At 40.1% G+C, this 72089-nt stretch overlaps 3 protein-coding genes across 3 annotated transcripts in view; 2 read left to right on the plus strand and 1 right to left on the minus strand.

Annotated features, from left to right (window-relative positions):
* The first annotated feature begins 1419 nt into the window (after nucleotides 1-1419).
* On the plus strand, nucleotides 1420-19085 carry LOC118558625 (dipeptidyl peptidase 1-like). Its single transcript, XM_036129086.1, has 8 exons — nucleotides 1420-1761; nucleotides 2111-2256; nucleotides 4820-4974; nucleotides 6421-6576; nucleotides 6753-6871; nucleotides 16480-16611; nucleotides 16896-17128; nucleotides 18528-19085. The coding sequence occupies exons 1-8, from the start codon at nucleotides 1602-1604 to the stop codon at nucleotides 18792-18794; spliced, it is 1368 nt and encodes a 455-aa protein (XP_035984979.1). The 5' UTR covers nucleotides 1420-1601; the 3' UTR covers nucleotides 18795-19085.
* Nucleotides 19086-22576: 3491 nt separating this feature from the next.
* rab38a (RAB38a, member RAS oncogene family) lies at nucleotides 22577-35557 on the plus strand. Its single transcript, XM_012859315.3, has 3 exons — nucleotides 22577-22961; nucleotides 29458-29738; nucleotides 34523-35557. Exons 1-3 carry the CDS (start codon nucleotides 22760-22762, stop codon nucleotides 34676-34678), a joined length of 639 nt encoding a protein of 212 aa, XP_012714769.1. The 5' UTR covers nucleotides 22577-22759; the 3' UTR covers nucleotides 34679-35557.
* A 33546-nt stretch (nucleotides 35558-69103) lies between these two features.
* The window catches only part of LOC118558626 (frizzled-4-like), a 3250-nt gene continuing 264 nt past the window's right edge, over nucleotides 69104-72089 (minus strand). Inside the window, 2 exon segments of the mRNA XM_036129089.1 lie at nucleotides 69104-70391; nucleotides 70633-70880. Of these exon segments, the coding sequence (XP_035984982.1) occupies nucleotides 69973-70391; nucleotides 70633-70880 (667 nt within the window). The 3' untranslated portion in view covers nucleotides 69104-69972.

Consider the following 72089-nt stretch of genomic DNA (forward strand, 5'->3'; position numbering starts at 1 on the left):
GAGATTTGATCATAACAACACCTTTAACAGCTCTGTTGTGTGTGGCCTCACTGCTGAGAAGGCACTGACAATTAATTTGGCTGTGCCTTTTTAATCAGGTTTCATCTTATATACTGCTTTAACGACATTAATCGTGTCCAAATGTTTATGTTTTAATTTGAAGGTTTTGTTCAGTGAAGTACTTTGTGATTTTCATCAGTAAAAGATGCTATATAAAGACCGTTTAATTAGTAACTGTGAGGCAACTGTGCTAACAGATGTGCCACTGTGCAACCCTCAATTTACTTCAGTTCAGGTCAATTTATAAGTGCATTGTCTATACTTATCTTGTTGGGTTTGCAGAGGGCTTGTGCCTATCCCCAGCAATCAGTGGGAGCGAGGTGGGGTACACCCTGGAAAGGTCACCAGTTCATCACAGGACAACACAGAGACAAACAGGACACGGCATGCACACGCTCATACTTAAGGGAAATTTATAGAGACTAGTTAACTTAACTGCTATGTTTTTGGACAGTGGGAGCAATTAATACGTTAAGTAAACCATGAAGAATGGTCCCTGACTGAACCCAGGACCGTCTTACTCCAAAATAAACGTGCTCACAACTGAGCAGTCTTGAAGCCCTCAGTGCAGCTCCATTTAATCCAATCATCAAACACACTGAGCAACAATACAACAACAGTATGGTTATGACATTCTTAGGTTAAGTTAATATTTATCCATCTGTTCATTGCTTATGCCTCCTTATTCCTTGCATAATAAAATTAATAAACAGCAGATACATATCCATTAAAATTGACAAATTCACATAAATATCTGAGCCTTTTCATTTAAAATGCAGACCTTAATCCAAATAGTAATAATATACATGCTACTAAAATGGCTCAATAGCATATACAAATATGCTGTGTTAATCCCTGTCTTTTTCTTGGCGTTTCTGCAAAACAAATATGATATATGGCCTAATAGTGCTGCTTTGAAGGGTTGGTAAATGGTTATTAGGTGACAGTTAGGTTAATTACTTAATAATTAACCTTCGGTCACACTATTCCCCTTGCATCACATCTCCGAACAACTCTTTAACTTCCACAATCAGTGTATCAGTGGTCATATGATCAGATAAAACGAAACTACAAAGGGGGAAGTAGACCCAAAGAGCACATGACAGCAAGAGGATAGCAGTCACGTATTTGGGGTTGTAGAAAACCGTGATTAACTGTGAATTTTTTTTTTTTTTTTAGTTGACACGAAATGCAGATACCTTGCAATAACAAAGGTCATCCTCGCGCTCATATTAGATGAATTCTCATGAATTATCGTAAAGATATGAATCAGAAGTTAGTGTTTCGGGACTTATCCGTTAACGTTTGAGATACATAAGGAGCCCTGGAGCGCGCATGCGTATTGTGACGCTAGCTGCGGTGAACCATCTTGACGGAAGAAGTTTAACTTTGGGGGGGTGAAACTTTCAGTTTGCGCCACTTGCTGTCCGTCAACAGGGGCTAGCGTAGCAGGTGCCAGGCTGTCCAGCTGAACGAGGTAGTCTTTAGACGTGGTGTGCCGGTGTTTGTGTGTGGAGCAGGTTAGCTAGCAGCGAGTGAAGATGAGGTTCAGCGCTGTGTTCGTGTGTGTGTTCCTGCTCTGGGCTGAGGGGTCTTTGGGGGACACGCCAGCTAACTGCACCTACGAGGACCTGCTGGGGACATGGGTGTTCCAGGTGTCCAAAGGAGGGCACGACAAGACCGTCAACTGCTCTGTTGAAGGTAATACCGCCTCATAGCTGGGAAGGAAATAAAAGTTAAATCACTTTTGATAGCATGTGAGGCGTTGAGGCCTGCTTTTCAGATGAAGAATGCTCACTCTTACATTTCTTTTTTTTTATCTTTGTTTGTGTACATGCATATATATATATATATATATATATATATATATATATATATATATATATATATATATATATATATATATATATATATATATACACACAAATCTCTTAAGTTATATTAGTAATAACGTAAAAGATGAAGTGCTAAAATCTCTTTATGGTTAGGCTGATGGTTGAAAAGTAACCCTGTCTTGATGTCATGTGATCACATGTTGTTTACTCCTCAGCCACAGGTGAGAGCACAGTGACTGTGACCCTGGAGAAGCTGTCCGTAGCCACAGATGAGCTGGGGAACACGGGCTTCTTCACCCTCATCTACAACCAGGGCTTCGAGGCGGTCCTCGGTGGCTACAAATGGTTTGGCTTTTTCAAGGTAACTGTAACATGAACTCATTTCTAGCTTCGAAACATGTCTGATATTGCATGTGATGCTCTGCTGATTCCCCTCATAGACGGATCTGTAATTTAACTAAATGGAAATGTGGTGGTTTGACAGCTTTTGCGGCTTGTTGAATATATATTTCGGAACACTCTGTGTTTCACTCTTGCTCATTTCCTCTCCTTTCCTATACTCTGATGATATCTGCAAAGATCGATGCGCGATGTAATGCAGCAACATTAAGTGAAACCCTTGATCATGTGCAATATTCCTATCTCTCACATGACAAGCAGCCGAGGGAAGTGTCACAGCTGCGTTATTTTCCAGCCTCTGTTCTGACTTGTCCTTGTCTAATTTAACTTCCTCATTGTCTGTTAAGAATTGGGACTTGCCAGGTTTTTTTTTTCTTCTCTTTTTTTTCAAGTTTGGTCTCATGATTTCTTTTGAAACATGACTCAACAAAAAACAAACTGATTTGCCCTTTGAAATCACCTACGCTGCCAGTAAGAAGTCTACGTGCATGCGTTCTCGCTGTACGTGTTAATTGTCGTCTTTTAATGATGCATTACAACTAGGGTTCAATGAAATGTACAAACATCTTTAATGACTTTTTAAAAACGAGTTGGAAGCACAAACATGGATTTTGTTGTGCAATTTCTCTTTTCCAAACTCAGCTGCAATTCTTCTTACAACTTTTTACATATACATACTAAACCTTCACTGCATCACTAATATTTGTTTAAAGGTCCATTAGCAAGTAGACTAACTTATTACTGTCATCAAGCGTGAGTTTTAGATTTAACAGAACTCTTAAAGCAGGACCGTGTAGGTTTTAGACCTAAGTGTTAGCTTAATTTGAGATATATTAAATTATTTTTCATGTCAATATACAGCACTTGGCTCGTATAGATGCTCAGGAGTTCTCGAGGCACGTAACTGGCTGCACTTTAGTTTAGCCCATAAAGTTTTAGTAGAGTTTAGGTTGGTAGCAACTCTAGAAGTTTATTGTAAGCCTGTTTGTGTTTTCTCTGTCCTCAGTGTTCTTCTAAGTTTTTATGATACAACACCACTACTGGCAAAACACCGTAGCCTCGGCATGATCCTACTACCACCATACTTAACAGCTGGTGGTTTTGTTAGGTTGTTGGGGATTAAATGCTCATGAAATTGCGTCAGATTTTGTTTTTGAACAGCAGCAGCCTCTTGCTCCCTGTTAATGTTAAACTCCCTTCACAGTTCATAATGACACTGGTGTTCTGACGTCTTCCAGTTTCTAAAAGGTTTGAGTCTTTGGGGTTCCTGATATGCTTTTGAACACCATTGCCAATTTTCTTTCTTCTGACGTAACTGTTAGGGTCAGATGAGATGAGGTTTGACACAGTTGTGCGTCCCTACAGCAGGTTGTTCCTAAACACATACCAAAACTGGTTTTTAAATGGATAAATCAAGCTAATGTTAAGCTTCTAGAATGACTGATAAATTAATATGTATAGAATCTGCTTAAAAGTAGCATTTGTGGCAGAAAACCAGTCATTTTACAGTGTTTTTCGGACTATAAGGCGCACTTTAAATTTTCTCAAAAATTGATGGTGCGCCTTACAATCTGGTGTGCCTTTATATATGACCACGGTACTTTTTATGCTTACTGGCCGGTTTAAAAAACAAAAACAAAAAAAAACAACAATAAATAATAATAATAATCTGTTAATATTTGTAAGTACGACTTTGGTTAGCAACGAAGCCGCCCCGCTCAATGTATATTCGGAGCGGTACACGGTACACTGTATCACTACCTAATCAGTCCCCTGAGCTGTCTACAAGACTGCCTGACTGTAATGTTGAAACTAGAAGTGCATTCAAGGCAGCCTGCACCCGGAGTACGCGCTAACACCATAAGCCAAGTAAGTTAGTTCAATATAAAAGTTATGTTTATTTTGGCCTTGTGTTAGTAACAGGACAGTGTAGTCCAACTACTCTGTCCTCCCAGCAGAGATGTATAGAATGCTGTGTACGTGAAGGGGTGGAGTTATATTACACACTTGGGAAGAATATTTAATGCGCCTTATAATTCGGTGTGCCTTATATGCGGACATAGACACGTTAATTCACGGTGCGCCTCATAGTCTGAAAATACGGTAAGTAAAGTCCACCAATTCTGAAAAGAAGTGTGATCAAATATCCAGACAGAATTGTTGCAAAAGCTAGAATGCTGGGTCCTTCTTGATAGCTATGAAAAGCTGGTTGCGTTTGTCTGCAACTTGCTAAGGAACATTTATCTGAAATTAGTGCGGGTGTAAATATGCGTTTGACCTGGTGTGCATGAGCAGGAAATGTGGGTTAGAGAAAATCTAAAAAAAGAAAAGAAAAAAAGTCAAACTTCCGTCCAAGTGTTTATACAAGCATTTGAAGAAGGTTGTTTTGTGCTACAACCTAAAAACAGAACAGTTCAAAAGCCTAATTTCTGTAAAGTTCTGACTGGCACTGAATTTGCATAGAAGAACACTGTCTCTGTGTGTGTAAAAGACAAAAAGTCATAACAGTCTGCTGCATCTTACAGTACACCCAGGAGGGCTCGAAGGTGACCAGCTATTGTGACCAAACCCTGCCAGGATGGGTCCACGACGTCCTGGGACGCAACTGGGCCTGCTTTGTGGGCAAGAAGGTGAAGAGTGTGCCGCCCAGATCAGATTTCAAGCCCGTCTTCAGCAGCGGGTACGTAAATTATAACCAGTTAGGACCATTTAGCCAGAATACAAATGATAAGAGTGTGCACTAGTAAACATAAGCTAGGTCCAGTGGAAGACCAGAAGAGCCAATGTGCACTTTTGACATTTCTGCTTCCTGCTGCATTTTCCCTTCCTCAATTTCTTTCTCTGATGTGAGTGAGCAAACATTATCTAACTATCTGAATTTTTTTAAAATATTTTTTATGAAAGGCTCAGCATACACTCTCTGGTCACATGAAGCTGCTTTCTGCAATACAGAGATTCAAGGCACGAGTTTTATTTACTGAAAGTTCAGCAAAATGTCTCCACAGTTTTATACCTCTAATCCAAGCTTTTCTGTCTTTTTCTTACGAACATTCGGAGACTGCGCATATACAGAAGAAAGTGTATTCATGCTAATGCTCAGTTGGTGTCAACAGATAAATTCAGAAACTCTGTACCTGTGGTAATGTTTTAACCACCGATCAAATTAGGAAGAGTTCAAGCTGCAAGATTCAAGATTAGTTACTGGTTGATTTTTGGCTTAAACTTTAATCAAGTGAAGTAACGTGCTGCCTACGGTCTGTGTTATTCTAGTGTTTGGTGAGGTATATGAACCAAATATTGAGTTAAAGTAGAGTTACTGTGTAGTTACAGTGCAATGCAGACCTCATCAAATTTTAGTTTAAAGTAGTCACTCGTTTAGATAGAGGGCGCGCATGAGTAAACTTTAAAAGCTGGATGTACGACTTGCTTTAGAGTATGTCAGAAACAACTGCTACCTATTCTAGAAACAATATTACAAGTTCTTGAAACTATTAGCACCGCAAAACATGGTCAATATTTGCTTGTCTTTTAGAAGTATGATTATGCTGTTTGTGTAGAGGTACAAACTCCACACAAATACACTTTTCACTCTTTTCTGCTGTTCAAATGTCCCAACTTGGTTTTATTTGGCTCAAATAGGAGTTTTTTTCATTTCCATACATTAACTTACATGAGGTGACTGATAAAATCCTTGCTCTTGAACTGAAAGTACTGTCATATTCAGTAAATCAGAATGCTATTGAAAATATTATTCGTTTCAGTACCTCTCTTCAGTAAGTGATACACATTTTATAAATGAATTACAGACCGCTTAGGGTTTCTGTTAGTTATGATGATTTTCTGCTTACATCTATTGAAAACACATTTAGGATTAGAATATTACATCAGACCATTTAAAAAAAAAAATGTAATACAGAAATGTTGACCTAATGAAAAATATGTTTTAAGACCTGCTTAAAGGTTCCCGTTTTCTAAAGGTACTTTAAATCTGACCAATGAGCCTCACCAATATGCATCTTGTAGCTTATTGAATCAAATAGTAGATTTTGCATTACGAATGAAATGTCCAGTGTTGTTTTAAAGTGATCTTGACCTTACCATCGTCTTTCCATTCATCCCCCCCCAGACTGCTGCCAAAGCCGTACAAACACAACCTGGACTTCATCACTTTAATCAACACAGTTCAGAGCTCCTGGAAGGCTGTGGCGTATCCCGAGCACGAGATGTACACCCTACGAGAGCTGCATTACAGAGCGGGGGGCCCTGCCTCCCGTATCCCCGTGTGAGTCTTTGATTTCTCATTCTATCCTCTTCGTGTGAGAGCCAGGTGGATAAGCCTGGTTTCCTGCTGAATAAAATCAATTTAGGAGGATATTTATTGGCTGATTTTCTGTTTGCCACAGCTGTGTGGTGCAAAATTACCACCTTTTAAGTTGGCTTCCCCGTTTGTTTCTTCAGACGTGTTCGCCCTGCCCCCGTGGAAGCCGGTTTAGCCAAGATGGCCGCAGCTCTGCCTGAGCACTGGGATTGGAGAAACGTTAATGGCGTCAACTTTGTTAGCCCTGTGAGGAATCAAGGTGACTCTCCCATTACTATCTTATACAAGTAAAACAACATAGTTCTTTGTTTAATTATTTCCTTTTGAAATAAGTAGATTTAAAAAAAAAGTATTTTTAAATTCCTTTATTTTAACACATTTTAAACCTATTTGAATTTTCCTTAAATGTCATTTAATGTATTTCTTTAAGCAGGTTTATGGAGCAAACTCAGGTGTTATTCTTTTTCTTTAAACAGGGTGTCTGCAGAGTCTTAAAGTCTTAGTTTTGAAAATCAGGGTTTAAGGCCTTAAAAAGTCTTAAATTCATTGAATAATGTTCAAGTCTTATTTTTTTTAACTCAAATGCACAGTAAAATGCTTCTGCAACACTGAATGGTACCATTGTGGAGGAGTGAAAATGACGACACAAAGGATGTAGGTTTGAACAGCTCTTTACTCGACTCCAACTGAGAGCAACTGTACAGAAAACCATATATATATATTCCAACGAACAAACATATTTCTCATATCTAAAACTTCTCCACTGAGTGAGAGTGGAGCCCCCTAGTGGTCCGCCACATATGCCCCCCCCGAACACTCAGTAGGGTAAAATAACAAACTAATCCAGATTCGTGCGTTTCAACAAACGTCCAAAACGGCTGAACTTGGACCCTGTAGGATGATCCTGGGACATCCGTGCCTGAGGACGAGGGCGACATGGAGGGGCTGCAGGGGGGTTGAGCTCCGATAAATGAGGATCTCTGGAGGGAGAACAGCGGTCCATTAAAACAGTGGAGGGGGGTCTTCCCCTGCGAGGAGCTTGGGCCGTTACCACCTGATCGTCCGCCAAGACATGAGCGGGTTTGAGCCTGTCAACACAGATAGTTTCCTTACGCCCTCCCAAATCCAAAAGAAAATGTTTAGGCCCTGGTTCAAGGACTCTGAAAGGGCCATCATACAAAGGTCGTAGGGGTGTTCTGTGCGCATCGTGTCGAACGAAAACAAATTTAGAGGTCTCTAAGTTCTCAGGAACAAAGGACTGGGGCAAACAATGGTGAACAGGGGTGGGAACCTGAAAGGAGTCTCCCTGAGGGAAAAAACGTTGCCCAAGTGGACCGAACTGTGGCGCAGGGGAATCAGGTAAAAACGCCCCAGGGACACGCAGGGGCTGACCGAAAACCAGTTCAGCTGTGGAAGCACCAAGGTCCTCTTTAACGGCTGAACGCAAACCAAGCATGACCCATGGAAGGCGGTCAACCCAGTTTCCATCAGTTAAAGAAGCACGGAGCGCAGCTTTCAAAGACCTGTGGAACCGCTCACACAACCCATTAGCCTGCGGATTGTACGCAGTGGTGCGGTGGATCTTGACCCCCAGACCCTCTGCCATGACGGACCAAAGCTCTGAAACGAACTGTGGGCCTCTGTCAGAGGTAATGTCAGAGGGGGGGCCAAAACGTGCAACCCAGGTGGACAGAAAAGCCCGGGCCACCGCTGCTGACGTTGTAGATGACAGCGGAACCACTTCTGGCCACCGGGTTGTACGATCGATCATGGTCAGGAGATGTGTGAAACCCTGTGATGGAGGAAGGGGACCCACAAGGTCTACATGCACATGATCAAACCGCTTGTCAGGGATGGGAAACGGTTCCAAAGGTGCTTTAGTGTGCCTCTGGACCTTAGCACGCTGGCACTGGACACAGGCTGCAGCCCATTCTCTAACTGTTTTGCGCAGTCCAGTCCAAACGAATTTAGAACCAACCAGTTTGACGGAGGCCCTAATGCCGGGATGCGAGAGGGAGTGTAACGTGTCAAAAACCCGGCGGCGCCACGAAACAGGAACCAGAGGGCGGGGACAGCCAGTAGAAACATCACAGATCAGAGGAGGACCACCTTCCTGCATCTGTCTTTCCTCCAGCTGGAGGCCCGTGGACCCAGTCTGTAGCGCAAGGATGTCTGCATCACTGCGCTGGTCTGCAGCCATAGCAGAAAAATCGATACCTACATAAACTGGGCAGATCAGCGCACGAGACAGACAGTCAGCCACCAAGTTGGACTTGCCAGCAACATGCTGAATGTCAGTCGTGAATTCGGAAATGGCGGCAAGGTGGCGTTGCTGTCGTGCGGACCAGGGGTCGGATGTTTTGGACATGGCAAAGATGAGGGGCTTGTGGTCCACAAAGGCAGTAAATGAGCGGCCCTCCAGAAAATATCTAAAATGGCGTGTAGCCAGGTAGAGAGCAAGCAACTCTCTATCAAAAACGCTGTATTTCCGTTCATTGTCCCGCAAAGTACGGCTGAAAAAGGCAAGTGGCTGCCAAACACCAGAGACACGCTGCTCTAAAACCGCCCCCACAGCCACGTCAGATGCATCAGTTGTCAGAGCGATCTGAGCTGACTGGGAAGGGTGGGCCAGAAGAGCAGCGTCGGCCAAAGCAGACTTAGCGCCACCAAACGCCTGGAGGCGTTCAGGGACCCAGTCGATGCTGTCGGTGGCTTTTCGTTGTTTGAGCGCACCGTAAAGCGGCTGCAGAAGTTGTGCTGCATTGGGGATAAAGCGGTTGTAAAAATTAACCATCCCCAAGAACTCCTGCAGGGCTTTAACCGTCTGGGGGCGGTGGCCCAAAAAATCAATGACCGGCAACCCAAATTGGCATTTTGCAGGGTTGACAATCAGGCCATGTGCCGCCAAACGTTGAAAAACCTGACGTAGGTGGGACATGTGCTGTTCGGCCGAGCTGCTGGCCACAAGGATGTCGTCCAAATATACAAAAACGAAGGACAACCCACGCAGAACGGAATCCATCAACCGCTGAAATGTTTGAGCTGCACCTTTAAGGCCGAATGGCATGCGTAAAAACTCAAACAGGCCAAACGGAGTGATCACCGCGGTTTTAGGGATGTCCTCAGCTCTCACAGGAACCTGGTGATAACCCCGCACCAAATCCACTTTAGAAAAAATGGATGTCCCGGAGAGATGGGCAGAGAAATCCTGGATGTGGGGGATAGGATAACGGTCGTTCTCTGTGACGTTATTTAGACGACGGAAATCCCCACAAGGCCGCCACTGGCCGTCCGACTTGGGCACCATGTGCAACGGTGACACCCAGGGGCTGTTGGAGCGCCTCACGATCCCTAAACGCTCCATGTTGGCAAACTCCTCCCGCGCAACAGCCAGCTTTGCCGCGTCAAGGCGGCGCGCGCGCGCAAACACTTGAGCGCCAGTTGTGGGGATATAATGCTCTATCCCGTGCTTTGTGTCTGTGTTTGAAAAATTGGGGAGAGTCAGAGAGGGAAAATCTGACAATAAACGCTGGAACGCGTCCCCTGAAGCTAAAAAATTAGTGTGTACTAACGGCCCAGCTCCTCGCGTTATACAAGGCAGTGAAGAAAAAGACACAGCGTCAATTAAACGCCGGTTTGCAACGTCCACAAGCAGGCCGTGAGCACAGAGGAAATCAGCCCCTATGATGGGGACAGAGCTCGCTGCCACTACAAAGCTCCACTGGAAGTCACGTCCATTGAAACGGACAGTCACCAACCTTTCTCCGAATGTTCTGATGGGAGAACCGTTAGCGGCGGTCAGCTGGGGACCGCAGCCCTCAGCAAGCCTGTCGGAGCCCGCCGGGGGAACAAGGCTCTTCTGCGAACCTGAATCCACCAGAAAATGTCTCCCCGATCGTGAATCCTCAATAAAGAGCAGCCTCTCCTTATCGCCGACGGCCGCGGCTGCTAGCAGGCGTCGGCTTGGTCGTTTCCCGGCGGCTTGAAGCTGCAGGGCGGGAGGCAGCGCCGCGCCCTGACGCCAAAGCGCTGATGGTAGAAACAAAAGGCCGGCTTCTGGCGTTTCCTGGTGGCGATCGCTGCCATCACCGATGGCTGATCGACCGCTGAAGACTGCAAAGGCTCAGAAGACGAAGCTGTAGGTTCCTTGGCCAGCGACTGGACCGTGAAGGTCCTGGAAGCCAGGAGGATGCGATCAGCTTCCTCAGCCAGCGAGCAGTAATCCTTCTCCCGCAGCAGGGACGAGTTAGCCAGAGCGATCCGCACCGGAGCCGGGAGTTGTCGCAGGAACAGGTGGATGAAAAGAAATCCGCCTTCGTCGTCACCCAGCAAGGACAGCATGCTTTCCATGAGCTCCAAAGCTGAGCCATCTCCTAACCACGAGAGAGAAAGCAGCTTTTCGGCGCGTTCTGCGTCGGACAGGGAGTAACGGCGGAGAAGCAGGTGTTTGAGCGCGCTGTACTTTCCGTCCGCGGGAGGGTTGCGAAGCAGGCTCATCGCGCGCCTGGTGGATGGTGGATCCAGCGCTGAAACCACATAGTGGTACTTTGTGTCGTCCGATGTGATCCCACGAAGAGCAAACTGTGCTTCGACGTGGAAGAACCATGATTGCGGATCATGTAGCCAGAAATCCGGAATCTTAACGGCCACAGCAAAAGAAGCCGGTGTAGGTCCACCAGAGACAGCGATCGGCTGTGAGGAGCTGGGCAGGCCATCAGATGTGGACATGTTGGCTCACAGGGGTCACCAATGTGGAGGAGTGAAAATGACGACACAAAGGATGTAGGTTTGAACAGCTCTTTACTCGACTCCAACTGAGAGCAACTGTACAGAAAACCATATATATATATACCAACGAACAAACATATTTCTCATATCTAAAACTTCTCCACTGAGTGAGAGTGGAGCCCCCTAGTGGTCCGCCACACCATATTTAATGTATTTACAACTAAAACACGCAGATTATTCTGTATCACTTGATGGTCAAGTAGTGCTTCTTCAAACAGCGATTTTGAAGCCTGCTGCTGCATATGCAAACCCCCCAAAAAACAACATAAAGCTGAATGCTGGGTGTGCGAGCGGTGGAGTCGCTTTGAGGAAGCGCTGTTAGAGCTGTGAGCGGTTAGAGAGAGACGGCAGCTAGGAACCTTCAGGACCCACATTACGAACAGAGGTTCTCTGGATTCTCCACGCGGTGACTAAACGCCATTCATACCACGCAGATGGCTTGCTCCAAACCATTCAGTCCAGATAATTGGAATCCAAGCTAAAAGGGCATGAGGCAACCAGCAACTTAATTATGCTCCTGAAAGTACACATAGGTTATATTTATTAAAGTATTTGGGTATATGGCTAATCGCGGAATTACTGTTGGATCATAGCATCTGACCCAATGTTTGAAAATAAGATAACAGGACAGAGAAAAATATGAAGTCGTGCAAATTCAGAAATAAAGTCTAAAATAAAACATAATTCAAAATTACAAATTCATGCGTAAGAAACACTTTTCTAAATCAACCTTTTTCTGCATCAAACTGATAAAACTGATGCTTACATGCATGTAATATATATTTATTAGAACAAAGTGATATATACCGTTTACAGTATATTGACTTATCTATATTGACACAGCGGCCTCAGTAGATATGAAATAACATTAAAACAACAAAGCTTATGTATACACAAGAAGTCAGCCTTTATTATAAACTTTACGTTTCTCTCTATTTTTTCATTAAGTGAAGTTACTCGCAGTGGGCAGACTTGCCACAAATGTTATTCAAGAGCAGCGATACCTCTTAATAATATTATTCAAGTAAAAGGAAAAAGCCCATTACAGTTAAACCACTCCTAAAAGTACATTCTTTTCAGAAAGTTTATATGCATGTTGGAATAAACTCACTTTTGGGTGTCTCTGTATGTCGCGCTTATATTAGATTGGCTTGAAGGATCAGAGGCAGGTTTACATCTGCCAGCTGCCAGTAATGGTTTCCACACAGGTGCTTCCTTCCCTCTTTGTGCGTCTGGGGTCCGCTCGCTGCTCTCTTCCTGTTTTCTGCGCGCGGTTGTGTGAGAGCGAAGAGAGTACAGAGGCTGAGTACTTTGAGTGTCTGAGAGGACCTTTTATAGGGTGGGGTTTAAGCATCTACAGAAATCCAAAGTGCTTCACTGGAATGGCCCTTCAAGCTGCTGTGCAGGCTTACGGTGCTTATTTTGTTTCTATCGCATCAGTCAAGTCCAGTTTCTTTTATAGGTTTCAATGAGCTTCGCAAAAACGTTGGTTTGGGCTCCGGATGCCTTGATCTGGCCTGTAAAAGAAATGGCACTAATGTTCTGATGTGGCCCCATGTGCTCGATCTGGTCCACATTTCTTGCATTTTGGTTATCTCAACAAATTTCTTTCTTAAACGAGCGGCCACTTCTGTGGAAGTGTTTCCAGCTGGAGAAGAGAAATGACATGTTGCAGTGGGCGACGCTGGGGAGGAGAGATTTCAGCAATGTTTGCTCAGGACTTCACAAAGCCCAGCGATAACACGTTCACTGCAAACAGTCGCTCACGCTGATAGGAAGTATTTGCTTCGCCCTCTTCCCTTCTGTCCCCTTATCGTTTAAGTCGGCTGGGGGGGGGTCCAGGTATGTGCGGCGTTTACATCAACACAGAAAACGTTCAACGTAATCAGCGGGAGAGGAAGCATTTTACCTCGGATCAGAGGCGTGAATATGTCTCTAATGAGATGAATGACAAATGTCCCCTCGTAATCTAGCTGGCGGTCTGATGTCTCTGTGCTGGTAAAGCGTTTCTCTGCCTCGTTCTCCTGTCAGACATCCTATACTCCGCTTAAATCCCTCCCTCCACGCCGCCCCTGACCGCTCTTCACTTCAGGGTCAACATGCTTTGTAAATAATTTATCTTTACAAAGATCTGATCTGGACTCGAAGGGTGAACTGTTTAGACCTCTCCTAGAATTTCATCACCAGGAGCAGCTCTGTGTGCCGCCATGCAACATGACTTTCACTTTATTTTTTTTTTGTAAATTATCTGACATTAAACACAGGAAACAGTAAAAAAAAAAAAAGATAAACAAACAAACCCACAATTTACCAAAAAAAAGGAATAGGCTGAAGCAAAGCTTATTATTGCCTACCCTGTTTTATACTTACAAACCTTTACAACCTACCAGGTTCTTTACAGTACATATATAAATATTCAAAACTACATAACATAGGATTTTATCATTTTACATTTTAAAGCCCTTTTAAAATTCATCAAGAAAGGACATAACTTTAAATCGTCATTCAGTTCATTCCACAGGTTCACACCAATAACTGAAACACTTCTAGACTTTATCTGGCTCTTCTCTTTTGCACAGTCAAATATAAACAAACCTCGCAAATTATATTTATTCTCTCTTAACTTAAATAATTCCTGAATACCAGAAGGAAGACTTTTGTTCACTGCTTTATACATTATTTCCAGTATTTTTATATAAACAATGTCTTTGAATTTTAATGTGTTGCTTTGAATGAAGAGTTTATCAGTTGGTTCACGGTATCCCACCTTATTAATAAGCCTTATAGCTTTTTTTTTGCAACTTAACTAACTTATCAATAATTGTTTTATTTGCATTTCCCCATACTTCTGAACAATAAGACAAATAAGGCATGACCGATGAGGAATATATAATATGCAGGCCTTTGATATTTATTAAATCTTTTATTTATGACAAAAAAAAAATGACAACAGCCACACAGATGTGTAAGTGTATGATCTACAGGCTGCCTCTGTGTGCAGCCCTGGAAGACGGCTCTCTTTTAAAATCTCCTCTGCCCGAGGAACTAAAACTTTGAATTCGACACTTGTCAAAGAACACAGGGGGATCTGTGGCCGTCTCCAAATCTGTCACATCAGTCTGAGCAGCAGTCGGGGGGGGGGAATTTATAGCAGCCTGCTGATGTGCACGTCCCGGTGATGAGAGATTAGGCACACGTGGATGTGGTGAGCGTAACGTGACCGCTCTGGTCTGAAAGACACTATTGACTTTTATTGAAGGAAGCAAGCGAGGCTGTGATCTTTAGCTTGTTTAAATGTGACCGTGTCCTGTGAAATTTACTAAAATTTACCTTTTTTTGCCCTCGCCTGGAGTCATCCCGCAAACTGCAGCATCACAACTTTCCCTCAATCAGAATTAAAGTCTGTTCCACCGTATTTGTACCAGAAATCTAAGGGGTTTTGGTCCCAGATAAGCTCTCCTCTGTCTCACTTTGAATCATTACTGCAATTAAGTCACCGTGCACATTCCTGCGGCCTCTGTTCCTTCACCTAATTTGTTCCTGTAGAGCATTTTATTAGCAGCCTAGTGCCTGACACCATGTGTACAAACCTTGTTTATTCTGGGTTTGTGTCTGTGCCTTGTTCTCTTGGTATGCATCCATCGTCTAGATTAGATAAGTATGCAGTGGCAGGAGCATTAAAGGAACATTTAGTGCTGAACGGTGAAATGCGTTGCTAAGTAAATGTGCTGTTAAGGACAGCACGAGCACAGTCGCTCCAGCTAAGTAAAATGTACTTTTTAGTAGTGCTTTGCGGGTTTATTATTACTTTTTGCACCAAAGATGTACCGATCACAACTTCATGGCAGCTTCGGTATCGTTGGTTTTTGTAAACCTTCGACGTGCAGATGGCAGTTTTAGCTGGTCGTGATTTCTTTTGAAAAACTACGATGTGATTTAGAAGAACAAAATTGAATTGTACATTTTTTTTAATCCCTAATTATTTATATTGGGAGGAGATAAACCATTTCAAACTGCTTTTAGCATCATATTTTACAGATTAGTGGGGTTCACACAGCTAAAATCACAAAACAGCAGAGTCTGTTGGTATTAATTGGTGAATGTAGATCCTTAACCCTGAGATTTACATTTCTAAATGTTGCCTCGAAAATCTATGTACTGTTTGCAGTGTATTGACTTGACCGCCAAATGGCACAGCGGCCTCAGTAGATAGGAAATAACATTAACACAGCAAAGCTTGTGTATAAACAAGAAGTCAGCCTTTAATATAAACTTTACGTTTCTCTCTCTTTTTTCATTCAGTGGAGTTACGCGCCGTGGGTAGACTTGTGTTAAATGTTATTCAAGAGCAGCCATACTTCTTAAAAATATTATTTAAGTAAAAGTAAAAAAAGTACATTACAGTTAAACTACTCCTAAAGGTACATTCTTTTTGAAAAGTTTAGAAATATATTGGAAGAAACTATTGTCCGATGTCCAAATGCACTTAGCATTCATACTATTGGTTGATTTACAGCAAAGTCGGTACAGTTAACATTTTGAAAAATCACCTTTAAAAATATGTCTTTTTTTTTTCCCCAGTTCAGAGTCAATATGTCTGTGTCTAATGTTCTTATTTTGATGACTTGCAGGAACCTATGCTTTTGTTCCTTTGTTGCGTTGATGCTTTTATCAAAGTAGACACTCGGGGAACTGAATCAAGCAAAAACACCTTTATGTTTATCATGGCTGCGCTGGTGAAACCTTTCCATAAGAGGAAAACTTCCAGCTAAAAGTTACTTTCTATAGGCCTGCGACGCACACCAGGGCAGGTTACTGAACATCTTTAAAAAGCCTTTTTTGTGCAGATTTCCTTCATAAATCTATTAATGAAACTGAATCTAACATTGAGTCTGATCCACTCAGTAACAGCGTCCACACCAAACAGTCTTGCTGTCCAGTCAAGCTACAATTTTTCTGATTCTGGCCACCAGACGATTTCTCAGGGCACCTGTTGTTTAAATGATTTGGATAAATGGTGTCAACCATGTTTTAAGTTATTTTTAAAGCTGAATATTTGTGTATTTTGTTGTGACTTAGCATCCTGCGGTAGCTGCTATTCCTTCGCCACCATGGGAATGCTGGAAGCTCGAGTTCGGATCCTCACAAACAACAGCGATGCCCCCGTCCTCAGTCCCCAGCAAGTGGTCTCCTGCTCTGAATACTCCCAAGGTAAACTACTGCTGTGAAAGATATTGTCTCTAAAAAAAAAAAAAAAAAATGAATTCACCCTTTCTGCAGGAGATGATGTGTAACAGATGAAAATAAGGTTTTGGATGTTTTTACAAGAAAATCAAAACAAAATACTGAAATAAAGCAAAACTGCAGAATCAGAGGAAGGGGGTTTCAAGCATTTTCAGAATGTCTCATTTAAAACCTTTTAAAACCTCCAGCATTTCCCAAAAAAATCTTTAACCCTTTGTTGAAAGAGCTCTACTTTTCTCACCTTTTTTAAGGCTGTGATGGCGGCTTCCCTTACCTGATTGGGAAGTATGTGCAGGATTTCGGCATCGTGGATGAGTCCTGCTTCCCGTACATTGCGGCGGACTCTCCCTGTGGCGTTCCTCAGAACTGCGGCCGAATGTACACAGCAGAGTACGGGTATGTAGGCGGATTCTACGGCGGCTGCAGCGAGACGGCCATGAAGTTGGAACTGGTCAAGAACGGACCGATGGCAGTCGCTCTGGAGGTACACCTGCTTATTGGCTCACTGCTTTTCCTGCGCAAATTTTCCCATTGCAATCATTGCAATGTGTTTCCGCAAGATGGAGATCATCTTACGGGTAAACTTCAGTAAGGATACATCAGCCAAAAGGAACCATCGTTCAGTTTCTTTACTAAAAGATAACAAAAGAAAAAGAAACCTTTTAACTTTCTCTCATTCAATCACATTCTCCACAGATTTTTATAATTTAATCTTAGTTTGTTTCTGACTTTAATACATATTACTCATGGTGCCTTTCTGAAGTATTTACATCCCCTGACGTTTTGACCTTTTTATTTCATTAGAATTACTGTACAAACATCAATGTGTTTTAATTGGTATCTTATGTAGTAGAGCAACAGACAGTAACGCATAATTTTGAAGTTAAAAGAAAGCAATACATGATTTTCTTTTACAAATATACATTTTAAAGGTTTGGGGTGTATTCATATTGAGTCATTACTCTGCAGAACCAACTTTTGTCAAAATTATATCTGCAAGTATTTTCTGGTCAGCCTCTGACTTTGACACCTAGAGAATAAAATAAAGAAGAAGCCACCAGAAGCTGTAAAAGTAGTATATACTCAGTAAAAATAAGATGTCAGAGGTTTGTTAGAGAACAGCAATGTGAAGATTAGCAAACAGAGCAGACAGGGAGGATGGATGGAGCTCAATAAAGGATAACCCTGAAGAAAAAAAAAAACATTTTAGAGTCTTTTTAAAAGACTGGGCTAAAGATTTGCCTTCCAGTAGGAAAACAACACTAAGAGCACAGCAGAGCTGGTTTAGATCCAGGCCTGTTTTATGTGCTATAAAAGCTTATCTTATTCTAGATGAGAATCTGTGGCAGAACTTTAAACATATCGCTGTTCATTGATGCTCTCCATCCAAGCTGACAGAGTTTGAAATAATTTGCTCAAGTTCAGCAGAATGGACAAATATTTCTCTAGCTGTACAAATCTGGTAGACTCGCACCAGAGGGCTTGCAGCTGGAGCTGCAGCGATTGGTGCTTCTACACAGTCCTCCGTCAGGGCGCTGAGCGCAAATGAATGCAACACCTTTAGATTTATCTTTGTAAAAACTTGAAGAGTCAATCATTTTCTTTCTTCACATTTTTTTTCACCCCTTGATTTGGGTTTCTAACAAAATGTAAAAAAAAAAAAAAGTTCAAAGGCAATCCAAGAACTCGGCCCAAACAAAATATTGACATCGTGGGGAAACATTTTTATGTTCTCCAGTCCAATAAAAGAAGATACAATGATCAATATGTTTTTTTGCCACTCTGAGGACAGCGATGCAAACAGAGGAACCGCTTGGCCGTTTTACCCACAAAGCAAAATGATTGAAAAAGGCCAATAATCACGAGTCGTCATCTGCCTACAGGTCTACCCCGATTTCTTGCACTACAAGGAGGGCATCTACCACCACACAGGCTTCAGAGACTCCGTTAATCCCTTCGAGCTGACCAACCATGCCGTCCTGCTGGTGGGCTACGGCCGCTGCCACAAGACCGGACAGAAGTACTGGATTGTGAAGAACAGCTGGGGCAGCGGGTGGGGCGAAGACGGCTACTTCCGAATTCGCCGGGGAAGCGACGAGTGTGCCATCGAGAGCATCGCCGTCGCAGCCAAGCCCATCCCTAAGCTGTAGAAGCTTTTTAAGTCGAGATCAGTAGAAATTAGTGCCTTGATCACAATTCTGAATCATTTAAATTAAATGTATTCTGTTTTTAATCTGGGTTGAAAATAGGGAGCTGTAATTGGTCACACGGATGCCTGTGGTCTGGCTCCCTCTTTCGTGCGAGACAGGTTGACCTAACACATGCATAGATGCATGAAAAGCTACTGATTGAAGGTTTTTTTTTTTTTTTCTCAAACCAGACTTTGATCAAATCCTCTCAATGTGTTCAGCGTTTTAAACATATTACACCTAAAAAAAAAACAAGTAGCATTATTTATCAGTTTTCAAATTCTGAAATGAAAGGCTTGTAGCTAAGGACAAAATGAAACCCGGTGCCCAAACACTCCCGAATGAAAGGTTTTAAAACACAGCCAAAGATTTTTTTTTTTTTTTTTTTTTTTTTTTTTAAAGTTGCTCCACACACTATTAATTTACAGCCTCTTCTAAATTTTAAGAAGCTGGATACAGTTGATTTGCTTCTTGGTGTTGAATGTAGTGTTTTTATCCAGTAGTCCTGTGTGTTTGTTGATTGTTAATGCAGTTGGTTGTTATCCTCCTCCTAAATCCATGCTGAAACTGTCTCCACAAACAGGAAAAAATGGACGCTGTGACCGGTTTTAACCTCTATTTTGAACATTTTAAAAGGGAAATTATTTGTCTGAGTGTGATTATCCAGTGTCAGGTGCAGGACTTTGATTTTTCTTCGTCTCAGGGAAGCGCTGCGGAGAATTGACGCATATCTTTAGTCCCTGCTTCCCTGCAAGCAGGGACTTCCCTGCAATCGACATCATTGCCGCCCTGTTTCACTGTGGATTGTTCCCTGTGGAGCATTTAAAGGGAATTGCTTTCAATAAAGGGATTCAACACATTGCAGAGTGTTTGTTTAGTTCTTTGTTTTCAATTGTTAAATATTTTTTATGTCTTGTAAAAGAAAATGTCAGATTAATTTTGTTTGGAAATCCTTTTAAGGGATTTGCCACTATTATTTTCTTTGCAAGGTTGTTATGTTAAGGGGATTGATCCGTTTAAGCACAGTTTTGACAACAGGCAACAACAAGTAGCGATTGTTTGCAATCAGTGCGTTGCATTTAGGCATCCATTGTTTTTGCTTTTATTGGTACTTTGTGCTTAAGTCCCCACTTCTAACACATATTCTTTAGGGCATTCAAGTAAAATTAAGTCTTTGAAGTTCTGATGCATTTCTTTTTAAATACAAAAAGACACGAGAAAACCTGGTTGTGTGTGGCTTATTTCACATGCTTTAGTAAACAGCACAGGAACTGTTTAAGAAGCTAATTTGCTGGTGTTGGAGAGTTTTTGAGAGTTTTACTGTACCTGCTTCATCTCACTCAATGACGGCTGAATTCACTGGTGTTTAGGAATTTAAAGAAATCTAAATCTAATGATTAATAAGTATAGACCTAACATTTGTACCTCTTGCCAGTGGTATTTTGTGGTCTTATTATTTCTTAGTGGGTTTGATTTTCATCCTGTTTCATCGCCAAAAACTCCTGATTGGAACTTTAATAAGGTGAAATTACAGTGCGAGGCTGAATTACTTTACTTAACTAAATGCTGTTGTTTTTTTACATGGAAACCATAAATCTTTTCATATTTTTTGGGAGTTTATGTTAGGCCAACATAAAGTAGTGCATAGTTAGAAACTCAAAGGAGAATAATCATTGGTTTTAAAGATGTGCAAATCAAAATCTAAATGATGCAGGCTTGTGTTTCGCCGCCCTGAATCAATACCACTTGTTTTCTGTTATTACAAGTCTTTTGGAGAACAACTCAGAACATGGAACGGCTGACGTTTTTGCCTTATAATGTTTGCAAAAATTGTGCAAGCTCAGATGGATGAAGACTATCTGTGTACGTCATTTCTCATCACACTCTCTTGGATTCAGACCTGGACATTGACTGGGCCATTCTAACACATGAATGTACTTGAATCCGTTTGAATCAATCATTGCAAACGGATTCTGCTTGAAACCGATTCCAGTCTAAACTATTCTTTATGCAGCTCTTTTTGTGTTCTAAGTTGTTCCACCCCCGGATCAAATCGTTGGCTGCCTCTAACAGGTTGTCTTCCAGGATTTAGCTCCATCCATCTTCCTTCCAGCTTTGCTGTTCTTGCTGAAGAAAAACTTTCCTGCACCATAATGCTGCCACCACAAACACAAAACACACAAGAGACATTGAGTACTTGCATCTCTGTAATCTGCAGCGTTGCAACAAACAGTAAGAACATAACTTTTCTTTTGGTAAAACCTGCTCCTACCTGGTCTCTGTGTGGCGCCTTAGTTGCTAGCAGAGGGGCTGGGCCTGCAGTGACATAAAAATTTGAAATGGCTTGGTTTCCAGGCACCAACAAAACATTTATTTATTGCCACCAAATGGCTGGCTGGTTTTTTTGGTTTTTTTTTTTTTACCACTTGGACTGGCTCTAGAAGCAGTAGAGACCCAAATTGTAGTACAATAAATAGGCAAACAATGAATCTTGCATAACAGGACCCCTTTAAAGCTGAGTTAGAATATTACATAGTATTCCTAATTTTATCATGAAGCACTGTTCAGTTCATTCATCTAAAAAAAGGATCGTGTGGTGAAACTGCAAATACACAAAAAACTATTGGGGTCCACCTAAACGGACAGGTTGGGCCTGGAGAGCTTTGAATCAGAGAAGCAGACAAGAGGCCACACCATAACACATCACACTTTTTAGATTTCCATCCATCCACTTTCTATGCCCACTTATCTGTGCAGGGTGGCAGTGAGGGCTGGTGTCTATCTCCAGCAGTCATTGGGCGAGAGGCAGGGTGCACCTCAGACAGGTCAGCACAGAGACACACTGGACAAACAACCATGGATGCACACAATCACACCTAAGGGAAATTTTGACCTAACAGTTTTTAGACTGTGGGAGAAAGCCAGAGTAACTGGAGACTAAAAACAAAACAAAAAACTGTCTTCTATTGCCCCGTTCTTACCTTTGTCCCCCAGAATAATGTCTTTTCTGTTATAGATTATAGTTTGCTGTTCTGACAGTTTTCTTACATGATACGAGCGTTGGAATCCAAAGTAAAGTCCTTGTCTGTACCCATAAACTTGGCAAATAAAGTTCATTTTGATTCTAAGAACAGGGAGAAGATGCAAACTCCATGTATAAAGACCCCGGGTTAAACCCAGAGTTCCAATCCCTGGACCCTTTTGCTGCGAGGTAACAGCGCTACCAACCGTTGTGGAGCCCTTATCGTGTGTTTATATATATATATATATATATATATATATATATATATATATATATATATATATATATATATATATATATATATATATATATAAAATGAAAATTCAAAACCATGTATCCTTTTCTTTACACTTACCATGCATTTCCAATGCACTACCATGCAGTATAAAATCCAAGCAAAACATAGTGGTTTGTGGTTGTAACATGACAACATGTGAGGCTTTTGTTAATTCACTGTGAGATGCCAATGTTAGAAAAAAAAAGTCACAGATCAAACTGACTTAATTTGCTGAAGATATATCATACTACTTTTAATTAATTAAATTAGGAAACTGGACGTCGTGCTTGCAATTTGAACTAACAGTCCTGGTACTTTTTCCACCCCTGGTGTAGAAATAATGCTTTATTCCCTCTCCTCTGGGAGGATTTCGGTAAATCCTGGTCACTCCCAGCCGGCAGCAGCAGCGGCCCTCTTCCTCAGTCACAAGGTCCAGACGTCTTAGCTCCACATCTCTCTGAGAGACCAGGGCGTTAACCTCCCCTTCGCGTCCCACAACCCCAGCTCTCCACTTTCGTGTCTGTCTTCTGCCCTGCGTGTTTTTTTATTTTTTTTACCCCCGGTTCATCCTCCGAGTCCTCTCCGTTACGGTGGATTCATGCTCAGCTCTCGCCCTCCTCGGTCGCCATGCAGAACAACCACCACAAGGAGCGCCTTTACAAGATACTCGTCATAGGGGACCTCGGGGTCGGGAAGACCAGCATCATCAAGCGGTACGTGCATCACAACTTCAGCCCCAACTACCGCGCCACCATCGGGGTGGACTTCGCCCTCAAAGTCCTCACCTGGGACCAGGAGACGGTGCGACTGCAGCTTTGGGACATCGCAGGTACGCTGGCAACTTTTACGCACGGCGCACAGCGCAGAGTGTGTAGAATCGGTGAAACACAGTAGAGACCACGGTGATTTTTATTTACTTTTAAAAATTATTCTTCGTTTGTCTTAAAGTTGTAAAATAACGGACTATTCTTAGGTGAGAATTAGTCGCACATTTAAAAACAACGCCACCTCAATCTCTTGAAAAGGAAAGTTAGGGAGACGCAGCTTCGTCAGGCTCATTGTGTTTAAAGCATAATTTTACAATTTTGCCTTTACTACTTAACAGCCACAACTGCTTATAAATAACATACATTGATTTTTGTTTAGACATTTTATGAACTATTTGTTGATTCTGATTCTATTTCTGGTTAGAAACTCAAATTCAAACTGGATCCAATTTCTCTTTGGCAAAGGACAAATTTATAACCAAGTGAATCTAATAAGTGAATTCTTCAAGCTTACATCTGATCGGAAACACCTCTCATGTCGGGGAAAAAGATTATATTAAAGGAGGCTCATCTTTTTTTTCTTTTTCTTTTTTTGGGTTGGACATAAAATAGGCCACGTCTTCAAGACAGTCAATGATAGTTTTAATATGGATGATTCACGGGGTGAGGTATGAGCACCCAGAAAAAAAGATGATGTGCACCAAACGTGTTTTCCATTTTTAATTTACCTTTTACACAAGTTGAGTTGAGAAAATGGCCATTTACTGTGGCTGTCAGGTGCCACTGTAGTTCACATTTACCAGGTATTTCCTCCCTGTGCTAAATTAAAGGCCTAGTTCTCTGTTTTTAACAAATCTGAACTGCCCTTGACCATCTCTAGTACAAAATTGACACTATTTACACTGACAAAACCTGAACTGGATTATTCCACACCGGACAGAGATCGTTCTAAAACACAGCTTCAAATTTATTAAACTTTAATTCTAATAGTGGAAACACGAAAGGCCAATATTTAATATTTTTAGGTATCAGCACAACTATAGATTGAGATTGGCATGAAAACCAGAATAGATTTGGGATTCATGATACCCACGTTTACAGGTAGCAGAAAAGGGAGCTCATTATAATTCAGTGCCTCAAAGTGAACGTTGCCACATATGCAGATTTTTAGTGCCTCGGTCACATTTTCATCTCTTCTGGTTTTCTCCAGTCTGCTAATGAAGCTGTTTTACAACCACCGCTACAAACAGGCTGTATTCTTGCTTTATCACTGATGTTGTCCTGGCTCACCTGTGTATTCTCTGTGATGATGTTCTATTTCCTGATTACTTTAGTCGTCACCTGTATGAAAATTGCCTTCTGCTTTGCCGTCACATTTCGTAGCTGGTTCACTGGGATATGGGTGCATATTGATATGACGTTGGTTTCAGTTGCCCGAATGGTTCACAGCTATGATTATCACGCATCTTAATAGAGTTTGTGACATAATCACACGATTCGAATGCCCGCTGAAAAGAGAAATAATGCCGCCTTTTTAGGCCGGAACGCCGGTGGGCATGATGACAAACCTGAAGGCTACAACAGTCTCAGTGTCACATGAGCATCGACTGAGGTTTAGAAGAGTCCTCTGACCTGCTGCTCTCTCCCCTCCTGTGCGCTCTCTCCAGAAAGCGCAAGCAGTCATGTGGCCCAGACTCATGTGAGGGAGATTTGAGGCCCGAGAGCTCGTGTACAGAAAAGATTTTATTATGAACTGTAAAGGACTGTGAAAGGTTCACAAAGGTGGGGAAACCTCATTTGTTATGCACTGTTTCCGCATTTAGTTTGGATCAGGGCGCACAAAGCTTCTGCTACACACAGTTCAGAAACCTGTTCCCAAGGTCATAACGGAAAGCTGGAAGTTTACTTATCACGTCAGAGGCAATTCACTCTGCGGGAACTGGTGTTGTGATTGATGACGGACTGAAGTTTATCCAGCCAGTAATCTAATAAATCACCGTCTGTTTCTTTGCATTTTCCAGTATAAACAACTTTGACCGTACTATTTTGGTAGCCTGTCTTTCAAAAGAAGGTGGAAGAACTGGTTTCTCTGGCTTATAAACTAAAATTAAACAAGTGTATGTCTTTCAAAGTGAATTCATTGAAACTTTGGAAACTAGCTTTAACACGCAAGTCATAACAGTTTAGTTTATCACACATAAAAGATTTAGCATTTTATGGTGTTCACGTATACTCTTCCACAACCTTCTAACATTTTGGCTGTATTCTTCCCTCTGGCTAGTGGGAATCAAACCTCCAAATTCTACACTCAGATAAATATTTAAATTTGCATCATCTGCAATTTTGAAATGTTTTTTTTTATGAATTGCTCTTTTGCTTAACTGTATTATATTTTATTTGCATCAATTAGTTCTCAATGCTTGATTCAAAATGGCATATTGGCTTTTTTCCATTCAAAATGCATCCCTCTAACTTCTTTGGTGAAGCACATACATACATAAAACTCATGTCAATAGTACCTATGAGTTCATCTTTAAACCCATAGTTACACTTTAATTAGTATTTGGCTAATTTTGTCAAGTTTTGTAACTGATCTTTATTCAATATCATCTACCAGTACATCACGGCCAATTAATACACTGCTTGTCATTGTAGTTATTTAGATCTCTTTATTGTATGTGAAATGGTAACATTATAAAACAAGACAGTTTCTAAAAGTTCTCATGTGATGAAATATGCGGAAATGTATTACAAAATTAATAAACCAGTTCTAAATGTGACCTTTGTGTAATGATTGAGGAAAAGGACCCAGAATTCAGCCAGACCAGCAGAGGTTTCTTAAAAAAAGCTCTTTAATTACCAACTCAAAAAATGGGGAAAATCCAAACAGATTGTAGAACAAAAGATGACACAAAAAATAAACTAACAAGCAGGGCAGACAAGGCAGGAACAGACCGGACAGACTGGCACAGGTTTCTGGAGGAAAAGGGGTCAAAAATCCAAAACACAAACTAACATACAGAATTGCAGGAGACTCACCCATACTCAACAGGACAACCTGGCACTGATGTCTGGTCTCAGCAGTTTATATGAAGGTGGAATCAGGTGAAACCGGTGAGAGGTGATTGCAGCAGGGGTGGAGTTAGGCAGGTGTGCAGAGTAAGTAATTAGACCAGACATCAGTGCCGAGGCTCAACACAGGAACAGATCACAAATACAAAACCTAAACTAAGAAGCATCTGAAGACATAACTAAAACAGTAAGCACAAACCTAAACAAGAATCCAAACCAGACAGAACTCAAAACAGCCAGATAACAAAAGACATGAAAGAGAAGGAAAACTAACACTAACAAACCATAACAGAACTCAGAATATTACACTTTGGTGCGTTTATCCGTTTTAGTACTTTATATTGAAGCATCTCCAACACGCTAATAAGCTCAACATTAACCGGGTACGACAAAAACGTCTGAGCTGCATAATCTACAGTACGTTGCAAAAACACAACATTCCCCGAATCCTTTCACATTTTGGGATATTTTGTTGGGGGTTTATGTGATAGAATAATACAAAGTAGTGCATTCTTATTTGGGAGGTGTAAGCAGAGTGATCCACTAATAAAAATCTGCTATGCATTTGTAATCAGCTCCCTAAGCAAATACTTTCTACAACCAACTTGCTGTGCTATTAAAGTTGGAGAGGCTCAGCCATATTGTGTGGAGAGTAACTACAAAGATCAGTTTCTCAATTGGATTTTGGTCTGCACCAAGCTGTCGCAGCAGCTGAGGCTGAGTGGTGAAATTAACTCTCTTACAGCACTAACAGGTTTTTTTTCAGTATTGTCCAGTATTTTTGCTTCGTCCATCTTCCCAGCAACTCTGACCTGCTTCTGCTTGAAGAAAACCATTCTCAGAGCACGATACTGCTACCGCCGTGTTCAAAGTGGGGGTTGCTTGTTCTGGGTTATATATAGCGTTGGTCATTATAACAAGTATAAAAACGTTTTTTGAAAAGAATTTCTCACGGATGCATGTATTTTATACATGTTTGCTGTGTTAGCTACATTGCTTCTGATTTGACTGACGCTTTCCTTATCCACCCTGTCAGTTCAGATGGACGCCCGTGCCTTGGAAGGTTTGCAGTAGTGCATCTAGACCAGTTACAGATTTAGCTACTCCTGATGGCTATTGGTTACTTAATAAAGGCGAATAAATACAGATACATTCCACAGTTTGAACACGGTGTCACATTTTCCAGCCATGCTACAATTATGAACACGTTGTGTGGTCTATCCCATAAAATCACAATAAAATACATTGAAGTTTGTGATTGCGGCAATAAAATGTGAAAAAGGATTAAGGGGAATTATTGCTTTTTTTCAAGAGACTATAATATGAATAAAACCATAAAAAGACTATCGCAAGTATAAAATTGCCAACTCTCTGACAGAGCATTTTTAGAAATGAACTATGACTCTTAAGTTTCTCCCGAAAGATCACCAGGCAGTATCTGTGCTACACATTTAGAGAGATACTTGGGTACTTAAAGGACTAATTATGTGTTAAATTCTCCATTCAGTTAAAACATGGATATTATTGGCAGGTGTGACATTAATGTGCCCTTAAACGTGAGGCACAACTTTCTTCTTTGTATTCAGCACTACTAAACTTCCCAGTATAAGGGCGTTTTTCAAAGACATCTTGCCCATTTAATGTGTCCTTGAGCTGAGCTGACATGCTGCCAGCTGTTCTGTAGCTAAGACTGTGCTTTAATCCACCTGTACATGTAAGAAACGCCACAGCAGGACTCACCAAAGGAATAACAAATCTTTTCCTCTTCACACAACTTGAGGACGGACACCATACCGAGCAGTTAGAAAAGGGTTTATACATGAATTAAGGTGTTTTTTTAAACCCATCTACTGTAGAAAAACAGCTAGAGGTTCAGTTTATTCTGAAGCTGATTGTTGTCGAGTAGAAATAATGGCTTTGAAAACGTGTATCCAGCAGGAATTTGATTGAACTCAGGAATCTTTCCAGATAAATTCACAGTTACACAGACAGAAGACACAATAGTTGCCATACTGCCATTTATTCTTGTTTATTTCCAAGTGATGCTCTTTAAAAGCCCTGGTCTCACCCACCCCTGTAGAATGTAATTTATTTTATTTTTTTTGGTTGTTGAAAGCAATACTTAATGATAAAAAACAAAACAAAAAAGCAATAGGGACCCTGGTCACAAAGAGGCTGCAACAGAGGTATTGAAACAGGCTTTATTCTGACAAGAAAATGACAAATAGCTTAAGATAACATAAAAAAAACATGCTTCAGAAAACCAAGCTTGGAATAATCAGCTTATATTTTGATCACATCTTACAAAAAAGTAAATTATTCAAAGACTCAAAAGTGTGAGTAATATGATTAATATATACACAGTATTTAAAAAGATCACTGTTAAAATTAAACAATGCAATGTGGTGATTTAAACAATTCAATGGCCACCCATGGACAAAAGTCCAAAAAATGGAACTCAGATTAATCTCAGCTGGTTATGTTTGAATTTATCTAATAAATTACAGATATTAAAAGCATGAGTAGATCTGTTCAAGTCCGGTGTGCTGCTCACACGAGAACCCTGTCTGCTCTAATGACCTCTCACCACCACTGATAAGCTTACTAAACCACGATGGCATCATGCTGTCTTACCAAAATAGGTAAAAGCTACAGTAATCTTAGTGGACTTAAACATCTGAATTTGAAGAAATAAATAAAACAATGATACAAAACGAACATTCATCTTGTTATTCTGCCATTTAGCAGATGATGATTATTTTACTTATCCAAACTGACCTATGGCATGGCAAGGCAAGGCAAGGCAAGGCAAGGGAAATTTATTTCTATGGCACATTTCAGTAAAAAGTCAATGCAAAGTGCTTGACATGATTAAAATTTATTAAAATAAAAACAGAAGAAAAAAACAGAAGAAAAGTAGAAAAAAAGAAACAAAATAACATGGGAAAATGGAAACCAAAAGCAAATATTAAAAGCTGTTGGATGACAAACTTGAACTAATGATGTTTCAGTAAAACAGTTTAACTCAAAGGCAATCCTAAATAAATGTGTTTTTAATCTTGATTTAAAGGGACTCAGGCTTTCAGTACTTTTACAGTTTCCTTTAACAGGAAAGGTTTAGTCTGATTTAATGTTGGACAGTACCAAAGAAAGTGTATGTGTGTGTTTATGCAGTATATATCAACATCTGGTTTCTGATGTATGTGTTTACTCTATGGGTATTTGTTGATTTAAATGTGTTTCTAATGACAAAAATATATAAACGTAACTTAAATACCTCTATGTAAATACTCTGCATCATTTATATTTGTGATAAAATGACTACATCTCATTCCAGTAAGTCTTTCACCTCCAGTGTTCATTATGCTCTTTAAAATCAGGTCTAATTTTAGAAGTAATGGAAAAAAACATAATTTTCCCACAGTTCATCATACCTCCTGCATCCTAGTAATTTTGGTCTTTTCGATGCGTGTGTGTGTTTTTCAGGTCAGGAGAGGTTTGGCAACATGACCCGTGTGTACTACCGTGAAGCCATGGGCGCCTTCATCGTCTTTGACGTGACACGGCCGGCCTCCTTCGAGGCCGTCACCAAGTGGAAGGAGGACTTGGATTCCAAGCTCACGCTAGCCAATGGGAAAAATGTAGCCACGGTGCTTCTGGCTAACAAATGTGACCAGGGTCAGGAAGTACTGACCAATAACGGAATAAAGATGGACCAGTTCTGCCAGGAAAATGGCTTTGTGGGATGGTTTCAGACCTCTGCTAAGGTGAGAAAACGAGAGACGTGTAGATGTGCACACACACAGCGCTAAACATTACAGCAGGGCTCAGTGATCACGGCCCGTCTGTTTTATCAAAACGTCCTCAGGAAGCAGCTGACTATCCTGTGAGGACAGCACCAAAAAGACACACTGGAAATGTGATGAGCTGAACTTTGCAGTCTTAGTCTTCTCTTTGCGTTTGTGGGAAAGGAGTGTAGCACCGTGACTAAGGATTTATTCAGAGACTCCCAGCAGACACTCCGTCTGTGTTTTTTTCTGGTCAGCTGCACTTGCATCAGGTGCTTTGTCATCCAGATAGGAGTGTTCATTGAAGACAGTTGGAATATATAAGCTTGAATTGTCCAGTCTGTCCAGTAGCTTCAAAAAAAACTGTAAGGAACAAGACGTTTCAAACATTGGCAACTTTTTAGAGTCAGCCATGCTGAAATGAACAGTTTGATTCCAGCTACATGCATACTTTCCACTTATATTTGGAACATCTAACCCGACTGCAAAGTTTGTCTCTAGCAAACGTATTTTTTAACATTTAGTTTTAACTGGCTAAACTCTGATTTTGAACCTCAGAAAATAAAAGCATGCTAAAAAAGGAAACCCAAACATTTCCAAGAGTATCGTATTTCAGCAGCAGGGCACGGCCATTTTTGCCATCAAGGCCGAAAGTACACGCCGGGAGTTTAACAAAATCACTGAAAGCCCCTCCTGAAATTGCCGAAAGACGCTCTTGAATAATAAACCGCAGGTAGCATATTAGGGAAATATATTCAATCGCAAGTCCGATTTGTCTGCAAGATGCCAGTTTTGTTAGAAAAGTCTGAACACGAATGGCTGGATCTTGTCGGTTTTATCTTGCCCTGAATTTGCGATTCCCTTGTGAGTGCTTGGTGAAGCACAGAGATGTTGAACATGGCCAGCAGACATGCAAACAGCGACACACTGCTCACTGGTTGACATGATCCAGGCAGCGGTGTGTTCAGGGCTCAAATCACATTCCCTGTACCACGGTCTGATTTTCCTGAGATAATTCTTACTCACAATATTCCCATTTCTGGTTGGAATCTCCCCAAATCCAGACTTTCAAAGTACTTTCAGTTTAGCAGACTTAAAGGAGCTCTAAATTCAAGCCATTCATTACAGTAATGGTGTTCCATTCTTACTTGATTATGACAGCAAATCCTATTTTATATATGATTACGATGTAGTGTGTAATGATGTTCAAGATTACTGTGTGCAAATATGAAAATATATCAGTTTTGTAATCAGGTTACATCTGTACAGAGTGATGCTAAAGTGTTCACCCCTCAAGTGGCAAGAAGAAATCCATTAGCAGGCAAGTGCACAAGTTACCTGCTAACTTAAACACTTTAAAAAACACTTATAACAAACAAAATATTTGTAAAACAGAAAGTCAAACGAAGCCTCATTTGCTGTTTGCAGTTTATCTATTAATTGTCTACTAAACTCCACAAATCAGGCCTTCATGGAAACATTTCAAGAAGAGAGCCCCTGTGGGAAGAGAGCCATGGGGCGGCATAGCAGACCTAAATGTAACAACAATCTGTGGAAGTCTTGGAAATTTATGGCCAATCTAAAATTTAAGGTATTTTACAAAGAAGAAGAGGCAAACATTTTGCCACACTTTTGGGGCAAGCAGGCAGCTTTAAGTTCAGCGTTTGACAGGGATGGCTGAGCCATGAGAAGGATACATAAGCTGATGATGGGTCAGACAAGAGCAAGACGGGCGAATCCAGAAGATGAGAACTTGATCATAAACAGGCAAGGCAGGCAAAGAACGCAGACTATGGCTTTCAAATAATCTGGCATCGACTAAGAAGCTTCAGTATTTAAAGACAGGAGAGCAGGTAAAAAAGGGGAGCTGGTAGCACTGCTGCAGGAGGAGGAGTAGCGTGAGAGGATCTCCTCAGTCAGCCAGGCCAGAATGACAGAGGAAATCCAGTTACCACTACAGCTAAAAGTAAAGGTATGGAGCTTTATAGAGGTTCTCACTTTGCTTGATTATTCTGTAAGCATTCTTGGTCAAAATTATTTAAATAAAACATTGTTGAAAACAGATGCGTCCTATGGTTAAAATTCAATTTGAGTAGTTCCTGACTGTAAGCTGAGACGAACACTCTGTTCACACTCTGACTGGGACAGATTTGAATGTCACGACTGGATGGGAAAGGGTAAAAATACGACACACGCACGCACGCACGCACGCACACATGCACGCACACACACACACACACACACACACACACCTGCAATGCTATCCAGGAAGCCTCAGCTCTCCTCATATCATTGCCAATGCTTTAAACTGCTTACTGTGAACACTTGACCTTCTACAGGTACATCTCGAAAAATGTGAATATTGAGTAAAAGTGCAATATTCTTTGCTGGTCATTTCAAAAGGTTAAACTCATGTATTATATAGAATCATTACACAGAGAGTGATATATTCCAAGCCATTGTTTCCTGTAATTTCGATGATTATGCCTTACAGGTAAAGAAAACCCAACATACTATATATGATACTGTGAAAAAGTTCATTATTGGAAACTCATGGTGTCACACCCTACTCAGCTAATCAATTCAAAGCACCTGCAAAGGTTTCCTGAGCCTCTAAACAGTCTCTCATCCTGGGTGGTTGTTCACATAGTTCTGTATCCAAGCATATTAACAGAAAATTGAGTGGAAGGAAAAGGTGCATCAGCAACAAGGAGAGCATTGATACATTGATACAGATTGATACCAAGTACTGAGTGCATAGAAATGGACATACTTTTCCATGCTTAAAACATCACTTTTGATTGTCTAATGTGGTATTCTAATATTCTGAGAAAATATGGCTTTTCTTTACCTGTAAGCAATAATTATCAAAGTTATTAGGAATAAGAGTTTGAAATGTTTTACTCTATGCGTAATGAATCTCTATAAAATACCTTTCACTTTCTGAAATTTATTTTAGATGTATCTGTATTTACCTTTAACAATTGCTCCTTTTTTTTTAGAAGAATTTCATGAGGCGCAGCAAATAAAGAGATGAATAAGATGCATTTAGGATTGACTATAATAAACCCTGTTGCTTTTGAAACCCCAGCCAAACTGATTCAAAAAGTATTGTGAAAACCAAGTAGTGTTAGCGGAAAGCTAGCTGCTTCATCTGTGTGTGTGTGTGTGTGTGTGTCTGTGTGTCTGTGTGCATGTGTGCGTGTGTGTGTCTTGCACACATTGTCCCTCCACCTTTGAACCACCTGCAAAAATGTCAGAAATACAAGCGTGTTTAAACCACTGAAAAGAAGACATTAAACCATTAAATAAAAATTAGACATTTTACCTTATTTTAGGTTATGCAAAGCTCATCCTGGTTTGTGAAAAAAGGGGGCATAATGCAACTCTGAGTCAGTCTTTTCCAGGACAAATCTTTGCTTTTTTGTTCTTAGAAAATATATCAATAGATGTAATTTGTTGTTATTTTTCCCTCAAATTGTAACCCTGACATTTTGCGACCTAATTTGTTGTATGTGGAGCTGTTTCTGAAGTAGTAATAAACCACGAATGTACAGTAATTAAAGTCACAAATTACATTTATGAAGAACACAATCTGCCAATCCTATAGCTGAGCGGTTTTAAGAGTCTGAAGTTTGTCAGAATTATAGCTAACGTGTGTTACCTTCAAAATCATTGATCTGAGCTTTTATCTTGAACATCTTTGAAAACCCTGAGCATGCATGGGTTGGTTATTAAATCTAATAGTGTATCTGGTCGACCATGTCAGTCAGAGAGACTATACCTTTATTCTCCTTAACATTAGATATGATCAGCTGATCATATGCTGTAGCACGCTCTCAAAGCTAACACCTTGTTCTCTTTTCTCTGTAACGTCAACATATCAGCGTTTATACTAATCCTTCCTTAGTGTGTTTGCTGCTAGTCTTTAATGTCACTGGGGGAAAATTACTCTTATCTCTTTAATAGGTTGCTTAACCTACTCATTAGTATTGTATCCTACTTGCTTCTGTTACTGTTTCACAAAAAAAAAACATTCTTCATAATTCGTATTAATAATGTCTATCGATAATATAGTACACAACCATGCAGGAGTGTACCTAAGCTGCATTTTATTCTTTTACTTTCAGTAGTACTATTGGGGTATAGTGGAGTAAAGTAGGATAAAGAGCAGTGTAGTATAGTGTTGTATGTATATCATTGTATGATGTAGTGTAGTACTGTATTGTACAAAACAGTACTTGTACAAGAAGGACAGTATAGTAAAATATAGCATGGTACAGCATATTACAGTACAAATAGGTAGGTTTAAATGACAAAAGTGCAAAAACAGACAAAATCAGGGGGGTAATACTTTTTCAGGGTACTGTAATTCTAAGGAAACCAACGCAAATGCAAAATGTCTGGAAAAGTAAAGTAACCTTTCCTTACATAACTGTTATTTTCATCACTTCTAACATTTTTCCTTTAGCTTTACCTATTTATTCGTATGTGTAAATGAACGTGAGTTTGCATACAGACCACCTGCAGCCCATGTGTATGAAAAGGTCAGACACAGCTGGAGTCTCACTGCTGCTGACTGGTTCTCTATCAAGCCTCTCATTGTAGTCCTGGTCCATTTGATTAGCTCACTTTCTGTGAAGACTTGTCTGCGTGTCGTTCATTGTCTCCCGATAACAACAATTTGCCTTCTCTCTCTCTTTAGCCACCATTTTGTAACCCTCCCCTCACGTCTCTACCTTCTTTTCACATTTTGTTTTCAGGAGAACATCAACATCGACGAGGCAGCAAACTGCTTGGTGAAACACATCATCGCCAGCGAGAACGACATGCTCCAGTCAGAAGTTCCCGATACGATCAACCCTCAGTTAGAGAAGGAGAAACGCGGGACTTGCTCCTCTTGCTTTCGATCTCAGTGAAGACAACATTTCGACGTGCGGGACGTCCCTGTTTTGAGAGTAGTGTCACACTGAAGCTGTATGCGTGGGGGACTGTCTGTACAGGTGGAGGGCACTGATGCCAGTTCTTTTCTTGTCTGGACTCCTGGGGGAGGGGGTGGCGGACAGGCAGTTGGCTCACGGACTGGATAGAGTGAGAAGGAGAGATAGCTGCAGCTGTGTCTGCTTGTCAGAGACAGGGTCACCCCCTGAGCGTCTTCAAGCGTTTGGCACAAACACTTTTGTTATCACGGTGACACATTTAACAAGCAGATGCGCAGAGGGGTTGCAGCAATTCACAGTATATTCCTACTAATCTGTGGAGCCAATCTTATCATACATGCCGTTGTGTCTCTCCTTCGTTCTCCCCCCCTACATCCACCCAGGTTTGCTCTTTGTCGGGTTTTTTTTTCCTGTAAGGAGGTATACCGACAACACATTTTGACCGGTATTAATCAAGTTTGAGCCAATTTCACCACCGTCTAGCAAAGGCGAACATACCCAACATCCTCACACAGTAATCTCGTTCATTTGGTTTGTACCATTATTTCTACACCAGCAAGAACGATGGCACCAGTAATGCCTTGTATAGCAGATTATATGTATGTAACTAAAGTACCTTTTCTAACACATCCCATTTTATTTAATGTCTTCAACAGATAATCTTCACTGTGCGTTCTATTTATGTGTACAGATGATGCGCATTTTTCTCTTGTCTCACTGAGGTAAACGTTCATGCATTAATATGGGGACGTGTGCAAAGTTCTGTGTATTAAAGAAATCTGTGGTTCATCAAAGAATGTTGTCTGTATTTGTTTTGAATCCATTGATTTTATATAAAATGATCTTTTCCACTGTGAAGTAGTTGCAAGTATTGCTATTCTGAGGTAAATGCAAACTTGTATGTGGCTCTGTACGTATTACACACAGCAAACTAAAACAGATGGTAGGGCCAAAGATGCATCTGGTTTTCAAAAATGTTTATACAAAATAAAAGCCTTTTCTGGATTTAACTTTTTAACTTGTGAATTATTTACCGCCCAGGTGCTGTTAAATGGATTTACGAGTGGTCAGGAGGCTTAGCTGCTGCTCTGACCTCCCTTTAATTTCTGCCCTAACACAAGTAGAAATCGCAAATATAGTTTGCTTTATCTCTAAACAATGTTACCACTCTAATATTTCTATATTTTATCTTCACAATAGTTGAACGCTTCTGTTTGAATTGTTCACCTTTCACTTGTTCACTTGTAAAACACATGCAACCGGATTAAACATTTTTTCAAGTTCTTGATGACTTCATCGCATGAGACCTGTAGGATTTCCCCATACAGTATATATATATATATATATATATATATATATATATATATATATATATATATATATATATATATATGAGAGGTTTGTTTACCTTCATTATCAGTTGCACAGCAGCCACATTGCCAAAAGCAATACAGCCCAGCCGAAACTATCCACATTCTTAGTTTTTTTTTCTATTTGGTGGTACGGTGTAAAGGGCCTATTAAAAAGTTCAATTATGAGGCCAATCAAAACAAGTGGGCTGAGGGGACTGATAGGCAAATGAACACACACCAAAGATACAGAAAGGAAAACAAAAATAACAAAAGAGAAAATTAGCTCTGATTCAACAAAGGTCAACACAGAATTATAATACATTATACGACAGTCACAAAAATCCATAACGGAACGATGAAACCATGACGGTGTCTTTCAGGAAGTGTTGTTGATCAGTGCAATCAACTGATTTCATGAGGAGGAAGAAGAAAGAAAATGTGTGGAAACATTATGTCTCGTTGTGCCTGTATGTTATATGTAATTCCTGTGCATCCTGAGCTGATGTCTCTCATCAAAAATGTCATCATGGTAACAAGTAATGACAATAATGATTCTTGATTCTTATTTAGTGGCATAACTTCTTCCCTTTCATATAATGTCTGACAGTGCTGTGAAAAAGTAATTGCACTTTCATAGTTTTTTTTATTTATTTTTTGCTCGTTTGACTGACTTTAATCTTTCAGATGAACCCGGATGCAACACTACGGGGTAAAAACCAGCCAAACCCACCGGGCCCTGCGTGAAAGAAGGAATTGATGTCTAAGCCTACTAATTGATTTTCCTGCCATTGGTTGCAACAACTTCCATCAAGCAAATGCAATTACTAACAATTGAATTGTTGAAATGTAGCTGTATTGGAGAGTCTTTGAGCTAAAGTCTTCATTTTGGAAATTTTCACAAGTTATTTAGAGGTGGATCGTTGTTTTGCTGCACGACCAAAATGTGATAAAGCTTTAGGTCATGAAATGAAGGGCTGGAAATTCTCCTTCAGGACTCTCTGGTATAGAGCAGATTTCATAGTTCCATCACTATCATGCAATACGTTCTCCAGGCCCTGAAGCAAAAAATGCAGCCCTAGACCATCACACAACCACTGCCACATTTGAGTGTAGATTCAAACTTACTTTGTTGAAATGCTTTGCTAGTTTCATGCCATTTGTAACACGATATCCACCTAAAAGCTAAACATTTACTTTATCAGTCCACAGAATATTTTATAGCAGTCATTAATGGCAAATGTGAGATGGGTCCTCTTGTTCTTTTTGGTCAGCAGTGGTTTTGGCTTTGAAACTCCCCATGGCAAGCCATTTCTGCCCTGTCTCTTACTGCTGAAACATGAACATTGACCTTGACTGAGATAAATGAAGCCTGCAGTGCTCTGTACGCTGTTCTGGGTTTCAGAGTAGATTGTTGATTTGCTCCCAAAGTTACTTTGTCTAGGTTGGTCACTCGGGGGACACTTCAAACTGTTTCGTGTTTTCTTCATCTGTAGAAAATGGCTCTCACTGTGATTGGCTGTGGAGTCTCAAAGCCATAGAAGTGGCTTTGTAACTTTTTTTTTGCCTATTTCCTGTTGTCATACAGGTTCTGTTTAATTGATTTCTAGATTCTACAAATGACAGCAATCAGACCTGAACCGCAAAAGTGGTTAATCACAGGCAATAATGGCTAAGAGCTTTTTTTTTTTACCGTCATAAATGAATAAATTAAATTTTCATTTAAAAAACTACTTTAGTACTTGCAGTTTATCTTAGTGTGATAATAAAAATCATTTGTCTGAAATGTTTAGGTGTGACAAAATCCAAGAGACATGCAAGGGGAAAAGTACTTTTTCACAAATCGCCAATTCGCTAAGAAGCTTCAGCTCATTTTAATTTTGGGCTAATTAAAGGCTTGTTTTGCTATAACTTTAGGACTAAGAAAACACATACATATAGGACTAAATGCAGATAATGCCAGGGCTCTCAGGGCTGTATGTATGCTTATTTTTCTTTCCAGTAACTAGATTTGATTAACATCCGACTTAATGTTCCCAGATATTCTAACTTTCACTCAAGATATGCTGTTTTGTTTGAAGGACAAACTTAGTTTTAATAGGATTTTTGAGGATGTTTTCTAATAGAAATTTAAAAATAATGACATGGATTTCTATTAGCCCCCTTTACTAAAGTCCTGAATAGACAGTTTTATGTAGATGCCACTTTTAAATGACTGTCACTCAATCCTTGCACTCCAAAACTCATATCTGATTTCCACATAATAACATTCTCTTTTAGCTTTTGATCTGGGTGTGCCTCCCAAGATTATTGGTAGTCCCCATCTGGCTGCCCTTTTGGAAAGTTTCTGGAGGTTTGCCTGACTTCAAGCATATTATTCACCCAGACGTCTTTGTATTATTCTCAAAATTTGCCGTGAATATTGGGAACACAGACTAATAACTAATTTCTCTGTTTTTGTTGAACTTCTTATAACTTCCTATATGACTGCTGTAAGTTAAATCTCAGGTAATTAAACCTGTCTCTTCTCTCCCTTCACCTTAAGTGAACACTGTAAACAGAAGTTATTAACACTGATAACTATTTGGGGAAAAAAAAGACCCTTCTGGCTTTGAGATTAAATAGCAACACACATTAATTATAGCATCTCCCACTGCTATTTTCTCCTTTATTCAACTTTGTGCTTTGCTTCCCTCCTTCTTGGGTAAAATATTCAGTTTTTAGGCAGAGAGCTGTCTGAAGTTCACAATGATGGTCAAATACTGATAACTTGTAATGACTGAATCAAACTTTTTTGGCATTGATGTTCTCATCTCTGGGAGATATCCGTGTGATTGTAATTGGACAGCGAGGTTAGGCAAAGACTAGAGTTATGTGGGGATTTTCCTCGGCTGTCATCTGAGCCAGAAGTCAAAAGCCTTTTTCTGAACACCCACACAGACCAAAAGAAAAACACACATACAGATCATCAGAGCAGTTTACAGATCCACATCTTACTCTCTGTTGGTCTCTAAGGCAACACACTACCAGCAGAAAGAACGCTTTCTCTTTGTAGAGACCCCATTCTTTTTTCTTGATTTTTTTTTTCCAGGCATGCAACAGGAAAAAAGACAGAACGAGCAAGAGAACCAGAGCGATGGAACAACCCCAGCAATGATCACAAGATTTCTCAGTAACACAGGATCAAAAGGCAACAAGCAGCGCATGATTTCAGGATAACCCTTTTACCCTTTTTTTTCTCTACCTCTTCCAGCACTATATGGTAAATGGTAGATGGCTTGTATTTGTATAGCGCTTTATCAAGCCTGACAACCCCAAAGAACTTTACACTACTCATTCATTCACCCATTCACACCCTGACGGTGGTGAGCTATGTTAGTAACTACAGCTGCCCTGAGGCAGACTGACAGAGGCGGGCCTCCCTTACATCAGCACCACCGGGCCCTCTGACCACCACCAGCAGGCAATGCCGGTGAAGTGTATTGCCCAAGGACACAACGACTGAGACGGTGAGAGCAGGTGATCAAACCGGCAACCCGCCAGTTACAGGACGAACTCCCCTAAATCTTGCACCACCGTCGCCTATTATAGACAATTATATATAAACACTTTACATTCACTCAGTTTTTATTTCCACTGATAATAAAAAAGGGGTTGTACTTTTCACTCATATGTGTGGTTGTATGTAACCTTAGCCGTTGTTGTTTTTTAATCCATAAAGGTTAAACCCCCCCCCCAAAAAAATTAAATAAGTAATGCACACTGTTCGTTGCTAAGCAGCGTCACCCTTGAGATGAAAAGGACACTCAGCTTGCAGGTATGATAAATGCATCTAAATGATAAAAAATATGACTACTGCAATAAACCAGCCGCAGTAAAAATACAGGCACCGAGGCTGGAACGAGACTTACTACACGGTCAATAAACTCTGAGAGAGGTGTTGGAAGGGGCAGCCGTGGCAGGTTTTCTCTGCCTCTGAAATGAATACACAGTAAAAGAGAATCGATGGCAAGAGCCAGGAGACACTCAGGAGGATGAATGAAAATAGGGTCTGCTGATCTGGCTTTGATCGATAGATGTGTGTATATAGATGCCGCTTGTGTGTCCACTTGTTTCTCTTTATATCTCGTGGAAAATACAGGAAATCATTAGTGTGAATGACAGTTTCAGAGGCAAGATTTGGCATTAGCGAAAGATTAAGACTATGTTTGAGGTATATCTGAGACAGAGATTGGGTTCACACGTTTACAGTCCATTTAATCTTCAATGGACTACTGAACAGATGATCTCAATACAAAGTAATCATAAATACAGTATGGCAAAAAAAGTATTTAGTCTGCCACTGGTTGTGCATGTTCTCCTACTTAGAAAGATGAGAGAGGTCTGTCATTTTCATCATAGGTATACTTCAACTATAAGAGACAAAACGAGGGGAAAAAATTCAAGAAAACACATTTTAGGACTTTTAAAGAATTTGTTTGTAAATTATGGTGGAACAGAAATAATTGGTCACCCAAAAACCAGCACGATGTGTGGCCTAACTTCTTCTTTAAGAAGCTCTTCTGTCCTCCACCCATTACCTTTATTAATGTTTGAACTCATATGTATAAAAGACACCTGTCCACTGCCTCAAATAGTCAGACTCCAAACTCAGCAGTAGCTGAGAATAGGAAAGCAGGTTGATGTGAATAAATGGAAGACATACAAGACCATTGTCCCACTGGGACCAAAGTAACAAAGTCTACCATCAAGACCACACTATGCCAAGAGGGACTCACATCCTGCAGTGCCAGGCGTGTCCCCCTGCTTCAGTCAATACATGTCCGTCTGGAGTTTGCCAGACAGCATATGGATGGGAGAATATAATGTGGTCAGATGAACCCAAAATTGAACTTTTTGGTACAAACTCAACTCGTCGTGTTTGGAGGAAGAAGAATGCTGAGTTGCATCCTAAGAACACGACACCCAAGCATGGGGGTGGAAACGTCATGCTTTGGGGCTGTTTTTCTGCAAAGGGGACAGGAAGACAGGGTCAATTAACAGGGTCATGTATGGTGAGATTTGAAGCCAAAACCTCCTTCCATCAGTGAGAGCGTTGAAGATGGAGCGTGGCTGGGTCTTCCAGCATGACAATGATCCCAAACACACTGCTCAGCAAAAGCATTTCAAGGTGCTGGAGTGGCCTAGCCAGTTTCCAGACCTCAACTGCATAGGCACTTTGTGGAGGGAGTTGAAAGTCTGTGTTGCCCAGCAGCAGCCCCAAAACATCATTGCTCCAGAGGAGATCTGCATGGAGGAATGGGCCAACACACCAGCTTCAGTGTGTCCAACCCTGGTGAAGACGTTCAGCAAACGTTTGACCTCGGTCATTGCCAACAAAGGTTATGCTACAAAGTATTGAGTTGAACTTTTGCTATTGACCAAATTTTCTGCCCAAAACTTACAAATACATTCTTTAAAAATCCCACAATGTGATTTCCTGTTTTTTTTCTTCCTCATTTTGTCTCCCATAGTTAAAGTGTACCTATGATAAAAACTACAGACCTCTCATCCTTCTAAGTTGGAGAACTTGCACAATGACTAAATACTTTTTTGCCCCACTGTACACATGTGTCTGCCCAGGTGCTAGTCTTACATAAGGACAAGGATTGTTAAGTTATACAAAGATGCTGCATCTTCTTTATTGGGGTGAAAGGAAAGTTGCAAAAAAGTCTCAAATTATTTACTTTTCTGATCTAAAGGTCATTTAACTAGAGGGGAGTTTTTTTTATCGAGGTTGGTAAAACTAAATTACAGTTTTATGAGGAGTGGAGGTAAATAACTGCTGTGAATAAAAAAAAATCTCTTTGAAGAAATAATTACTCTTAAGTGTTTCCCCTGTTTGGATTGGACAAACAGCTGTGAAAAAATGAGGAAGCTAATTTCTTCATTATTTTTTTAATACAGGTATTCATGTCTAATCTATTTTTTCTTTTTTTAAAGTGATTTATTTTCCACTTAAACAACAAAAAGGTGTTTTCTTGCGGATTAAAAAGTTGGGAAACCCTACACACACACTATGCCCTTTAGATGAAATAACTACAGCCACCTGGTATTGTCTGATATCAGTATGAAGAACATTCGTCCCACTCCGTACTTTCTCGTGTGAGGTTTATGTTTGCGAGGGGTTTCTTGCTTGTGCAGTCTGTTTCAAGTCAACACAAAGCAGCATCAGGGCTGTAACCAGGCCCAGGATTTCCCATTTCTTCATTCTGAGCCAGTAGTGCGGTGGGTGGTCTGGGTCCGTGTCAAGGCTGCAGGCTCTTCAGGGTGGTTTTCACGGTAGAGCCTACGATGGTGAGCTTGCCAGGTCCTGCTGCTGCAAAGCATCCCCAAACCATAATACTTCTATGTGCTTCAGCAGTTTCCACCAGTGTGCAAATAAGTGAACTTTAGGCACATCTGATAATATTTTCATTAATGAATATAGTTTCAGAGGTCTAGTTCTCTGTCTATGTTCTCTCTGGCAAACTTTAGTCTTGCTTTCTTGCACTTATACTGGCACACGCTCTTAACTTTAGGCAAGGCAAGTTTGTTTATATAGCACTATTCAGTGACATGATGATTCAAAGTTGCTGTTTGAACTTTAAACATTACTATAAAAACGACAGGTTTCTGTCTGAACCCTCAAAACTGATAGGAGCAGAGAAATGGAGCTGCAAGCCAGGTGTAAAATTCTGAGCTATTGTGCTATTTTTCCTACTTTTCTCTCTGACCACAAAATAACACCAAGCATGCTGCTCCCTCTGCATTTTGTTGCTTAGATCTGGTGTACCACTGCTCTTTTCATTTTAAAACTGATTGCGCAGGACTCATTCATACTTTGTAATCTGATTTCTTAACCCTCATTAGGCCTAATGAGACAAAAACACTGGTGAATAAAGCTGTACTGGGTATACTTGCCTCTTTTTTGAGCACTTCTATGAAATGCAGGCCTCTATTAGGCTTCTCTTTAAAATTAGTCAAAATAAAAAATCTTTCCAGTACACAGAAGCCTTCATTTAATTAATTAATTAACAAACATTGTCTATTTGTTATTTTTAGATTTTAAGGAAAACATTGTATGTCAAAGATTATTTATAACGTTGTAACTTGTCTATGCATATACCAAGAGTTTAGATTACGGTGGTACTGCATGGTGGGCAGCTGCTTGTCAAGTTGGGGTAGCAGGTTCAAATCCCAGCCCCTTTTAGACATGGAATTTGCATATTCTCCCAGTGCCCTTTTTTCCCTAAATGTAACCCTGTTAAATTTCATTACTTGTTTTTAATGTAACACAATTTTCTTTGCGACCCTCTGGTACCCTCTGACAGAAAGGATTAAAAAATTCAGTTTTACTCTATATAGGCGAGTAGAAAATTACTAGCTAGTAAATACTAGAACCATTAACTAAACAAGGAGAACCAGCATTTAGTTCCTATGCTCCACTTATCTGCAACAGACTTCCAGAAAACTGTAAACGAGTTATTTTAAATTAAGATTAAAACACATTTGTTTAGGATTGCCTTTGACTGTTCTACTTAAACTGTTTTACTGAAACATCATTAGTTTAAGTTTGTAGTCCAACTGTTTTAAATATTTGCTTTTAGTTTGCATTTTCCCATGTTTTATTTTGTTTAAAATTTTCCACATTTTATTCCAACCTGCTTTTATTATATTTTTAACTTCCTGTTTTAATCATGTAAAGCCCTATGCGTTGTCTTTGTACTGAAATGAGCTATACAAATAAATTTGCCTTGCCTTGCCTTGTGATAATACTTCAAGTTTGCCATTATTTAATGAATAAAAAAGAACATTTCCATGGTAATGTTGGACTTTAATGTTGCTCTCGAACATCCGTGCCATACTGCTAAGCTTAGCATGTAGCAACATTGACCGTTTGTTTAATTCTCGCTGCTCTCCACATCCTAGCAGACTTTAAAATTTCCAGCAGCAGATCGCTATTTGACAACCCTACTATATACCATATTTTGAATCACTATTACTAGTGTAGAAATAATTTATTTAAAATAAACAATGCGTAACCTGACAGGGGGACAAGTAAAGCCTGGCGGCCTCTCAGGCCTATAATGCAGTGGGGGGAAACCGTGTATTTGTTTATACATATATGATCTGGTTTTGTTCAAAAGTAAAACTGACTGAACACCCTCAAAGTGTGTCACTGTGATATTTTCTTACAGGAGGTTTTACGTCAACCAATGATCTTCAAATGACCTATTAATTTACAAGGAATGTCTCGGTGACAAGAAGTCAACACGAAGGTTCAAAGATCAGCGTTAATAGGTTAGAGGGAACACGAACCTCAGGTATATGCTGACTCCCCCAGCTTTCCTTTGCTGCTCTACTTTTACCTAAGGCTCTTCTAACATCAAAGCCAGGTAGAACTGATAGCCCTGTTGTCCCACAGGTTTATGTGCACATATTACAACTGGAAATTACTGACATCTTAAGGCTCTCTCTCTCTCTCTCTGTCTGTTTCTCAGTGCTTGCCGGGGAAACATTAACCTTGCAACCTGCAAAACAGTACAGCTCGAAAAGAAAACATTCAAGGACATCAGGGAGTGAGTTTAAAAGATATGCATAAAGGATCTTATCCTTTCATCCAAATACATGCTGTGCATTATTCCCAGAGAGGACAAAGAACACCTTGCATGATTCATACTTACAATAAGAACGGCGCAGAGGGAAATTCATTCTAAGATATGTTCATAGCCACAGCCTTTTACCGATTGCTCAACTTGAATTGAAAGTCACACCTCTGATGTCTGTGACATTGGTGTTTTTCAACGGAGGGATTTCATTGCGTGTATGCGTGACGCTGCGCTGCCATCTGTAGAAACAACGGGGCTGTTTCCCTGTCACATTATCACACAATTACACCTTAGGTGTCCATTTAATCCTCTTTCCATTCCAGCAAAAGCAGGGAGGACATGTCAGAGTAATTCACTTCAATATAAATCTAATTGCTTCGTCTTTATATCAAGTGTCTCTCTGCTCGGGAAGTTAATTGCCTGTGCTGTGTGTATGTCCCTGGGACAGATCGTATCGCAGAGGCACCAACATGTGTCACTGTGAGTTTGTGGGAGTGTGTCGCTGCAAAGTGTTTGCTGGCTGGCTCACTTTGTCTTGGCAGGGAAAAGGCTGCATGGGATATTGGTCAGCGGTTCGCTTGGACTCCGGCAGATGTGTACAGAACTTAGTCCGGACAGGTTCTCTCTCTCTCTCTCTCTCTCTCTCTCTCTCTCTCTCTCTCTCTCTCTCTCTCTCTCTCTCTCTCTCTCTCTCTCTCTCTCTCTCTCTATCCATCCTCCCAGGTATTAAAAGCTGCATTGAGGTTGGCCGTGTTCTCTTTTATTCATTTCAAACACAGCATGTGAATTTGTGCTTTTGGAGTCAGTGTCTGTGGACTAGGCTTAGCAGCTGGGATTGTGCATAACAGCGCTATCTAGCAGTACATATGCGGTGTTGCAGACGCTGCATACCAACGAGCCTGTTCTGGTTTCTTACTGTACTTCCTGTCGCATTGACAAACAAAGAACCGTGACTTCAGTGATATGTTTGTGTGTTAAAACGTGAACTGCGATGAGTGTAACTTTTGGCTGGAAGTAGACGGACGCGCATGGCGGATCCTGATGTGTTGGAGGCAGACTCCAAGGATGGTCGGCTGTTGGAGAATGAGGAGGAGGGAGGTGGGCGGACGGGTACGTTTTCCAGCCAGTGTGGGAGTTTCAGGGCATGTTTACGCGTTGCGTCGATGAGGGAAGGCTTGTGTGTGTGTTTGCGAATCTCCTCCATGTGGGCGAACAAGCATGGGACCGAGTGACGGCTCACAAGGAGGCAGTTGTCATGGCAACAGAGGATGTCGTCTCGTTCCGCCAGATCTTCGCTGTCCCAGAATCCTACAGACCTCCTCTCTTCCCGGCTGTCTCGGCCTTTATTTATCTTTTGCTGTTTTTCTTTCTCAAAAAAAAAATAAACATTCACTCACTTGTTTTTCTCCCTCCTCTTCTTCTCTTTCCTTGTCTCATTCATTCTTTTTGTCTTCCTTTCCTCTATGTCTTGCTCCTCAGCCTAGCTCACATTCTCCCACTTCTTCTCGTGTGTTGTAGATACAGGGAACATGAATTGGAGTCAAGCTGCCAGGATGTACATTTCTGTCTGTGTATGTGTGGTAAGATGTTTCTGCTTTAATGGCTTGTACAGACTAAGGCAATGATATATGAGAAAGCTTTAAACCCTCGTCTTTGATGGTATACACACACACACACCATTAATTTCTAGTTTAACTGCTGAAAATACTGCAGCCAGTTAACTCTAAGCATTCCTGGTATCCCGCTGGCTCTGGAGGCTGGATGAATGCTACATAAACCAGAGGAGCTGATAGGATCCTGGAACATTGGGGGCTTAGCCCAGCCTTGAAATAGTACACTGCAGCAGCGTGATTTGGTTGAATATTTTAATAATACAGGAAAGGTTTTACCCGTTTGGTTCCGTTCTGTTCATGTTCCTTCTGTCTTCACTTACTGAAAATTCGAACACTTCGTCAAATCCTAAGTTGATTTTTTTAGTGTCGTTGTTGCAGTAAAGGAGGAGCCAAGCATCGAGCGTGATGAACATGAGTGGTTTTAACGATAGTTAAATAATCTTACAAACTGTATCAGCAAAGAAACTGAGAGAGGGAGAGGGACGAAGGGAGACAATATATACTGGGGCAGGATGGAGAAATGAAGCAGAAGACAGGTGAAAGAAACCAGAGGAGCAGCAGAGACCAATGTGCGCAGAGAGCTGATTGAGAATACTAAGCAGGAGCAGAAAGGAATGAACACAAAAAAAAGCAACACAAAATGATCGCAGAAATAACAAAGAACAGAGTCCACCAACAAATCCACAAACATAAGAAATTTAAATAAGCACTTAAGGATAATAAACTAAAGAAGTATGATCCTGGAAACTAAAAGAAACAGTTAAAATTAGACAGGTAAAAACAATAACACCAAAAAAAGTTTATTTAATCCTTGAGTATGACTTTAATGTAGTTTTTCTGAATTAACCTCTCACTGCCCTCCATCCGTGAAATAGCAGCCAAATTCCAAAGAATAACTCTTCTTTGACTTTCACTTCTGAAAAAAGTAAGAAGATGTAGTTAATAATTCATATGCTTATTTTTTATTTGTACTATTTGTAATTATGTTTTCTTTCTAGGCCTTTTACTTATTTGATTTATCTCCCCGATGCCTTCCAAAATGATTCACCCCCTTGGCTTTTTTATTGTTTTTATTTTACATCCCAACCTGTAACTTTAATTGTTTTTAATCTTCATGTAAAGGATCCTCACAAAATAGCTGGTGGAGTGAAATGAGAATATATATATATATATATATATATATATATATATATATATATATATATATATATATATATATATATATATATATATATATATATATATATATATAAGGGCTGTATGTGGTGTAACAGTTAATTCTTGTTTGCTTCTTCAAAACATTTTCAAAGTTGTGGACATGCTCTGTGAATGAAATTATAGAAACTGTTAAACAATCCATTTTAAGTCCAGATTGTGAGTGAACAAAACCTGGAAAAAAAAGAGAAGAAACTGTTGCATTTTCATAAATGAGAGAAACAAAAAGCATCTCAGATGTCTTTTGATGCGTTGAGCACATAAAGCTATAAACTTGTAGCCTAGGCAAAACCAGTGTTATATCTTAATCTGCCTAAGTGACAGAATCTTCACACACTGTCCTTTTTCTTCAATTATTTTTATTATATCATAGAAGTCTGCAAAAGTCTTTGAAAGGTGCCAGGGATTAACTCACACAACACTGGGCCCTTCTTCAGCAGACTAAATTTTATATCTGTGTATCACAGGATACCCCCAAAATATTTGTCTCTTTTTTCCTCTCATTTCCTTTCACTTTGCTACTGGTACCCCTGAGGTTCTAGACTCTGGGAAAATAAAGGATATTTCTATTCTGTTCTATTCCCCTTCTAACACGGCCAAATTTGTGTTTCATTGCTCATAAGATGCATCTTGTGTTTTTTTTTTTTTTTGTTTGTTTAGCTTGCACTGCACCCTTCCCCTCTTTGGGGTTTGACAGCCCCTCAATTTGCAAGAACTTTAATAGCAGGGTTATTTTTCCTTTTATTAAATGTTAGTTTTGTAATTTATACTAGTTTTATCAATAAAGAACATTGCGTATCTTCATTCAACTAAAACAACTAAGCTTATTGCCTAATATAGCCATTCGGTAAATGAAGTGAACTGCTGCCGTAGGTCATGGCAGTCTGCTCAGAAACAGGAGTGGGAGCAGAAGATGAGTTCACAGGGAGCACACACACACACACACACACACACACACACACACACACACACACACACACACACACACACACACACACACACACACACACACACACACACACACAAACACACACGCACACGCACACTAAAATAAATAAGCAACATCAATAACTGAGCTACAAATATCATGAGATGAGGAGGCAAGCAGACAGAGTTTCAGGAAAGGAAGAAAGGAGAGGACTGCAGAGTGAAGGTTGTATTTATTTGATGTTTCATACCTTCCAGATCAATACACGCATGTTGTTAATGTTATTTCTGCACAGACACATTACCCTAACGTGGTCGCCTGTATTGCCCGTGTCCTCCTTTGATGTGTTCTGGTAAAAAAAAGGAAAAGGTTTTATTGGGCAGATGACAGGGAAGGTGATAATTACCTGGCATACTGACCCCTAACAACTAATTTGTAAATTAGGGATACATAAATGAATGAGCATAGAGCTGAACTAATGCTGTGAAATTTCATTAATGTCCAAATAAAACATCTTCATAACCTTGCATGCCAGCTGAATTCTCGCGGTATTTGTGCTTTTACAAAAACAGGTAGTCCATCTTGTCCCACTCTTGTCTCAATCGCTCAGGACCGAACCAAAAATGGTTCAGGCCAATCACGTTGCAGTATTATGGTTTAAGGCGGGACACAGCTGTGATGAAAGCAAGAGCTGCTGAGCCCATAGCCAGCAGGATTCACAATTTCATCTTTGAACAGCAAGAAGTGTCTTGACCAGCGTAACTTGTTGTGGGTTCTCATGATGCCTGCTGCCTACATTTTTATTTAATACCGTGATTGGCTAAAACCAACCATTTGTAGGTGAGCATGAGGTGTCGCTTCGCCCAATCAGCTCAGAAAGTTCTGCTGAACATCCCTCCTTTCCCCAAATTCATGTTTCAGCAACATGCTATTTATTTGTTTCTTTATGCTTTCATGTTTTGTACACTTAAATAATTTCATTTCATTCTCCTATAGTGCATCTCTAAAACGGATGGTGCAGGAGGCCTTCATGTGTGGTGTGAGGCATTTATTTGGTGTAAAGATGTTAATGGTGAAATCATCTGTGTATGCCAGTGTGCAGAGCATGTCGTCAGACACTGCTGTGTAAAATGTTCATAAAATAATTATTTCCAAATATTTCAGTGAGTTTTACTTATTTCTAGATTTTGCTGTTGGATTGATGATTTGTCCTTCAGGTGCTTTGGTTAACTATTATTTATTATTTAACCACTTATTTGGTCATTATCAGTACAATTAGGATAGGTGAAGTGAATTACATAAGGCGGGTATAGGTGGACTGGGTTTGGGGTTAGTATTTCCCTCCAGTGTTGGGGTTTAGGACTCTATCTGCACAAAGACGAGATTAGGTGTATCAGCAAAGGTATTTTGCCGTTTATTGGCTTTGTTATGGCTGTTAGTAGCATTCCTTGGAGTCTTCCTTTCCGACAAGACTGCTCTACACAGTGTGTCCTCTCTAAACCCACATAAAGATCATGTTGAATAAACGTTCAATCCCCCACCATGGAGTTGTATTTACTTTACGTTTGTTGTCTGCGCATATCCGGTGTCTTTTATATGTTTCTGTGGTAGTGTCACAGCGCCACCAATGGGCCTGGCATGTGAATGCAAATTTTTTTGTTAACAATTATGAAAATACCAAGCTCTTTTTCAATGTTGAAGGTTCTGAAAGTTTCTTCTACCACAGTGATCTAGTTCTTTCAAAACATTTTTAATTGGATTTAAGTTGCCATTTTTCTTTTACTTTCTCTGAAACCATGTGACTGTATTTGTATTTGGGAACTTTATTTAGCTAAACTAAATCCAAACTCCTTCCATCCTCAGATACTTATGAAGAATACCCCCGCGTATTTCTCTTTGTTCCAATTTTATGAGGTCTGCCTGTACATATACTGAAAAACACAGTACGTACAATGACATTCAAAAAGTTCTGTTTCGGTCTCATCACAAAATAACGTGAAAGAACAAATGTTTCTCGCTACAATAAAAACAATTCCCTTTACAAGTTTTTTCCATCATGTTCAGCATCACATTCTGCTATATGAGCAGCTTCTGCTCTGGACACTGATGTTTTTTATATTTTTCCTTGAAGAAATATTTTCTCGTCTTTTGTTTCTTTGATACTGGTGGATGAATATGTGTAGTCTTGCTGTTTCTGAATATCACTATCCCTTGAGTCATTCATGATTGAAACAACCCTTTAAACTCAACATGGGGACACGAGGACACTCATGGATCCGAAGCGACCCTTTCAAAGAAATACGATAAAATAGGAGGGTGGTCGTCTCACCCAACAGCTACGAGGAAGCTGTCTGCAATAACTAATGGGTGATTCAAATGTCAGGCACACAGGTTTAATGTCACCATTACTAAAATGTCAAGTAACCAACATGTACTGGCTTCTTATGCTGATCAACAGATGGATGCAGACATATATGCATTAACATGTTCTGTCATCTTTGCTGAAATGGTCAGTGGTACAAGAAACTATTGTTATTTTTTATTTTACAAATCATTTCCTTTGTATTCTGATTTATTTTAATCAGAAAAGGGTGATATTAGTAAATAATCTCTCTATTTCTCCAACCCTGTGAAGTCACCATGTTATTAGAAACATCTCTACTTTTGCAAGCTATTGTCATCATTAACATCAAAACATATCAAAATCTTAACTCATAAATACCAGGTTACCCACACGGTTTGAAACAGGAATGTGTATATATGCTTGGATTGCATTGGAATAAAGTGGACTGATCTGAACTTAATCACATAACTGGAGGTGAATTAGATCCGCCTTACTTAGAAGATGACATCTGTTATAATTTTACACCACATTAATGCTACTGAATTGAATTGAAATAGCCTGTGAATGGCATAGTGAGTAAGCAGGAATTAATACTTTTGTGCATAGGGAGGACAATTTTTGAATTATACTATTATTATACTACTAATAATAATAATAATTATTATTATACTATTATTATACTACTACTACTACTAATAATAATAATAATATCATCATCATCATGTTCAGTGTTGGTCCTACTTATATTGATAATCTGACATTTGTGATGTATTCTATGGATGAAAAGAGAAGAATTACTACCTACAGTGCAGCATTATTTAGCTTTAGATGTGGGATCTCACCTCTCTGCCCACTTCTCACTGTCTTTCATTAGCAGTTTTATTAATCAATTTTTCCATTTATTCAATTTCCTTCTCTGCCTCACTTCACAATCACCTTCCACTTCCCTCATAGACACGCTTGTCTTCTACCTCAGGTTAAGCCCCTATCATCTTCTCCGTGACTGGTCTCCCTTTTTTAGCAACTGAACACTGCTAAAGGCTATAATCTCTCCTCCAGAGCTCGATGCTGATTGAGCCCACAGGGAAACTGCAGCAAAAGACAAATGGATTTGCTGGGCAAAGAGGCATCTATGAAAGCTCCAGAGCATGTGAAGGACAGAGAAAGCATCTGAACACATTGACAGGAGAAATGCAGCATCATATAAAAGGAGCAGTGTGGAGGATTTTGTGGTAACCCACTGAAATTTTTTATTTACACTTTAGTTTAGGTTTTTATTTTCTTTATCTAACCCTCTTTGCAACCTTCATATGCATAACAAATCTGTTTTATGGTCCTAAACTGCATGACCCATTTCCGCCTTATTATGTCAGCATTAGAGAGCTCTGTCTGAAAAGCCTTAAAGTTCTGAGATTGAGAGTAAAATGATGCTTTTGTTTGTTCAGATTTCCTTAAACCATTGCCAATCCTCTTGTCGCATCACTGAGGCTCAAATCCCACTGAGTTTTGACCACACCACAGTATGAAAATCAGCGAGAACTTCGGCGATCGCTGTAGGGTCCTTAAGAGGTCTACTGGGGTGCACCAACAAAGCTGTGTATTCCTTATGCGTTACATGATCTGTGAGAATTTCCTGACTGTTTTGAGCATGGATGATCCTTCTGTAATGAGTGGTTGGCAGTGGGTGCTGCGTGGAAGAGTATGATGGCAGCAGTGGCAGCTTATCCACGATGTATGCCCCACAGGCATTTGCACATCAGAGATTTTAAAGATTGACTATGCTGGCCTCTTACCAAAGCTAGTATCTGATCGTGCCCACGTCAGGCTGTCTGGACTTTAAGTGATATTCAAAGATCCTATATCATGCAAAATCAACTTTTGTGATACATATTTGATTGCAACCATTTGTGTTACATAGCGCCAACTACTGTACAGGAGTGACCTAGTATTGTGACTGCTTTCAGGGAGATAGTCTACGTGCCCTTTGCTGCTCTTGGTTGCTGAGTGTTTCAGGTGTCAGGGTCGGCCCAACCCATTGGCCATGGGAGGGAATGGGGACCGCACTGCAAAAGAAAATCAACAATATGACGTGAATAACATTAAAGCAAAAAGATCTCTGGTATCACAAAAGTATCGATATCCAAATTTTGGTATTGGGATCAGATTGGAAATGAAAAAATGTGGATTGGTGCATCACTAACCGAGACAGGGAAAAAATTTGAGACCTCCATCCCTGCAGAGCAGGGAGAGTTAGTTTAGGATAAGACAATTAAAATATGAGGGTTAGGGTTTAAACATTTTCAGATACTTCATTGTATAAAAATTGCATTACTGGCAGAATAAGGACATCCGCATTAGCTGTCAATGCTTTCCTAGTTTGATTCAGTTTACAGCCTGAGGTGTTCATCAATAAAAATTAAGCAATAACCTGATTTCACATAACTGAAAACAAGGTTTTGAGTATATGACTGTATTTCAACCAGATTCCCTACACCATCTTAAAACGGCAATATTTGAAATATTTAATCTCATTATGCTGCAATTTTCTATCAAACAAGCTCACACACAGTGGAACACACGTTCGGTATATCCCCACTTTTCAATAACTAAAAATTGGCCGCATGCCTTATGGATGAATGTGTACCAGACCAAGCAACAGACGGGCTTTGCACGTGTTGGTGTGTGTGAAGTGCACCGGGCAGCGCGGCATGACAGACAGGTTCTAGATGCTCAGTCTAAATCCTCCAGTGGGCAGGTACATGGCTTAAATGGATCCCTAAGATAGAGAAAAGATGTGTGAGGCCAAGCACATCTGCGGCCCTCGCTTGGTGTCTGTCTCTGAATAAAGAATGTGTGTCTGTTGATGCGTGGGCCTCTATTGATTGTTATGTTTGTATTTTTGTGATCCAATTTGTTTTTAGAAATTGTACAGCAGACTAGCTAACTTTGGTATAAGTAACATAATCATAAAACGAAGAGTAACTTCCAATCAGAGGACTTTAATAAGTTTAGGATCTTTCAACAATTTACAGACAAAGGGGTAGTTTTGTGTTCTTCACTTTAAGCAGTATAGCTATGAAGTAAGTTTCAAAGACGTCAAGAAGACTTTTCTCAGTATTTTACTACATCCAGCATTGCATTTTATTTGTACTTCCAATTATACCTGTAACTTACAAAGACGCAACCTTTTGACACATTTTAAAGTGTATTGGTTGTTGCTTTTAATGCAAATTACTTCCTGCCCCATATCTAAAACACATCTAGAAATTGTATAAGTGATCCCATCAGGCACTAAAACTATCCAAGAAAACCATCAGAACACCATAACTGACTTCAGCAGCGTGGTTTCTTTAAGGTTCATGTGTCTGAGTCCATTATAAAAACCTTAAAGTACATAAAAGAAATACCCTTAGGAAATACTCAGATGCAACAGCATGGTATGGACAATTTGGTTGCCGCAAATCATATTGTTGCCTTACACGTTTGACATGATAAATAGCATTATTAAAGAATTGAGTACATATTCCCTCGGGTCTGAAAAGCTTAGCAGACCGAGCTCCTTAAGGCAGGTGCTGGTATTTTTCTCTTCACAACGACTTCAAAGAGCAGAATGCTCAAGCAATATAAGAAATCGTGAACAAGAGCAAACAAGTCGATGCTAATGTTTAAATCAATGTGAAATAGGTTCAGCTTGGTTATTGATTTTATGTCACCTACACCCATTCGACTAACCACAGCAATGATGGACAAAATCATTAAAGAAGCAGGGACGATAACCTAGAGTAAAAGAAAAGGGTACAATTCTTCTGTTCACTGTGTTGGAAGTAAGGCAGGTCTAGTCTCCCAACAAACAGCAAGGTCACAATGAAGGTGTGCAGCCTGCCCATTGGTGGCAATTCAAATAAACCGTGGATCATTAAAAATGCACTTTTTAATAATCTACATCTGTGTGTGTGTGTGTGTGTGTGTGTGTGTGTGTGTGTGTGTGTGTGTGTGTGTGTGTGTGTGTGTGTGTGTGTGTGTGTGTGTGTGTACTTGCAGATTACTGAAAACATGTCTTGCTCATTTTACTAGTAAAGTGAGGACTTTGATATAAAGTGAGAACCTTCTTTTTAGTCCTCACTTTCTTACTGGGCTACAGGTTAGGTTTAGGACTAAGATGTCAATGTTGGGATTTCAGCCGATTGAAATAAAATCAGACCGTTTCTAATGCTATAAGAAGCTGCAGGCACCCAGAGACAGGCCCTCACAGCAGAGTGTCTATTAAAACTATAAGGCCTAGCTGCCCTGGCCAATCTTCCTCTTTTTGCACACTGCTGGTCAACCGCACAGGAGAGGCCCTCTCTCCTCTGTCCGTGAACACTCGTGACGAGGAGTTTCACATCTGTTGTGCCATAAAATGGCTAATTGGTCTACGGCTCCCAGCAAGCTAGCCGCTTCCTCGCCGCTGACCCAAACTGCTTTCAACTGGGTGCCCCATTGTCAACCAAACGGACACAGAGGCAGAGGTTTGGCAGAGATGAGTAGGGAACATTAGGATGGGATTAATCATTTAAAATGGTTTATTTCTAATGCGTTTTGAAGGTTTGACTGAAGTTAAGACCCGGAGCTCACAGGCTGAGCTACCCGTTGGCGACTTTTGAAACAAAGCTATATGCTGATGTGTTTTGGGTTGTGTTTTGCGGTTATGACAAACTTTATTTCCATAATGGATTTCAACCCTGATGGGACATTAATGTTTGTGTTTTCTGGTCCGCTAATTACACCAAAAATATAGCTTAAGAATAATTTTAGATGAGCTCCAAATGTCCAGTAGCATTAGCCACTATTAGCCTCCTTCATAACTCGCTACTAACCCAAGTTGAGTATAACTATGATTTGTTTAAACATAACACATGTTTTTGTTTGCTCCATCATCGTGCAATAGTGCTACGAGCATTAGAACAGCATTAATAGGGGATATTAATGTAGATTTAATGGTGCTTTGGGTAATTTAAGATTAACTTATCAAGCTAATGACCACATGGTCCAGATGTCCCCTGACACATAATTTCTAGTTAATCGTTTGCCTACAGCGCCCTCTAGCTTCTTAAGTGATCAATTTGAGTCTTAATTATATCCTGTGGAAATAATTACATTAATAAAAGGGACATTGACTGGACAATACATATCAGACCAAGAGTTTTTGCTAAACATTAAATAACTTGTGTAATTGCACAACATCAGTTAGGTTTAGGTTAGGCCATAGAAAGTCTTGAAAATGAATGGAAGTCTATGGAAGTCGGGGCAATGTGTGTTTTCCGGTTTTCAGCGGACAGTTACAGAGGGGGACAGCATGCCCACAAAGCTCTGGAGCAGGAGCTTTTGCTAGCCTCTGGCACTCCATCAAAGACAGCAAGATGGGCAACAGAAAGAGAAAAAAGACATGAAAGCAAAACAAGGGGATGGAGACTAGAGAGAGCTCGCGTTACACAGCATATGGCTTGCGCGGGGAGCCAGATGTCTCTGTTTTGAGGGGAGAGGTGAGCTCACAACATGCCCTGTTGCATCTGCAATTGAAGAAGCCCAGTGGGAGCGAAAGACAGCTGTATTTGCTCGCTGGGACTTTAAGAGCTCATCCAACCTTTCTCTAATGACATTTTCTGCTTTCCACCAATCATCCTCATCATTATTTCCTCATTAGAGCTCAGTTTAATAAGTCCGGTTGGATTATTCAGGCTCTGGCATCTTTTAATAGCCATTTTTTAACACTTTTTTTCATAGCAGACAAACTCTAGCATGTAAAGCCTGCACTGCATCAAAACTAAAAACAGATGGACATTTTATGATTAGAGTTTTTAAGTTATGAAAGGATAGAATAATCATTTTTTTTGTTTTCTCTGAAGTTCTACTTTATAAATTGCAACACAAATTCAGCAATTTGGTAACTTCAATAAATAAATCCTCTGAACATGTTGTACAGCAAATGTTTTGTTTCAGACTTAGCATCTTTTGTCTATGGCTGATTTTGATCGGAATTTGTTTTAACACTGCACAGGTCCCAAAAATATATTTTAAATATTGAAAATGTCACATTACAATAAAATGTCTTTCAATTAACAACCATGTTTTATAGGGATAAGTCTGCTTTTTGATCAAAAGTGCTGCTCATCAATCACAGTACCTTGCCAACCATAATTTTAGAGAATTTATCTTCCCCATGGCCTTGCATTCTGTCTACATGCCCTAGCTGTATGTAAAGACAGATGACTATTGTTCCCAGGGGGTCTCATGTGTTTGTCCCATTTTTTCCATATTTCCTCTCCGTGGGCTATGTCAGATTATTTCTGACATAGCTTTAAATTAATGTTACTGTGTCCATGTATGTGTGTGAGAGAGTGATTATTTAGGTGCAGTAAATAAAGAAAAGACAGCAACATGGGAGAACTGTCTGCCGAGACAGTATCAGCAGCTGCACATTCAGCTCTTCAGTTTCGCAGCATTAGGGACACAATCACCTGTGATATAATTCAGTCAAGAACAGGAATAATTTGGCACATTTGCCTCCTGAGACAGCTCATTTATCATGCTTTGATGAGGTTAATTTATCTGAAAAACAATGAAAATACTGAAATAAACAACTATATATATATATATATATATATATATATATATATATATATATATATATATATATATATATATATATCAACATGACACAATAATCAGAATCAGAAATACTTTAATAATCCCAGATGGAAATTGTTGTTTCAGTACAATCGCCATAACATAACAAACATCACAAACATTTCAGGGGGGAGACAATTTACTGAGGCCTTGCTGCCAAGGAACCACCGAATAAAATTACTTCTTAAATGCATTCATAAATGAATAAATCAGAGGATAACAGAAAATAAATGCTTACAATTGCTAAAAAGTGCCAGAAAAGAAGTCAGTTTTGATCAGTTTCCTATTTGTTTTCATTTAATTCTTTCACAAGGAAAATTGTCGTTCCTCCCTTGTATACCATGCACTGTGATGAACCAGGAAGAAAAAAGTGTTGACCAGCCTTTTATTTCTTTGTGGTTCCTAAACAGCAACAATCCTGTCGTAATCTTTTTAAGTGGTTTTCAGCAATACTTTTCCCGGCCTTCTGATGGCCTGTGTTTGCTAATCCACTTAAAGCAACCTAAAAATCACTCAAACATGAAAAATACATTTAACTATCTGGGTGGAGCTTACATATCAGCCAATTTACAAAACAACCATTTCTGCATCTAGAAGCACATAAGCCAGTTTGAGAGATGTATGATAGTATTTTTGCATCAGCAAGGTAAATCCCAAAGGACCATTGGGTGTTAACTGAACTTCCAGTTGGCTACATCTTTTCAGTGCTTTTTATTCACAGCAGCTCACAAAACACATTTCAAATGAAATGTATAAATCAAATGCATTTAAAGGCATTTCAACATTCAATTATGTACATGATTTGGATAACCATTTCCTCATTTGAAACCATGCATCGGAAATATTGAGAAGCTGTGTATTTTGACACAATGTTGTCTTTTACAGGGCGTTTGATATTAGTGCTGCATATTACATTCAGGGAAAAGGGTTGGGTAGAAATGAAGCATTATGTTATGTTGGGGTAATCAACATAGCAACTGTATTGCTCTAAATATCACCATTGGAAACTGCTGTAAACAAGATCGTCAATGATGAGACCTTTTTTTTGCACAAAGGTAAGTGTGTTTTCATTCGGTTGTTTGTGCGTGTGTTTCAATGCTTTCATTTTCATGTTGGTGTCATTTAATTTCCATATCTGTGTGACAGATGTGCAGCCGGGGTGTTTTGGACCAGCCCTAATAAGCAGTGCACAGTGAGCCCTGGATCACAGGCTTTGGGTAATTGTCTCATTGCCATTCAGGCATGCTGCAAAGTTTAAATCTGACAGACCAAAGTGGCTGACCACTGGGTGAACTAAAAACGAATGCTAAGTTAAACTCAATACATCCAGAGATGCCATACACCACACCAACAGCGCATCAATATAGACGCACAAAAGTAGCTTTTCAGATAAAAGATAAAGAAAGGCGAAGCAAACTGTAAACCCTGAAGAGATCCCCACATCAATAAGATTACACCACTCTTACTACAGAAGGAAAATATAATTCAGATTCAGAAGGAGCTAATTCAGATTTCACTTTTGATTGGTTGCTCTACATTTAAATCCTATAACTCATCTCATAAACATATATAAATATGAACATGCCCTTCTTTGGCTCATCATAGGGTTCTTTTTGGTTGGATTATTTCCAGAAGGTGCATCTATTGACTTTTGGATTGACTGAAGCTTGGAGCACATAACCTATTTTTGGTCCCATCGTGAACCTATTATTTTGATTGTATTTTTGCTTATTTTCTACTAGAACCAACTGATGTTTCTAGCTTTTCATATTTGTTTCATTCAACAAAAGGAATGTTTTTATATTAGATGTTAAAATTGTATAGAAGTGGGGGTTACACCTCAATAAGCAAGGTAAAATCAATAGCACAACTCTCTGCATTCCTTATACTGCAACACATGTTAATTAAGGAGGGTCCAAGCTCAGAGTGTTGCATCGGCAAGAAGTTTAATTAGAACTAAGGAAAATTTACAAAATATTCTATACCATGTAGGAAACGCAGGAAAAAAAATTGGCACAGAGGAATCAGAGTGAAACCAGCGGAGAGTCAAGGGTCCAGGTAGTTTAAATACAGGGGAAGGGGAGGAGAGAGTGAGGCATGACACTGGTGAAATCAATCAGATAAGAGATGAGCAACAGCTAAGAACAAGGAGGGCAAAGAGGTGAGGGAGAAGGACTGGCAGGGGCAATCAGGGAGGAACCCGGGAAATCAATCTAACAGAATGAACTATGAATCCACAAACAAATTCACAAAAGACTGAAATATAATCAAACATGTAAGGATATTAGACTAAAGACGCAGGATCCAGGAAACTAAAAGAACCGGTAAAAACGACCTAAAGAAAACACGAAAGAAAATCCAAACACAAATGGATGGTGACGAAGCCGAAGTTTTCATCTATGTAGAAGTCAGCCCACCTAATAATGTTCCCACATGTAATCCTAGTATGGTGTTGTTGGGGGGATTTGCAGGACCATTGTTCCTCCAAACAGTGTGAGCAATGACTTCCAGCGTTTAGCTTTGGCTTTATCTGAACAGGGAATATTTTCGCAGTATTACTTTGGCTTGTCAAAATGTTTTGCAGGAGACTTAAAGAAACTTTAAAGATAGCATAAAGATCATTGAAGTGGAGTGCCTTACATGTTGTTTTCATAGAAAAAAACTATTCCTGCTATAGGCAGATCTTTCTAAAAAACTGTTTGCTACGCCTCCCAGCCTCTTAGACAACTTGGTTAAATTTTTTTTAAACTCCCTTTTTCAGAAATCCAACAGGGGACACCTGGCTGTGCCTGGTTTATGGTAAAAAGATGATATGTCCGCCATTGGATATTATCTCCAATGGCGCTCGCTATAAAATTCATTCAGAGGTTTACAAGTATATCTGTGACTATGTAAGTATTTTGTAAATGTTATAACAGCAAAGAGACATTCACAAAAGTCTTAATGGGTATACCAAATGTACCACCCTGTATAAAACCTTGGTAATGAGAAACTTCCTTATAGGCCATCAGTTAATTTTACACCACCTGATATTTATTTGTATATATCAACAGGGAGGTTTTCTAAATGCTGACAAATTTTAACATCAGATTTCATCCTTTTCTTTAGCTGTTTCTTTGTTTTTCCCTGTGCCATTTCCCTTTATTTCAAATATAGTAGTTTACGATATTACAAGTACATCAACAGACGAAGGTTAAAATTGTCGATACTTATTTTACCAGCTGTATTAACTCCTTGTCAAAGCCACTCAGAGTATTTGTTGTTGAGGGATATTTTCTGTATTAAATACAAGTACTCGGATTAAAGTTAGGATTTTCCTAAATTCTGAAACGTGAGTATACATCTTGCTGGCATAAAAGACTGATTTATTTCAAGAGTCTTTTACCACAACAGTGCCAAGAAAATGCAGAAAACTATACCAGATACGATGTCAGTGTGCTAAATAGTGATTAGACCAACTTTACATCACAAAACAATTTAACAAAAGGAAACATAAGTCAGAAATATGACGGACCAATGAACATTGCCTGCTGCCAAGTTTCTCCGTGCCCTCTCTTTCTGTCCTCTATGAATTCACAGATGCACAGGAAAACACTAGAGGGAAACATATCCACACAGGCTCTTGGAGATGGATTATGCTTAGATGAGTCATTTCCAGTCATTTGGTTTGCCAAACTGGCTTTGTGAATATGGAAACTAATGGTATCATTTGTTGTGCTATTTTTTTTCTGATTGGGCTCCAAAAGATCACCGTTACATTTCCTCCCCCTTTCTCTACCTCCTTATTTTCTTTCTCTTGTTCTTCTATCTTCCTGTTTTTCCCCCACCCAATGTATGGGAGTGACTGTATTGAGCAGTGGATATTTCTAAAGCAGAAAGTTGTCCACCCAATGTAACATAGATTCTCTCAGCCTCACATTTCATTATTGTAACTTTTATTTCCCGTGATATCAGAAAATCTGTGTATAATAGGAATATTAGTGTTAAAACATTTACATTATTGTGTTTCTGAGCCTTTGTAATTGAGAGATTAAAAGACAAATGCTGAGATGCTAATTGTTTGTGGAACAGAATGAGTAGAAGCAAAAGTGACATGAATAGCATACAGTTTTGCATAATCCATTTAGAGAAAACAAAATCAGAAAGTTGAGCTCGGGTGCTCAGTGCATGATGGGGAATCCAGAAACACCTTGGGCAACAGGGTTGATGAATATTACCGCCACAAACTGGAGGAGTGCTTGCCTCCTGAACTCAACTTGGAGATTTATTCCTCTGGAGATGAGTCTAAATGACACAGGATCAGCCTCCCAATCTCACTGGAAACTTGTGGAACTAGAGCTCAGCGTGCACTCCGGGTTCAAAGACTGCTGAGTGTAGCTTTGGCAACGAGCGCCATCTGGTGGCCAGAATGGCTCAAGGTAACCTCATATTTGTGGAGTCACATGATTACAGAAGAAGCTAAAACAAAGTTCATTAAAATGTGGTTCAATTTTATAAACAAAAGATATGTGCATAGGGAGGCATTGGAATATTTAAATCAGAATACAGAATTAATACAGAGATGGTGTTGCCACATCTCAAATAAATGAGATGCCAGATTGAACAAATTCAATAGTGAATTAATTTCTTCTTTAAATTAGTTATTGATATGTATTATTATGATTATTATTACATTATTATCACTATACCTACTTAACATTTTCTACAGTGGTCTCACTGTAGAAAATGCCATGCTAAAGTGCAATAAATTTCAACATTGTCACTGTTTTTCTACCAAGAAGTACATGTATGTACATTTTTGTTTTGCGTTTGTTTGTTTTTGGGTATATGTGTGTGGAGGGGTGTGATTTTTTTTTATCTATTGAAAGTTTCTCTTATAAGTAATTTGTTTATGAGTAAGTATATGTTATATTTGTCTATGTCTTTAAACAAAAATTGTATAATATAGGCAGAATCACTATTACTCTACACCCTTTCCTCTATTAGTTAAAGGAGCAATAACCGAAATGTCATTATTTTAGATAAAAATAACTAAAAAATGTTTTGTGAAGAACCAAATGCATATTTTTAGACGGACTATGGTATGATGTCACACACCATCTCTCTGTGTTGTTCTCCAGTGTCTTGTTTACAAAGCTGGGCTGACAGCGTGTTGCATGTATGTCCATGTGAACAGCTGCCACTCAGTGCTTAACCCCTCCTTGGCCATAAAAAAAAACACGTCAGGCACAAAATACCGGAGAGCACGGCCAATGGATCAAAAAGTTATTTTGCTGATAACATTATAAAGTCATGAGTTACTTACTTCTTCACTAGACATGTTCCCCTGAAAGGTGATTCTGTTTTGCTGTGATTTTATCTATGTGCACATGGGTGAGAATGGCAGGGGAAATGGGTGCCAAGTTGCAGCTAGAGCGAGGTAGAGAAGGCGTGGCTTGATACACATTTTGTTTTGGATTATAGACAGGGCTATGCACCACCTAGTGGTGAAATATCACTTATTGATCTTTTAAGTTATGTGGGGGTTAACGTTTCACTGATTAATGGCTCTTTTAGGATGCTAATGCACCATCAGCTCACACTGATTTCTCCAATCAGTGGATTGGATAAACATACTTGGTTTATGCAAACCAAGTATGTAAATTGGTTTGCATAAAGCAATAGTGCTGCAAATGTCTGTAGAGACCAGGGGTCACCAACATGGTGCCCACAGGCACCAAGTACCCCCAAGTACCCCCAAGGACCACGTGGAGCCAACAAGCCTGTTCTAAAAAAAATTAATTCCACCAGAGAGCTGCATCTAAAACGTTATTTTATACCGTTATGCTACTTGTTTAATCACACTTGTATTTATATAAATTAAAAAATGACAATATCTATAACAAAGAATGAAAAATGTATTTGTTTTACACAAGGTTAAGGTGAACTCAGACTCTTTTAGTTCAAAGGTCAGTACGGGTAGCCCTTTGTATGACACAACACCAGTGAAGTAGCTCTAAGTTTCAAAAAGGTTGGTGACCCCTGGTATAGACAGTTATCTTTGCTTGAAGAAAAAAACTAATAAATGTGTAAATAAATGCATAAAAACAGGAATTTGCCTGTTCGTGCCTTTTACCGGTGGTATCAATTTAATGTCTTAGTAATTGGCACTAGTTGTTGTACCATTAAGACTGGTTAACTGAGAAAACAATTAGTTTAATGACTGCAATTAGGATTAGCTGCATAAAGCTTGTAAAATATTATGAATTTATGGGGGAATATCTAGGTTTTCAGAGATATCAGAAGAAAAACATATTTTGTTTAACATATTTGCCATCAAGGAACAAAAAACAGCAAATCTCTAAAGACTAAACTAGCCTTGGCTGGTTAAAACTATTAACATATAGCCTATAGAATAACAATCAATGATTATTGCACTCCTCCTATGATAACCCATCAAAACATTTCCACATATCCAACCTGACCTGAAAAAGCGAGCCTCCTTGTCTTGGACGGAATAATCCCAGCCCTTCACGCGCCCCTCTAAGCAAGAAAGACCCTTTTTGTTTTAAATTTATCGCAACTAATTCTCTAATCTCCCTCCTGGCCGGGGTTTTTTGGAGTTCGGTCTCAGCTCGTTAACATGTTTGGCCTGAGAACCAACATTTGCAAATCCTCCTCGCAACGCAAGCGGCTCGCAGGCCAAGACAACTACGTCACCCAGAATCCCCCAGCGGTGGCCGTTGCTTCAGAATATCCATACAACATATTCACCGAGCAGAACGGGGGAAACGATTTCAACATTTCTAAGAGGGAACAGCTGCAACATTCTGCTGCTGGATGATGAGAGATTTCCTTTTTCTCCCTCCTTTTCTCACTCAATTCATTTCCCTTCACTCCAGTCTCTTCAGTTTTTTTTCCCCCTCTTCAGCTCTTGTATTTACTTAACTTTTTTCCCCCTGTCCCTAGGTGCTCGTTTCTTTCTCTCTGTCTTAAAAAACTACGTGTCCAAATCTCTTAGCACTCTTTTTACACCCACACACCTGGCAATGTGTGTCTAGCATGTACACGAGTTCCCACAAAGCGAAGCAGCTCCGAAGACGCGTTCTTGAGAATATGACGCCGATTAGTTTTATTATCAGTCTTTCACATTTCACCTTGAAAAAAAAAAGAACAACTAGAAGAACAAACGTGCTCATGTGTGTTTTTATAGGGTATGAACTAGATGTGTCCATATGTGAACATAAAAAAGCTAATATCCAGATGTGTTGTAAAGCTGTCATTTATTGGGTATGTGTGAGTGTAATTGTTATGTCATTTTAGGAATGGAAAAGTCAGCGTGTAGTTTGAGCTGTTGGATATTAAAGATTGTGTGTGTGTGTGTGTGTGTGTGTGTGTGTGTGTGTGTGTGTGTGTGTGTGTGTGTGTGTGTGTGTGTGTGTGTGTGTGTGTGTGTGTGTGTGTGTGTGTGCGTGCGCCTATGTAACTAACCACAGAAATGTGCAATTGGCTGCCTCAGGAGAAGAAGCATAGGGATGGAAATGACCTGTGGCATTCACTGTAAAGAAAAAAAAGAAACAGTTTGAGCCATCCTTAATGAAAGGCAACGCATAAAGTTGACAAAGAAACAACAGTATGTAGGGTGCACAGTTTGGAAATATTACAGCTCTGTCTGCATGCGTGATTATGTGTGTGTGTGTATGTGTGTGTATATGTGTGTGCCAGGAGACTCTGTATGTGTGTGTGTGTGTGTGTTAGTGCAGCCACATCTGGAAACAATAGAGCTGTACATGCTGTCACTTTCCCTTTACCTCAGGCTTTTGAGCGCGCTTTTAAACAAACACTCAATTCACTCCGAAAATTACAGGAAGGCAACCGGAGCTGCACAGCTACATATTTGGACGCTTCGCCTCATCTTCTCTGCTTACACACCCTCACACACACGCATGCACAAAAAAAAAAAAAAAAAAAAAAAAAAAAAAAAATACAAATTATTTCATTTTTTCCAGTTAAATAATACCTGTACCTTCTGACTCGTATGAAGCATTTCTGCAAAATGAGGCCAAACTTTGAATGTTTAGCAGGTTTTATGTCTTGCGAACATTACTGTATATGCTACAGTGTTCATATAAGGGTTGAAAGGTTATTGTTGAGTTGGTAATGGGGGCGCTGTTACGGCCTGTGCAGCATTATGGACATATTTCCACAGCAAATAAATTAATCAATTTAATAAAAAAAATAATGCACCTCAGCTCTAAAACAAATTCCCAAAAACCTGAAATGTGCAGAAACGGTTGGTTCCTTGAAATCAGGGCTGAAAATGTTTGTTGTTTATAGCAGCTTTCAGTAAGTGGACTAATGATGGTTTCCCAATGTTTCTTTCTACGTCTTTCATATCTGCATTTTAACATATTTTTCAAAATGCTTTTATAATTATGCTTTGTTTAATTTGAAATCCCATAATGCACCTTAAATATCCTTGTGTATGCATGGTGCTCTGTACTTGCCTTGCCTTACTTGTCTCTACTCTAAATTGTCCTGAAGTGTGGGTGTGCATTGCAAGGTTGTCTCTGTTTTGGATGATTGGCACACTGGTTTCTGTTGAGAGTGCTCTCATACATAGCGTAAGAAATGAATAAGGTATTTACAATTACTAAAACAATTTACATACTCAAAAAGGAGAAGGGAGGAAGTTACCTCTACTTGACCTTTTTCTCGCCTTCAAGTAGGTAAAAATAATTTGTTTAGAGCTTGTTTTTCAATGTAGAATCAAATCCTGTAAAAATAATTGAATCAGGCAATGGACATGTACAGGGCCTTGGAAAAGTATTCAAACTTATTCAACTTCTTAACACATTTTCATAATACAATCACAAACTTCTATGTTTTTTTTTTTTTTTGCTTTTAACAAAGTAGCACAGAACTCTAAAAGGGAAGATTATACACACTGAGGCAAGGCACAAATAATCAAAGTGGTTTGAGGTGGACATTTTCACAGTTATGGATGATCAGGACAGTTTTCTACCAGGAAATTGTGAAGCAACTCGTTTCCATTCGCTGACAAGCTTAATGGAGACATGGATTTCAGCAATACTTGCCACTGGCCCACACTACCAAAACCACCAGTACCTGTTTTAGTGACCATGATACCATTAAAGCTGATCCCTTCCATGCCAAACAGTACTTTTGTAGTAATTCATGCAAAAAGAGTTTGTATTGAGCGAATATCCTTGCATAGTAAATACTGGGTGACATTTCTGCATTAAATCTTTGTATATAAATTTTTTAACTGGTCCTATGCAGTAATATTCTTTTCCAATAGAAAACGTAGAGATTTCTTTACTGGTAGGTTTGTGAGAGCTCAAGCTGAATAACTGCTTGAGGAGGCGTCAAAACCTAATTTGTCTCCTAAGACAAGAGGTGGCAGCATTGTGCAACCCAGAAAGCGAACCCAGATCAGCAAATCCCTTCTCTCTAGTCAATTACTCCAAGTAGCTATTAGGAGGCTCAGAGCCCTCAGCTCATATCTTTACTTCTTTGCCAGGATACACACAAAAAGTTCCTTCAGTGAACGTTTTAAATGTCACTATTAGCAACGTTTTGATCATTTGACTTTATGTTAAAGAATCGGTTTTGCTCTCGAGTAATCACAATCAAACACAGACACACACTCAAACTCGCACGTGTATAAAGCATAAGCAGTTAGAAACCAAAAACTTTTTATTCATCTTCTTCTGATACAAAAGTGTCTTTTAAATAAACAAGTTTTTAAAATTTGTCACATTTTTTTTTCCTGTTTGCTTTTTTTTTTTTTTACAAGGATAAATTAGCATTTCATAATACATCAGAGAACAAGAGTGTTCAACACAACAGGGAGCGGGTTAAACCTTCAAGGCCATTCTCTGAGCCGGCTAACCGAGCTCAAGAGGTGATTCATGAGTGGGCTTCCAAAAGAATTTACAAATCTGCACCGCCGGTGGTTGAAGTCCTGCACACACAATCACTAGAGGGGGGGGGGGGGGGGGGGGGGGGGGGGGGGGGGGGGGGGGTTTAAGGCACATTCAGTGACTGTTTAGAAATGTCACCTTAAGCTCAGAGTGGTCATAAGAACGAGGCGGAGGGGGGGTGGCGGTGAGTGGCTGCTTTAGACGGTTTAAGAGGGAAACTACATTAGCTCAGAGGGGAGGTGGTCACAGGTTAATTTAATTCACTTTAAGTGAATACAATGTTTGTTTGACTTTGGAAATTTAATAAGTGTAGCGAGGTCTGCTGGTCTGATGAAGCTGGTTTGTGTAAACGGTGTCAGGTTCGCCACAACGACCGTCCCCTGAACGCATCATCTTTGGGGGGGGAAACACATGGCCAGGAAATGCCCTTTTCCTATTGGGCAGGCCTGGTGAGGCACTAACTGGTTGTTGACCATTTTTCATGATCCCTTGGGATCGAAAAGGAGACTGAAATTACTGAAGACGTAATAAGAACAAATGTGGAGGGGAGGTTCCCGGGCATATATGAGCAGCAACTTGAAAATCGTGCCTAATTCACAAATACAATGACCCTACAAAACTGTGTTCTGGGGAGGAACTCTGATTGTCTGAGGAAGATAGGTGTGGACATATCAAGTGAGGTTAATAGGGGGATATCTTTGCTCACAGAGCCAGTTGCATTGTGCTGCCACTGCGATGGCAGTATGAAGAAACAATTTTAACAAGACGAGGAAGAACAAAAAAAAAAAGCTTATTGCTGCTGAAGAAGAGGGTTATTGGATTTGTTGAGCCTCGATTGATGCATCTGTAAGGAACAGCAGCCTCCAGGACACCTTTAGCACCTTAGTCTTTCAGTGGATGGCCCTCTGGTACACCGAGCTCAAAGGCTTTAACGTCAGATCATCGCACTTTGCTCTGATCCGGTCACAACTTATGTATCGAGCACAACTCTGGAAGTTCATCCACAAAACAGTATCCCATGACTCTTTCTCGCTGTTGCCTAATGTGTGTTTTGGCAGCTACATGTCCCACAACTTCTCTTCCGAAAAAACCTGCCCGGGATCCAATGTTTGGAAAAGGGCAGGGTTAATAATTAAATTTCCTGAATTGCATGGTGACCCACGAGCGTATAGAGTGCAGGGCTTGCAGGAAGACTAAACACATCATTGGAAGCTAGCTGAGTTTCTCACAGACATGCTGAGGTGACACACAAAGGCTCATTTCTCTGCGGTTTAGGCATGACAAAAAAAAAAACAGCAAAATATATCAAAGTTACATATTGATTGTACAGATTTTTCGGTATTTCTGGGAGATTTACGATATTTTTGCTAGAACGTCCCACAAGCAAAGTTCAGGATCTTTGAAGGGAGGTTATGTTAAGCTTGTAAGTAGTTATTATCTTACCCAACGAGATAACTCTCTTGGCGCCTTTATTTAGCATAAATTAAGTTTAGTTTGCCCAGGAGTCTGATGCCCACGCCTCGTCTGTTCAGAACATAAGTTTGCATAAACCGCTGCAATGTTTTTCAGATCAGACTTGTGTTAAGACGACAGATCAGCCTCCTGGACCAACTCTTCTCAATTTATACAAAGTGAAGACGCTAAGAAAAATATCTTCCGCAAATAAGATAATAACCGCCTATAACCTTCTGGTAGAACCTCATCTCTCATCAAAAAAAATAAAAAATAAAAAATCGGAACTATTCCTTTTAATGGCTCTCTAGACATAACTGTGAATTTTAATGATTTGCTTTCAGACCTTCTACCTTTTGTGCTCACATTTCACATATTATACATTTATAGTGCATTATCACAGCATAGAGCCTCTTTCCTACACATTCAAAGCGATAAAATCCACATGTACTAGTGTATGATACAAAAGAAATTACTTGACAGAAATCCAGAACGTTTATCTGTAAACAAATTGTAGAAATTTAAGGCAGTATTTGGGATTTTATTAGTCTGTGTGGTTGTTTTAATGTTTGACTTAACTGCAGACACATTTTTCAGCCGTCGCCAGATGCCTCTGGGAAGCCAGGTATCTGCGTATCTGCTCCAGTGTCAAAATGTAACATTTAAAAGCCTTTTTAAAAGTCACAATGGCACACAGCTTTACTGCATTCAGCAGGGTGAGTCTCTTCTGCTGAGCACTTAAGAAAAAGAGAGACGGAGAGCTAGAACCAGTGCTTGTATGTGCAGCTTTTCTGCCTACTCAGTATCTCTTTTTCTTGTTTTTTTCCCCCCGTTTTATTTTTGTTTGTTTTTTACACCTCTCTATGCAACTGAGACCTAATAAGAGGTAGAGAGGCTACTCTTGCGACGAACTGTATGACTCAGTCTTCCTATTTCCTCCTTCATAGCTCCTGTTAGAGGCAGGGAGTTCATGCGATGGCGTTATATCCAGTGGCTTCTCTGAGAAGGTCTGGCTACTATCCTCTGTCCCATTTATAACCAGCCTGCTGACTTTCTTCATCCTTCATTTGGCAGAGCGAGTTTCTCTATGAGGGAAAAAAAAAAAACCGACGCAGAACTTATTTCCTGTCCAGTTTTTCCCTCCGTCTTCTCACACCACTGTCTCGTTGCCCTTCCCCGGTTTGATCCAGCTCTCCCCCGGCGCCCTCTTGCCGCCGCGGCTCGCCTGCCTGTCCCTCAGCAAGCGGGTGGAGCAGCGCTGCCAGGTGTGGAGGGTCTTCGCCGACCAAATCCACATGCCCGAGGTGATGCCCACGAGCAGCGACATGAAGATCCGAAGCATCTCCGACGCCACGTACGAGTCCCGGGGGTTGGTCTTGAACTCCTCCCAGTTAGAGAGCTGGTAGAGGTAGCACCCGATGACCGTGGATGCCGGGACCGTGTAAAGAACGGAGAACACCCCGATCTTCACCATTAGACGCTCCAGTTTGTCTGTTTTGGCCCCGTCCTTCTGCAGGTTAGACCGGATCTTGAAAAGAGCAACCAGGCCTGCGCAGATGAACAGCGTGCCTGCGAGGCAAACGGAAAATATTCAGAAAAGAACAGAAAGTGTGCGAGACAAAGCAAAAGGCTAAGGGAAAGTGATGAAAAACCTACTCAGCCCCTAAAGGGACATTGAAGGGAAATAAAAGGAAAAAAATAACTTTATGGTGCGCACCAGAAAGTAATCCCCCCTCAATGTCCCTTTAGGGGCTCAGTAAAAACCTAATCAGGAGATGAATAATAATTATATTTCCAGCACTGTACATACCTACGAGAAGGTACGTCGCTAATGGGGCAACCACAAAGCCCGTGAGGGCCTCCTGCTGCTGGTTACCCACGTAGCACAGCCCAGTGAGGTCATCAGCATCCACCAGCCTCATTATTAGGATCACAATGGTTTTAACAGCTGGGATGGCCCAGGCCGCGATGTGGAAGTACGAACTGTGCATTTCAATCGCCTCGTGGCCCCACTTCAGTCCGGCAGCCAAAAACCAGGTGAGGGTAAGGATCACCCACCTGGAGGAAGACAAGAGTCAGACAAACTGTAAGCACGCCTTGTGTATGCGCTCGTTAAAGTCGGTCATCAACTGAAAGCGGCTGATTCTTTCCACACACGTCATGTTTACTTAAACTGTCAATTAGCTTTTTTTTCTGCAGTGGTTCTCTGCACAGGAGGCACAAGGAAAGTTGGAAGTGCCCAAGAACTGAGCACCGCTAGCAGACAGAAAAAATAAAATAATATATATATATATATATATATATATATATATATATATATATATATATATATATATATATATATATATATATATATATATATTTTTTTTTTTTTTTTTTTTCTTTTTTTCTTTTGACCTGACGAGGAAGGCATACTGTGTTAGAACTCATTTTCTGTTTCTGTTTTATTCTTTTTGGTGTTCAATCTATGTCGCACAACGGGCCGGATTTAGAAACAGAGGCAGCCCTTTTGAAATCAGCCTGAATTCCCAAAAAACATAAAGAATAAAAAACACAGAGACGCCACTTCCCCGTTAGTAACGTTGATTAGCTAATTGCTGACATGATGTACTGAAAACAGTTTAAAATGTGAACTCCACATATGGTCTTTGTTTTAAAACGTTAAAACCTAGTTTCTCACACACATGGTGTGTAATCACCTCAGCTTCTGATATAACTAATTATTGAGAACCGGGCCACAGATCTTTGATTGGTGCCTTCTATTTATGACACATAAGAGTCATGGGTTTCAGGAGCGTCTCAAAAACTTCACCCTTAACGTAACATTTTCATAACCAGTCACCCGGCCATGTGGCGTTTTTTTTTTTAGAGGTAATTGGGTCACAAAAGAAGCCAGTCGCCAGTTGTATAACTGAACGCAGCGATCAAGTCTCTGGCCTATAGCCGTTTCCAAATGGCAAATACAAAACCGGAAACAAGGGCTGAGTGCGAAGGAAGGAAAATCGCTGTGACAGCAATGTGGGTTTCCACTGCAGCTTCAGGGCAGCACGCACTTGAAAAGTGGTGGTTTTACCAAGGCTACCCTAACTCTGCGTGTGTGTGTGTGTGTGTGTGTAAAATGTATCCAACTAGTGCAGAGGTTATGAGACAGGATAGTTGGAGTTTTTAAAAAAGAAAACAGGATGCAAGTCTTGTGCTCCAATTCTTTCACCACTAGGCCTACACACAGCCGCTGAGGGCACTGGGCACGCTGGGACGAACAGAAGG

The sequence above is a fragment of the Fundulus heteroclitus genome, unplaced genomic scaffold (genome assembly GCF_011125445.2).
Source record: "Fundulus heteroclitus isolate FHET01 unplaced genomic scaffold, MU-UCD_Fhet_4.1 scaffold_137, whole genome shotgun sequence".
NCBI lineage: Eukaryota > Metazoa > Chordata > Actinopteri > Cyprinodontiformes > Fundulidae > Fundulus > Fundulus heteroclitus.

Bases quoted from the DNA above. Each gene is read 5' to 3' on its own strand.
- LOC118558625 (XM_036129086.1), top strand. From the start codon at position 1,602: ATGAGGTTCAGCGCTGTGTTCGTGTGTGTGTTCCTGCTCTGGGCTGAG. The intron at 2,257-4,819 runs GTAACTGTAACA...TGCATCTTACAG, and splicing joins AATGGTTTGGCTTTTTCAAG to TACACCCAGGAGGGCTCGAA. The intron at 16,612-16,895 runs GTAAACTACTGC...ACCTTTTTTAAG, and splicing joins CTGCTCTGAATACTCCCAAG to GCTGTGATGGCGGCTTCCCT.
- rab38a (XM_012859315.3), top strand. From the start codon at position 22,760: ATGCAGAACAACCACCACAAGGAGCGCCTTTACAAGATACTCGTCATA. The intron at 22,962-29,457 runs GTACGCTGGCAA...TGTGTTTTTCAG, and splicing joins GCAGCTTTGGGACATCGCAG to GTCAGGAGAGGTTTGGCAAC. The intron at 29,739-34,522 runs GTGAGAAAACGA...TTTTGTTTTCAG, and splicing joins GGTTTCAGACCTCTGCTAAG to GAGAACATCAACATCGACGA.